Consider the following 72,089-nt stretch of genomic DNA (forward strand, 5'->3'; position numbering starts at 1 on the left):
AACTAGAGAAAGCCCGCGTGGAGCAACGAAGACCCAACGCAGCCAAAAATAAGTAAGTAAATAAATAAATAAAATTTAAAAAAAGATTATTCACTAAAACATTAAAAAAGAAAAGGAAGTATTGGACTGGTACTACTGTAACCACTAATTATGGAAGAAAATATAATGTTATTACACAGATTTCAAAATGCTTTGAATCAAATTTTGGCTCCTAGACTTGGGTTTTACTCCTAGGTCCACCACTAACTTGCTGTGTGTACTCAATGTTTTTATCTTTGGAAGACTCAGTATTCTCGTGAATAAAATGGTGAGTCATTCAATAAATATTTATCAAATGCCTACCACGTGCAAGGGTAGACATATGGGAGAAACAGATAAATCAGACTCAGAGTTGAGAGACTCAACTGAGACACTCCATGTAAAATCACATTATAAAGAGAAAGAGTTACAGCAACGTAAGAATTTATTAAGACATGACAATTATGGTGAATGCCTGATTCAATGCAATAAGGTAATTCTTTACCCCGGGAAATTAATACTTTTGCCAAAATATTGTTCTCAGGCTTCTGTGTATGCAAACATTTGCATCTAACTGGAAAATTTACTGAGATTTTTCAAGCTCAGCAGCACCTTTAGATGTTAATGTGATGTGAATTGAGAAAGATTTTACATAGAGTTTAGTGTGTTGGGTATAATAGAATTGCTCGACATTTGGAAACCAAGTGTGTTTTGTGTCTAATTGCCTTTCCATGTTCTGGAGAGCTACAGAATGCATAAGTAAGTCACAAAGACAAAGAGCAAGTATAATATGATACCATTTATATAGAATTCAAAAAGGTGCAAAAAATGCTACCCGTTGTCTCGGAATGCATGCAAGCACATCAGTGATAGAACCATACCTGCCTGTAAGCAGTAGACAGTTACAGGAGAGCCATGTCTTAGATTACGTTCCCCTCCAACAGAGCCTGAGACCAGGACTTGGGTGCAGGGCATTTACTGAGGGGCGACCCCAGGGAGTAGGAGTGAAGGAGCAGGGAGGGTGAGACAAGAAAAGGGGGAAAGCCAGGAAAGGGTATGTTATTGAGGTCACTGCTTTAGGGAAAAGGGCTCAACCCCACCTCTGAGAATTGTCTGTCCTAAGGGCATTTATACAAGGCTCTGTCCCCCTGGGTTGATGGTTCTCCTGGGGGTGCTAATTCCCCCATGCATTTGTGATGTGCCTGTGAGGGTTGAGTGCACTCTTGAGGGTTTGGAGGAAAGCCTTGGAGTAAAGAAACAGAGACTCGAGGTGGGCCCTGGAAGTGGGATACTGCCAGTATGGCTGACAGCTGAAGCCAGAAGTGGGCTGAGGGCATGCTATTTTAAGTTCTTGCCCCTGGGAAAAGAGGGAAAGGAATGGGATGAGAAAGGGATATACAGGGAACTTCAACTGGATCTTTGATGTGTTATTTCTTAAGAAAATACGGCAAAATATGAGTCTTCCAAAAAGCTGGATGGTAGGTGTATGGGTGCTCGTTATATTATTCTTGATACTTTTCTGTATTCTTGAACTATTTAAAAAAAAAATTGGGTTGCATCAGCATTAATTTGTTTCAGGGGAGCTCTGATTGAATAATTATGCAGAGCAATAATGTGTCAAATAGTAATATAATTTACCACTAGTTCTTAAATTAAGTCAATGTACCTAAGTATAATTTTGATGGAACTTGACTAACAAAATATTGAGTTTTATCCAAAATGTCATGGTCTAATTTTTATTCTAGTTGAGAGATCTCACTTGATAAACTTTTGATTGTATTTCCAGTTGTCTTACCAGGGCACTTTGTAAACAGGGGGTGATTTATCCATTTTCTGGTTGGGAAAATCATAACTCAGAGGAATTTAGTAATTCATTCAAGATCATTCAGCAGTAGAAAGGCAGGAGAATAATGCAGGAGCTCTGCCCTTTTGATCTGCGATTCCCTCCTTGTTTTACCCAAGTCTTTGCAAAATGATCAATAGAGTCATCTAGGTGGTGTGGGCACAGTGGTGTGGGCACTGTGTAATTGGAGTATACACGTATGTGATTCGGTCAACACAAGGGTGTTTGGTGGGGGTCAGCATAGGGATTACAGTCTCCACATTCAAGGGTTTTATAATTTAGTGAAGATATGGATAAGCATAGCTGTATCATCTCTCCCAAGTGTGAGGACTGCTGGCTGGGCGTCCACTGTGCACAGGAGCTGTTGTTAGCATTGCTCGTTTCCAGACTATCCCAAGGTTACCAAGTTTCTCTTAACCTTTCCTTAGCTTTGTGTACACTGTGTTTTGTCCCCTGGGTCCACAGCACCTTGTCCAAGGGCAATTTGTTTGTAGCAGGAGGTGTTCTGAGGAGCAAGCAAACTCAAACCCCAACTGCAATAACCGCAAAACCCAATACAGCCCAGCCTTGAGGAAACCCGTTGTAAGGCCTTCGTAGCTCCACTCGAGTCACACACTTCAAGTGGTTGAACTAGGAACGTGGACTCAGAACCTTCTTTTCTGGAGGGAACTTGATCGGCTGTTTAAATGGTCACTGGGTAATACTGCACAATAACAGCCGTACACCTCTGGGCTTTTTGACACTTATCACTGATGGAAAATGCCACTTGCACCCCTTGATTTACAGAAAAAAACCCAGTGCGCAATTACAGCTGAAGGGTTTGTTTTTCTTTCTGCCTCTTCTAACTGAATGGCATCTTAACTGAGGCATTCTTGTGTCACAAGGCGAGTGGCTTGGCCTCCTCTGTATACTTTCTAGACCTGTCACTGAATTCGCGAATGATTAAATATCCCCTTCCATCCTGGCCCCCTGAGAGCCGCACCCTAATTTCCCAAGCTGCTCTCCGACAGTTGGCAATCCCAGCCTTCCATTTGGTCTTTGAGTTGTCAGGGCAGGCAGTGTCAGAACTGGGGAGCTCAGAGTTACAACAGAAAAACCAAGCTCACTGACAGCAGTACGTTCCCCAGTGGCTCCAATGGTGACCCAGTTGGAGGAAGCTGTGTACCCTAGATGTCTCCATCACTTCCCACTGTTGATGTGGCACCATACTGTTTTGATTCTTTTTCCCCCTACTTTGCTGGCTATGCCTTCTGCTTCCTCAGTGTTCCTCAGTCCTCTCTGGCAAAAATTCTTAACGAGGAATATACGAGTCCTGTGGCAGATACTGTTGGTGCCCTAGCTGTGTCTTCTGGCTCTCAAACCATTAGCGGCAATCTAATGGCTTCTTACTGTAAGCATCTGCACCCTCTCTGCCTGAGGGTGTTCTCTGGCCACTGAACCAAGTTGTTCTTAGCCCCGCAGGAGGTGGGACAGGGTGGAGAATGGGTACTAGGTGACTAGATAGGCCAGAGAGTTAATGCCCCTGGGGCGATCGTCAATCCTTGAGAGATAGGAGATGATAGACAAACTCCCCAGCTTCCTTGCTGGGTGGGTGGGACAATTCTAGGTTGTGTCCCTCAGGGTTTCTCAGAGGGGCTCCAGCAAGATTGAGCCCCAGTTGGCCACCTCCCATTAATGTACCGTTATTGGCTTTTCTCCCTTCCCTGCTCATTTCTCTACTCCCTCTCCAAGTTTCCTGAGATCACCTCCCAAATGAACCTCTTGAACCCAAATCTTTGTCCCAGGGTCTGCTGGTAGAGGAACCCAAACTAAGACAAGTTCCTGAAATTTTATGCAAATTTTTGTTTGGAGTTGTGACTATTAGGGGCCTTCATCAACTTTTCGAAAGGGTCTATGACCCTAAAGAGGCCAAGAACCAACACCTAACCCTTTTTCTCGAGATCGGCTCATCCACTCCTGAAATCCAGTCACAAAGAACCAGGTGCTTTCTGTATGTATCCCACTGCAGGTCTCATAAGTACCTCACACTTACATGTCAGTTGTGTGCTGTGCTATGCTGCCCAGCACCCCTGCTAGGACAGAAGAACCTACCTCCTCAGCTGCTGGGAAGGGTGTTAGCTGACAGCTCAGCTGTCAACCCTCTCCGGGAATTGCCTTCAGCTGAAGGGAGCCATACCACCCAAGGTTCCATGCTGTCCCCCAGGGTAATCTGCATCCAGTGGCTGGGTGATGTGGGTGGACAGGGCCTGGATCCCTTGTCCCAACTCAGGACAACTCTTGCAGGGCTCTCCCACCTCCAGGGCCCCGCCATGAGTTTGGCTGAGGCCTTTGTGGAGACTTCATCACAGTCCAACTTCCTTCCCTTTCTACCAACAAGGGTCAATCCTGAGAGCACTTTCCAATAGACTTCCTGCATTCCAATTTCCAAATAAGAGTCTGATTCCTAGGGACCCAGACCTGTGATAACCCAGGAAACATCTCTGTGTCCTCTCTTTCCTTATCCATCCCTATATGATCAGTCACTCACTCAATCAAAACTTGAGTCTTATTGAGTGTGACTTTGGAACATCTCTTGAATGCACCCATGTTCTCCCACTCCATTCCGATGACCTCTTTCCAGTTATGGCCTGGATGTCTGAGACAGCTTCCTAACTGCTCCCAGACTCTCATTTTGCTCCTCTCAAACAAAGCCATCTTTCTAAAGAGTAAATCTGGTCTCATCACTATAACCTTTCAATGGTTCACTATTACCCTGAAGATCAAGTTCTTAATGGGACTTACACTTTTATGACCTCCATCCCTATGGGCCCCTCCAGCCTCACTTCTCCCCATGAGAAGTCTGGCTGTGCTGCGCTCCAGCCAAACTAGACTGCTTGCTGTTTCCCAAGTTCACCACAACTTGGGGCCTTGGTTCAGACTCCTCCCCCACTTACAGTTTTGCTTTCCCAACCCCACCCAACATACATGCACACACACAGGCACATACCAATGTTGCTCCTTCTTAGAAGATTTCTCTGATCCCAGTGCCCCTCCCAGGGGCCTCCACAGCCCAACTTTGGTATTCTACAATTGGTGCATGTCTTAGGTTGGATTTCCCAGAAGTAAATCCTGAAGTAAGGATTCCTGGGAAAGCAACTTACTAGGAAGTGTTTCTGGGAATAACCAGTAGGGAATTGGGGAAGCAGGAGATAGAGCGAAGGAAGCTGAGCCAGGGTGAATTATTACGTCAAGTCCTCCAGAGGGTGGGTAAGATGATTCTAGTACCAATTCCAATGTGTGGTTTTCCCCCCACAGCACCAAGCAGTCCTCCAGCACCAGCTGAAGGTCCTACAGTTCAACTCTATTCTGAAACTATCTACCTCGAGGTAGCATCAGATCCCACAGGTTAAGGGCTCAGCCCTGCAAGACTGTCCAGACTTCAGGTGCCAATTGCAAGTCCAGGTTGTCACCTGTGCTTCTGATAACTGGCTATAAATCAGAGATTCTTATGACCCTCTCCTTGGGTTCAATTAATTTGCTAGACCAGCTCCCAGAACTCAGAAACATTTTACTTACTAGATCACCAGTTTATGATAAAAGGATATAACTCAGGAACAGCCAGATGGAAGAGAGGCATAGGGCAAGGTGTGGGGAAAGGGCACAGAGCTTCCATGCCCTCTCTGGGCTCACCACTCTCCCCACATCTCCACGTGTTCACCAGCGCAGAAGCTTTCCAAACCCTATCCTTTTGGATGTTTATAGGGGCTTTGTTACACAGGTATGAGTGATTAAATCTCCAGCCCTTTCCCCCTTCTCAGAGGTCCAGGGGGTGGGAATGAAAGTTCTAACCCTCCACTCACAAGGTTCATTCCCCTGGCAACTAGCCCCCATCCTTAGGAGCCTTCTAAAAGTCACCTCATTGCACAGCAAAGGAAACCATAAACAAGATGAAAAACAAGATGAAAAGACAACCCTCGGAATGGGAGAAAATATTTGCAAATGAAGCAACTGACAAAGGATCAATCTCCAAAATATACAAACAGCTCATGCAGCTCAATATCAGAAAAACAAAAGACCCAATCCAAAAATGGACAGAAGACCTAAATAGACACTTCTCCAGAGAAGACATACAAATGGCCAACAAATACACGAAAAGGTGCTCAACATCACTAATTATTAGAGAAATGCAAATCAAACCTACAATGAGGTATCACCTCACACCGTCAGAATGGCCGTCATTAGAAAATCTACAAACAAAAAATGCTGGAGAGAGTGTGGAGAAAAGGGAACCCTCCTGCACTGGTGGTGGGAATGTAAATTGATACAGCCACTATGGAGGACAGTATGAAGGTTCCTTAAAAAACTAAAAATAGAACTACCATATGACCCAGCAAACCCACTCCTGGGCATATACCCAGAGAAAACCGTAATTCAAAAAGACACATGCGCCGCAATGTTCATTGCAGCACTATTTACAATAGCCAGGACATGGAAGCAACCTAAATGCCCATCGACAGACGAATGGATAAAGAAGATGTGGCACATATATACAATGGAATATTACTCAGCCATAAAAAGGAATGAAATTGGGTCATTTGTAGAGACGTGGATGGACCTAGAGACTGTCATACAGAGTGAAGTAAGTCAGAAAGAGAAAAACAAATATCGTATATTAATGCATATATGTGGAATCTAGAAAAGTGGTACAGATGAACTGGTTTGCAAGGCAGAAATAGAGACACAGATGTAGAGAGCAAACATATGGACACCAAAGGGGGAAGCAGGGGGTGGTGTTGGTGGGATGAATTGGGAGATTGACATATGTACACTATTGATACTATGTATAAAATAGCTAACTAATGAGAACCTACTGTATAGCTCAGGGAACTCAGTGCTCTGTGGTGACCTAAATGGGAAGGAAATCCAAAAAAGAGGGGATATATGTATACGTATAGCTGATTCACTTTGCTGCACAGTAGAAACCAACTCAACATTGTAAAGAAATTATACTCCAATAAAAATTATTTTAAAAGTCACCTCATTAACATAACAAAAGACAAATTCTAAGGACTTTAGGAGCTCTGTGTCAGAAATGAGAACAAAGACCAAATATTTATTTCTTATTATAAATCACAATATCACAGTAGGTGACTTTGGCTTGGTCCTGGAGGGGAGCTCTGGACACAATGAAGACCACAGCTCACTACTGTCCCAAACAGGGGATGAGGAAGCTGGAGTAATTATATTTATCAATACTTTATACTTACGGAATATTTATACACCCCTCAGTCATTGGTTAAGGGGAGGGGAGAGGAAAGTTCCCAGGTAGTTCTAGCTTTCTTTGATGCAGGCAAATCTGGCTCCAGCAGTCTGGGGGCAGTCCTTTTACAAAGGGGAATGGATGATCTCTGTAGGCTGAAAGTACCTTTAGAGCAGGCATACACAGAACTGGCAAAGAGGTCCAAGGGCATGAGGTGAAGCGGTCCAAGGGACAGAGACTGGCAGCATCTGCTATGGCACTCTTACCTCACGGGGCTGTAATGGCCTGTTAACTGCATGTAGACCCCTGCCCCACCCCGCCAGGCAATGAGCTCCTTGCTCTCAGGGCCTATGTGTTCATCATGGTTGGCCTAGCACATAGCAGGTGCTCACTAGATGGTTGTTGAGTGAATGAATGAGTGGATGAATGACTAAACGGATGGCTGAATAACATCCATCTCTGAGGGAGCTTCTGCAGTGAGAGCACCAGCACGTAGGTACAGTTTTCCTGCATTTGGAAATAATTTATCCTTCTTGTGAGAGAAATGTGCTTATGTACTTAGATAAAGAAGATCTTTTTTTGCAGGCACCCGGGAGGAATGAGATTTATGTTCCATGCCAACCACATGTTTCACAGAAGTCTCACTTTCCCAGCTAGAGAGGTGTGGTGCCAGCAGGCAGCAGGAGCATCAGGCCTCACAACGAGAAAGCAACAGATAGCTCTGGAGGTCTTCAGGTCTTAGGGCAGCCAGGAACCAGGTCTGTTAGCCCTGGAAGGGACTGTTGGAAATAAAGCCACCACACTCATTGTTGCTCTTAACAACTGTTGGACATAAAGCCACCACACTCATTGTTGCACTTAACAATGAGGGTGAAAGGAGTTAATTTCCTTGCCCAACACCTCACAGACTGGCTGAAGCTCTCCGAGTGACAAATGGCAGGGCCGGGTTCTCATTCACGATTGGAAACTCTCACCTTTTCCCCTCCCTGCCCCATCACTAACTGCCACCCATTCGCCAAACCTCTTTCCTTGTCCTCTGAATTTCCTGTCCTTTCTCAAAACACTTTTTTTCAGTATTTTTTTCAAAATCAACTTTACTGAGGAGTAATAAACATGAAGAAAAATGTGCCAATTTTAAACATCCAGTTAGTCAAAGTTATATACTCACATGTGGTATGTGTACTCACTGCAGTCAAGATATAGAACATTTCTAATGCCCCCCAAATTTCCCTTGTGTCCATTTGCAGCCAAACCACCCTAAACCCTCAGTACCAGACAGACACTGATCTGCTTTCTGTCAGTATAGATTCATTTTGCATGTACTCAAATATCATATAAATAGACTCACACAGAGATTTTTATATTATTTTATTGCTTAGTTTCCTTCTTTTAGCATAATTATTTTGAGATTCATCCATGGCATTGTATGCATTATTAGTTTGCTCTTTTTTTATGGCTAGTAGCATTTCATTGTATGGATGTACCAAAATGTGTTCATCCATTCCCCTGTTGTTGGACATTTGGGTTGTTACTAGTTTTCGGTTATTATGAAGAAAGCTTCTATGTATGTTCTTGTACAAGTCTTTGTGTGGACATATGTCTTCTTTTCTTTTGGGTAAATACTTAGAAGTGGAATGGCTGAGTCATATGGTGAATGTATGTTTAACTTTATAAGAAACTGCCAAACTCGTTTAGTGGCTAGACATTTCAGAGTCTCAGCAGCAATGTAGGCCTGTTCTACTTCCTCTGCGTCCTTGTCACCACTTGATATTGTCAGACTTCTCATTTTTAGCCATTCTAGTGGGTATGTACTAACATCTCATGTTTTAATTTCCATTTCGACTAATGATGTTGAGTACTTTTTCATACACTTCTTGGCCATTTGTACTTGTCTTTGGGGAAGTGTCTGTTAAAATATTTTGTCCATTTTTTAATTGACTTGTTTGTTTTATTACTAAGTTGTAAGAGTTCTACATTCTGGATGCCAGTTCTCTGTCAAGTATATATCAACTTTTTTCTCCCAGTTTGTGGCTTGCTTTTTCATTTTCTTAACGGTGTCCTTTGAAGAGCCTAAGTTTTACATTTCAATGAAGTCCATTATCTAGTTTTTCTCTTATGGTCCATGCTTGTTTATCTAGGAATTTTTTGCCTACCCCAATGTCACAAAATGTTTTTATTTTTCTCTAGACATTTTATCATTTTTGCTTTTATGCTTAGGTCTATGATCCATTCTTGAAGCTCTCTAACCTTTCAAAACTTGGAGGGCATTTCCACGCTGATAGCTGAGGGTCTGACCGTTGGGTGCAGGGGCAACAACATGCCACTACGTTTTGTCTCCTCTTAGGTCCTCGGTACATCTGGGGTCAATCAACCTCCAGTAGCACAAGTGTCACATGCCTGGGAATGTACAACTGCAAGTGGTATTTAATGAGGTGTCTCGGAAACGGTGTGGAGTGCTGGCTAGGTGAATGCAGGGCAGTCATTTGACCTTTCTGAGACTGTACTTTCATCTGTAAAATGGGGATAGTAAAACCTGTCATGCAGGGCAGCTACCAGCATGAAGTGAGAGTGGATATAAGAAAGTGCTTAGAGGAGTCTGACCCGTGGAGGCCCTCACTGAGCAGGAGCTACTCACTCTCATGGCTGCTGCTGTTGTTGTGGCTGTATTGCCTCAGCATTATTTGAATGCCACACAGATGGCCTGGCCCGGGTTTTTATAAAACTACGCTGATGGCATGTGTTGATGGCTCTCTGCTAGCTCATTTGAACCTTTTTAAAAATAGGGCGCTTGCTATATTTGGCAGGTCGCTGTTCTGGTATGAAGGGACTTTTAGGGCCATGCTGATGAAGCAGCTGAGCATGGCTCAGGGGTGGCCACCCGTGAGCAATGAGTCAGGACGCCTTTGGCATGCTCCTCGCAATATTTAAAAAATGAGTTCATGTGGGAACTTTCTGTTTATTCTCGGGAGCAGGAACAGATGGGAATTGTGGGAAGGCCTTAGTCTTTGCTCTGACAGATTATGTAGTCACATCATCTCCTCTCCAGTCTTCCGCAAAGTCAGAGACTGTGCCCCTAACTGCAATTGAATAGAGGCAACAGGACAGAAGTGCTTATGAATATATTTTCAGGCTTGTAGTTTTATGCATTGGACTGACTTTCCTCTTAAGCTTTACCTGTGCAGCTGAATACTCTTTCTTGAACTGCTCTGAAGACTGATGTTTTAATTCTAAGAATTCTGATTTGCTGCCTGGTTTAGTTAGTTCTATGTACATGATGACAGCACACAAAAAGTTATGTCATCCTCTGTGCCTCAGTTTTCTCATCTGTAAAATGGGGATAACAGTAATGCCTTATAGATTTGTGTGAAGATTAAATCGGTTACTACAAATAAAATGTTTCGAAGGGTGCCAGGCACATGGTAATAGACAATCTAAGTGCTGTCTATTAGTACTATTCTTTTATTCTACTTGAAGTTGCCTTCTTTCCCCTCTGTGAGTATGTGTGCACACACATTGAGTGTCTGGGTGAGTGTTTGGGAGAGTCTTATCTGCACTTACATTTTTCCTTTGATCAACTGAGTGTCTGTTTTGGAAGTCCTTAAGTAGTAGGCAATTAGCAATTAACAATAGCCAAGATCCCTCTTAACCTTTAATGTACTGAAATTCTCCTTGCTTCAGTGACATTGTGTGGCTCCCCTCCCTCACCCCAAGCAATTTCTTGAGAGCTGCAGGAAGTTTGGGTTGAGTAGAGCATAGAAACATAAATTCCCGACATATCTTGGTGAAAAGTACCTCTTCAGCATTCTCAGCACTGTATGTCCTCCCATGGAGAGCCCCTCCTTCCCTTGCCTCATTCTTTCCATCTGGTCGCCCAAACCTAGTCCTCCCCTTCAGTCTCTAAAATGTTGGGCAAGCCATCATCCCATCAAAGTAGTTGGAGAGGCGGGAAAAGTTGAAGTGTGTGATGGGGGTGGGGTGTAGGGAGGAGGCCGCTGGTTCAGTTCCAAAGTGTCGGAGAAAAGCAAGAGTGGATAAGCTCCACTGGAGAGGGCTGGGGTGGTCAAAGCTCTTGCTGCACACGGCATGCGGGAAAACAGGCTCACAGTGAGGAGGAGGGCAAAAAAGACTGAGGGCTGTGTTCTGAGCCTCAACCAGGGTCCTCCTACCCTAGGATGGTGAACGCGAATGCTGTCAACCCATCCTGCTTCAGAAGCCACAGATCTCTCACCAAATACAAAGAGGGCCAGCAGCCCTGGCTTCATGGTCCTGTGGCCAGTACAGGAGGACCACAGAGCCCCGTGCTCAGAAGGGTCTCACGCTTGGGGTTTAATGCTCTGCGGTTGTTATCTTGAAATTCTTCATAATTTTGTCCTTGAGTTTGTATTTTGTAAATGGAGTCCAAAGGCATCATGCAACACAGCGGTGCCGGGGTGTGGAGCGTCAGCTCACTGCGGTCCTGCCTCTTGCTGCCTCCCTGCTTCCCCAGGTTGGGTTCTTGGCTGATTGCTGCCCTGCCCACACCCTGTGACCACTGCCACCTTCTGCCCTCTGCGTTCATAGGGGGCCTGGGTACAGGTGTAGGAAGGGTCGGGCCCGGGAGCATGTGCCCTGCGCATCTTGCCGTGGGGCATCGCTATAGCCGCCTCTGCTCCGAGATTAGTGTCATGGCACGTTTGGAGGGTAGGGGTAGGCTATGGGTCAGGGTGACGGGTTCACAGGAAGACCAGTTCCCTGCCCCTGGCTGGGGCGTAGCGTGTTGGTTGCGCGTTTGGCGGGATGGGGGAACTTAGCAGCTGGTGGGCCGTGCACTTTCACTCTTACCCTCGCCTCGCTCATCTCATTTCTTCCCTGCATGCATCCATACACAAGGAGTTATTGAGAGACTGCTGTGTGCCAGGCGCTGTTCTTGGCAATGGAGTATATAAGACTAAGGAAGTTCCTGCCTACTTGGAGCTTATCCTAGGGAGGTGGTTGGGAAACAGAGATAAACAAAATAAATATGTCAGGTACGGGTGAGTGCCCCGAAAAATAAATAAAGCAGGGAAAGGGGATAGAGAGTGACGAGGGGTAAGGGCGGCAGGGTGCTATTTTAGAAAAGGCTTTGCTGATGAGGTGACATTTGAGTCCCAAATGAGTTGAGATTGAGAGCCACATGGCAATCTGGGAAGACGGAGGGAACAGTAAGTGCAAGTACTCTGCGGTGGAGACATGCTCGGTTGGGGCCCGGAATAGCCAGGAGACCAGTGGGCTGGAGCAGATCGAGCAAGGGCCAGGCAGGGGCCGCTTCCTGAAGGGCCTTGTAGACCATGGTGCAGACTCTGTATCAGGTTCTGAGGATGATGCATAGGCACTGGACGGGTTGGAGCAGAGGGAGGGCATGACCAGTCCTACACTTTGGGAGGATCGCTGTAGCTGTTGTTTGGAGAACAGGCTATAGGGGGAGGGGCAAGGGAGGAAACATGGAGGCCACTTGGAAAGTGATTTCAGAGATCAAGTGAGAAGTGGTGATACGTTGGAACAGGCTGGCGGCAGTCAGGGTGGGGAAGTGGTCAGATCTGAGTTGTATTTTGAGGGTAGGGTTAATTCTGTTAATGTCTCCTTCATACTCAAAACACTTTGGTGGCTTCCTAGCGCCCTCACTCTTGCAATAAACTCCAAAATTATGAACAAGGTCTATAGGACTCCCCAGCGCCTACCCACCTCTCCACCTGGTACAGTGTTCCCCCTCAGGTTCTCTATTCCAGCCCCTATTTTTATTGCTCAGTCCACATTCTGGTCCCTCTGCCTGGGATAGTCTCCCCCTTCCCCTAGTTAACTGTTACTCTTTTTCAGATCCCACCTCAATCACAAGTCCCTCAGAGGACAGTCTTCTGACCTCCCTCACTATTAGGTGGGACTCTATTGTTTTTGTTATTGTACCTCTTGCCCCGATACATACTAAACTCAATGACTCTTGTGGCATAAAGATGCAATTGAGGACGTGTGGATGGAAGGAACAGAGAGGCTGCTTCTGGAGCACCCACAAGTCAGTGCCATGGGGAACTCGCCAAAAGAGCTTGGGAAAGGGGGAGCCCTTTCAAGGGCACTCGTGGTAGCAATTGGATTGATACAGGCCTGTGCCTTAATATTGAGTACCAGGCGGGGCGGCAATCTCATTTGAAGTCACCAGCTAACAGAGGCCTGTGGCATACATTATAACTTGTGTTTTACTTGTATCCGACTTGTGTGGGGATGTAAGAAGAAAATTATTCATTCTTCCTTCCACCGCCTTATCAAACGTGATTTCTCAGGTAGCTCTTTCTCACTCCTGGATGAAATCTCAGGCGGGTGCCAGAGGTTTTCAATCCCCTTCAGTCTCAAGCGCAATCTCGTTTCAGTAAATAAAACGTCCCATCCAGTCTAACATGAGAACTTCAATCTTTTATTCAATTTGAAGCACTTTCTGCTCCCCACGCCCTGCACCCACACTCTAGCCTGCCTCTGACTGGGACCTGTGCAGAGGGGCTGGGAGAGACGCATAGTGATGTCCTCCGTTCTCTCTTCTCCACCTTTCACTGTCTCCCCCAGTCTCTGGCTACCCTTTCCAGTCCTTCCACAGTTGGTGCAGAGGAAGGGGTTGAGGACAGGACAGGGCACCCCTCAGTAGACGGGTGCAGCTGTTACTGGCCAGGGAACTTCCCAGGTGTGGAGAATGTTCAGTGTTGACTCTTATTTTGGCAGCTCTCATGGTCCCAGAGGGGACTTTGCATTGCTGGGAATCTCTCCCCAGCAAGGCCTCTGGTAAGGGTGAGCATCCTCTGGCTGGCTTCTCCCTCAGCCCCCTGGCTTTGGTACAGTCCATCCCTTGATGGGATCAACTGATCAACTGCCTTATAAGTGGTCCTCCTGGGCAGAGCCCTCTCAGGATCACTCAGTCCAGATCCCTTCCAAGGGCCACGTCTGGTTCAGGGGAAATATGCATGCATCTCAGACCCTTTTGACACGGAAAGTGCTGGTGGTTCCGAGGGCAGTCATCTCTCCTTATGCTGCTTCCAGGGCAGCTGGTTGGCCACAGGCTCACCTTAGTACTTCCCCAGGAGGGAGTCAGATGGCTGCCTTTATGTCCCTCAAGCTCCAGGGAGCATAGGTCAGGCTCTTCGAGGTTCTCTTAAAGCCCTTATCACCTGGTTTAAGATAAAGAGAAAAAGCCCCATTCCTCTCACTCATGACGGGCGAGGGGCACCAGCACTCCAGCCACTCTCTCCCCACCTTTAACTTCTAATGAGTCACTTGGCTTTTCTCATATGACCTGGAGTTGGGTAGTGGGCAGGATGACCTTATAATTTATCATCTAAGAAGGGTCACCTTTTTTTGATTTGTGGTTGTTTTTCTCACCTTCTGTAAACTTTTTTTTATTGAAGTGTAACATTCATCCAGCAAAAATGGACAAATCACAAGTGTACAGCTTGAAGAATTTTCACAAAATGAGCATACCTGTGTAACTAACACATAGATAAAACGAAAACAAAAACAGAACACGTGCTAGCCCCTTTGGGTTCTTGCCAGTCACTCCCCTTCCCTCAGGAGTAACCACTATCCTGACTTCTAGGACTACAGATTTATTTTGCAAACCAAGAAAAATTTGAGAGCGGAAGGACAATGTGGTACCTTGTCCCCCAAATGGCTGCCACCAACTCCTTCTCTTCCTGTAAAGAAGTGCTATGTTTCCATTAAGAGGAATTAATCATTCTTACATTCCCTTGAATCTGGGCTTGTCTGTGACTACTCAGACCAACAGAATATTGCAGGTATGATGCTTTGCCAGTGGTAGGCTGAGTCTTTAAGAGGACTGGTACTTTCTAATTCTAGCCTTGACCCTGAGTGTCCATAAAAGAGGTCCAGGCTACTCTGCTGCAGAGACAGGCCATGTAGAGGAGCACTGGGATGCCAGACATGTGAGTGAAGAAGCTGGTCTTGGATGTTCAGCCCAGTGAAACCTTCAGATGACTGCTGCTTCAGCTGCCATCTGCCTACAAATGAGATTCTCACCCTTGGATCTTTAAGCAAAGAATCTCCTTGGTCCCCAGCTCCTTTAACCCATCTAAGTGTGGGAAATGTGACTCCCTAGAGCTGAATTACTCACTAACTCCTTTCTCATTTCCCCCAGATGTCTTCTGCCTCCTCAAATAAGCCTTGACTCTCATTTTATCTACAGAGCTTTGGCATGGAGGCCATTCTCTGTTTCTCTGATGAAGCAAAGAGGCAAGTCTTATTGATTGATGGGAATTAACCATAATAAGGATGCTTTGATTGTAACATGGACACCAAACATATCATCTGCTCAGAGGCAGACAAAAGTCATTCAAATGACAGACTGTGGTATAAAGCTCAGTGATGCCGGGCTTCTGCACAGAGACTCAGGGGCAACTCTTATGAGGTTAAGTGTAATGGCAGGGGAGAAGGGCAAATAACCGAGTAACTGTTGGCTCCACCCTGGTCCCACCCTACTTCCCCTCCACCCTTCCAAGGCAAATAGCTGATGCGCTGCCAGACAAATGTCCCTAGAGTGCTCAAGGACAGAGGAAGCTAAGGTAGACTTAGCCAAGCCTGGATGGGAACCAATGGTAGAATCATTTGTACTCATCCTTTGGAGAAGAGCCATTTTTCCTTTCTGCAAACTAAGGGTGTGTCTTTTTCTTTTAGGCTTTGATGTGAGGTAGCAACATCTCTAGGTTTCACTGTCACTTTTTCTCTTGGAATTGAGACTTCTTCTTATGTAATTATTTTCTTTTTCAAAATTGTGTAAAAAAATGCTGGTTAATTGTAGGAGAAATCTGCAGATAGAAACAGGATATCAGCACTTATTGGAATCTGTCTTTCCATACTGTCAGGCATGAGCTGGCATATCAATCCCTATTCACTTTCACTATTGACATTTTGAATCCATGACCATATCGCTTGGAACTTCCTTTTATTTGAACTGCAGAACTTATCACTCATTAATATTTACATGCCTGCAGAATGTGGCTGTAACAAGTCATATCCTAGGAGGGGAGCAATTCGCATCCAAAGTTCATTTGGCATTGTTCCACAGCTTACACTTTCTACAAGGCAAATAAATGCTCTGCCCACACTGCATCAATGATTCAAAGTAGTGGGATTGCTCAGGGTGCCTGTGGTATCATGTGTGTTTGTACCCTGTGATATGTTTCACCTGTTTTCTATTATCTGAAGTAATTTCTTCTAACATTATCTGGAAGACATGCTAGAAATGGGAAGAACATGGAAGAAAGGAAAGGAAAATGAATAAAATATGTTTCAGTTATCTTTTGCTATGTAGTAAACCACTACGAAATTTAGTGGCTTAAACAACAATGATTTATTATGTTTTGTGAATCTGTGGGTTGGCTCGACTTAGCTGGGCAGTCCTCCTCTACGTGATGCTGGCTGAAGTCACTCATGTGGCTGCATTCAGCTAATGGCAGGGCGGGAGCTGTCAGTTGGATGCCTTGTTTCTTCTCCACATGGCCTCTTCATGGTATTAACTTGGACTTTCTTGCAAAAAGGTGGTCTCAGGGTTCCAAGAGCAGGAAAGTAGAAGGTGCCAGCCTCTTAAGGTCTCAGCACAGTACTGTGAAATTAAACTGTACCAAGTCCACGGCATGTTATTCGTCACAGCAGGTCACCGAGTCAGCATAAGATTCAAGGGGAGGGAAATAGATTCTAGTTCTAAATAAAAGGAACAGCATGTATGTAAAGGGTGGGAGGAATTTTTGGTAGCCATCTTTAGTGATAGTTTACCAGCAAGGAGGGCGAAATATAAGGGAATGGTGAAGGAAAAAAGAAACAACAACACACAGAAATTGAAGAAAGAAAATTCAAGAATATAATAGGGACGCAAGCGGGAAGAGATATGGGAACATATGTATATATATAACTGATTCATTTTGTCGTGAAGCTGAAACTGACATACCATTGTAAAGCAATTATACTCCAATAAAGATGTTAAAAAAAAGAAAAGAATAGGAATACTCTACAAATATGCATACATTCATGTGTATATTACCAACATTTAGGATAGAGTCTTGCACAAAGAGGCTCCTAGTTAATGTTTGTTAAATGAATGAATTTGATGAAGTTTCTGTGGCAGAGCCTGGCTAGTTACTCATCAAAATGATTCATATTCTTCCTGGGCACGTAGACAGACCTCACTCCCCAGCCTCCCTGTGCTTAGGAATAGCCTGTGAGTTCTATCTGATGGAAATTCAGTGGAAGCACCATTTCCAAGTTAGATCCACAGAGACTTCTCAGACGGTATCCTTCATGCCCTTTCCTCCTTCTAGATTCCTGGAATGGAGACAATCTCCAGGGTGAAGTTTTGAAGACAGTTAAGCAACAAGATGGAAGGAGCCTAGGTCCCTGAATCACCACTTTCAGAAGACCCACCTGATCAGGAACCCCCAATTTACATGGTTATAGTAACAATAAATAACCTGGTTTGTGTTAAGCCAGTGACATTTTGGGGTTTATTTGTTATAGAAGCCAGTGTTATCTGAACTAACACATCTCTATCTCCCAACCCTCCTACCATTTCAAGGGCTACAATGAAGTTCAAATTCCTTATAACTGACGTTCTTAAGCTCTAGTTGGTATAGTGACAAGTATATTTGGAATCACATTGGGGTAGGCAGACTTCTAAATAGCCCCCAATGATTCCCACCTCTTGAAACTCACATCTTCATATAATCCTCTTCCCCTGGATGTGGACAGACCTAATGACTTGTTTCTAATTGGTAGAATAGTTCAAAGATGATGGAAGGTCACTTCCATGATTAGATTACAAAAGATTGTGCCTTCCCTTGTGCTAGCAGATTTCCTCCCTGGCTTTGATGAAGCAAACTGCCATATTGGAGAGGCCCTTGTGGCAAGGCACTGAGGGTGGGTTCCACCCAACAGCCAGTGAGGAACTGAGGCCCTCAGTCCAACAGCCTCAAGGAACTGGAGCCTCCCAAGAACTCCATAAATGAGTTTGGAAATGGATCCTTCTACAGTTGAACCTTGAGGTGAGACTATAGCCTCAGTCAATATCTTAGTTGCAGCCTTGAGAGAGACCCTGAGACAGAGGACTCAACTCAGCTTTGTCCAGATTCCTGACCTACAGAAACTGGGAAATATGAATGTGTATGTATTGTTTTAAGTTTCTAAAATTTGGGGTAATTTGTTGTGTAGCAATAGACAACTAATACACTCAGATATTTGGGTTTTAATCTGGGGTTTACCCACAATCTATTAACACTGGTAACCTTCTAATTTCAAGTAGGCAATCTTAGAGATAAATATATGTTGAAGTGTTTCTGGCTCCTGTTTGCAGTTTTAAAGCATGAACTTCTGGAAAAATTGCCCTATCATACTGCTCAGGTTACCTAATCCATTATGTACTATGAAGAAACGTCTACATGATTGTTTAAAATCTGTTTGGTTTGGTGTTTGAAATTGTTGCAGAAAAAAGTCTGTAGGAAGAGAAACAGGGAGAGGCAGACAGAAATGAAACATGAGTGTTGTGTACCAAATGACCTAGGCTGAAGAAATTTGGAACATTCTACATCCATTTGAAACACAGGAAAACCAACAGGTGCCCCCAAAATAACAGGGAAACTCCAGGAAAGTTATTTATGCTTTCATCCTGGTCAACAGCCTATTTTCAGGAGATGAGTTAAGGTCTGTGGAAAGAGCATGGAGCAGCCTGTAGGCGAAAGAGAGAAAAAGAAAAGTAAACATATTTAGAAGGTCTGGCAGCAATTGCTTCACAGTCTTGAAGACAACCATTTTTAAAAAAATAAATTTATTTACTTATTTATTTATTTACTTTTGGCTGCGCTGGGTCTTCGTTGCTGCACTCGGGATTTCTCTAGTTGCGGCGAGCGGGGGCTACTCTTTGTTGTGGTGCGCGGGCTTCTCATTGCGGTGGCTTCTCTTGGTGTGGAGCACGGGCTCTAGGTGTGTGGGCTTCAGTAGTTGTGGCGCACAGGCTCAGTAGTTGTGGCTCGCGGGCTGTAGAGCACAGGCTCAGTAGCTGTGGCACACGGACTTAGTTGCTCTGAGGCACGTGGGATCTTCCCGGCCCAGGGCTCAAACGCATGTCCGCTGCGTTCTTAACCACTGTGCCACCAGGGAAGCCCTGAAGACAACTATTGACTGAAGCTGGGGAGAAGCTGACCCTTCTGGATGGAACTTGTCCAGTTAGTTGTCCAGTTAGCTCCGTACTGACCCTGACACTGAAGTCGTATCTCTTATCCTGCTCATAATGGGTGCTGCTTTTCCCTGTAGCTAGAAATATTATTTTGTTTCCATATTGCTATTGAAAATGTTGGGGGGAGGGGAGCTAGAACATGAAGGTCACATGATTTCAAGAAAAACAAAAGAGGGGCATATTTCATATTGGTGAAAATTAGGTGTTTAAAAAGCAGATTCAAGGCCTGCTGTACTCACTGATGTTATCTACCTCATCCCGGAAGGCATTTGATTGGGAATTTGATTTAACCTCTCTGCACTTAACTAACATCATCTAAATAAAGAGATTAGGCTAGTTGGACCTTGTGGTCTATGACTGCCCTAAAGTTTTATGACTTAATGACTCTTACGGTGGAAATTTCAGGCCAGAAGGAAAACCCATTTAGAAGGTTTCTTTAAAAGGAAAGAGGGCTGACTGGAGAACAACTTCATGATTAACTTGAATGGTGATGCTACAGGGTAAGTTGAAATTACACTAGATGATGAGGATTCACCCCAACTGTGCTTTTAATACAACCCTGATATCATTCTTGTTTGGCTTAGCGAAAGGGAACTTTCCCTGTTCTGACAGCTGAGCCTGGTCCTAAGAAAAGATTAACTGGAATCAGCCTCTCCCCAGTGACTCTGCATTTCTCAAGTGCTGAGTCACTTGGAAGAGACTGATGGTGCTGAAAATATCCAGTCCACCAGGCTTTGAGATATCAAAGCATCTTCTTAATTTGACTCTAATCTATGAGCAGATCTCAACATGAGCTGTCCTTCCACAGGGATTGTGTGGAAGTGTCTGTTGAACCTCTTTATATTATATTTATAATACCTTATCCATGCTCCTTTATAAAACCAACTCATGATCATACTATTTTACTTTCCCCCTCAATTTTTTGACCTCGCTATATACAGCCCATACTCACCTGATATTTAGATATATAAAAGCCTTTCAGTGTCTATATTCAGTTGGTTAACAGATATCAAACTATTGACATTACTCCAGGACTCATTCTTGTTTCTCTTCTCTCTTCACTCAGCATACTTCCATGACTTGTTTTATCCCAAGGTTTCATTTATAATCTATATGTAGATATCGTCTAAATGTATCTCTTCTGTCATAAACCGTACCTCCACTTTAACCAGCTCCATGCTCCTGAAATCCAACATGGCCCAGAGCAGAATTCATCATCTTTCCATTCAAGCTCCTCTTCCTCACTTCTCTATTTTGGTTAATGGCTCCGTCATTGACCAGGATGTCACGTAAGGCTCTTCCTTTTCCCTTACTCTCTACACCCAGTTACCATATCCTGGCAATTTTCCTTTTAACCATTTCTTTTAGCTGTCACCTCCCCTTAGCTCCCACTATTCCTTCTTTTTTTCAACCCTTATAATCTCTGACCTATACCACTGCAGTGGACCCTTGGACTTCCCCAGGCCACACAGTCCCAGTATGAGGGTAAAAATCAGGGCCAGAATATCTATCACAACACGGCCTTTCTTTTGCTCCGCCCCTAACCATCTACTGGAATTCCAGATCCCCTCAGATGGGTTCTAAATACTTTTGGTATTCTCCAGGGAGTGTTTCACATGCACCTTGGGAACCAGTCTTCTTGGCTACTCCCCAGGAGCTGCCATTTTCCTATTTTCCTACTTTAGCTTGCTCTAGTGATATGCATTATCATCATTGTCAAAAACAGCAAAAAATTCACTGCTGCTGGTGTCTACCAACCAATGCCCAAGGCCTTGCCCACTGAGCTCACTGAGGTGTGGTCATTGCTACCGATGCCAGAACCCAGGGCATTGTTTCCCATCCCTGTGGAGACTGTGGAAACTGATGCTGCCGAAGGACAAGTTTTTGCTGCCTCATGGGTATTTATGTTAGGGAACTGCATCCTTTTTAAAAATACTTTAGTTGTTCTTTATTGTAGCCCTCTCACCTTAGGACTTGGGTATGAATCCATGAAGCCTGAGACAGAAGGCAATCTTAGTGATAAACAGATCTTTTTAAGAATCATTACCCTTCCCTTACAGCTTTATCCTATTGCCCTTGAATAAACATGGCACGTCTATTCTTTTTCCCTCAGAGAGAGTTATTTCCCAGGATGCACCTCAATCCCTCAGACATATCCTATGTCAAGCAGTTCCACCCCATCCATGGCCTGAGCCATGAACACAGTGTATGCTCAGGAGTGGGCTGCTGAGAGCTAATAAACCAAATCACAATTTTCTATGAAGATTTTTTTTCAGCTAAAGACAATAAACTTATTGACCAAGCAGAAAAAAAAAAAAAAGTTTGTGTGGCTTTGGGATACCAGTCCACTCTCCACAGTGTTGTCACTGTTCCAAAAAACAAAACAGCTCATGTTTAAAACTTCCCTGATTAAAATCTCCCCTGCTTAAAATCTTTAGTGATTTCCTAAAACCTAAAGCACAATCTGATGTCTTCAACAAACATGTAAAACTCTTCAGAATCCAGTCATAGCTTCCTTCTCCAGCTTTGCTCAGGGAACCAGAAAAATTCCCCCAGATCAGCAGGTTCCTGATCATTGTGTGTGGGCATGAACCACCTGCAGTATAGCAAAGAGATTAAGAGCATGGACTACAGGTTCAGGCAGGTCAGGAGTCAAGTCCTGCTTCTGCCTTTACCAGCTGTGTGATTTTAAGAAAGTTAACCTCTCTAAGCCTCAATTTACATAATAATAGTGCCCATGTTGTGGAATTGTGGTCAGGAATAAATGAATTATAGGTATTTTCAACATGCCTCCTTTAGTGTCTCCTGGCAGTGGCGGGGAGAGAGGGGGGTTCTCCATTGCTTCTTTGGCTTTTGAGGTCTTTACTGGCTACTCAGGGTAAGGAGGGATGGAAAGAAGAATGGTAGCACTATTTGTGAACACAGATGAGGTAGAAGAACGGGGAGAAAGAGAGTAAGACAAACCAGCAATGGGACAGGGACTGGAAGACTGGGGGAGAGAGATAAGATAAAAAGACAGATTTTGGAAAGGACAGCATGTGAATTCGATTTTAATTAGTCTTCCTGTATGTTTCATGATAAAATCGCCCCCCACTGTCATCTCAAGAGACCTTCAGTGTTTTTAAAGGCTTTTGGTAATTGGGTTTTTGTTTCTTTTGGATAATGCTGAGACAGGGGCTGGCCTCAAGGCAACCCAATTTTTTTTTTTTTTTTTTTTTTTTTTTTTTTTTTTTTTTTTTTTGCGGTAGGCAGTCCTCTCACTGTTGTGTCCTCTCCCGTTGCGGAGCACAGGCTCCGGACACGCAGGCTCAGTGGCCATGGCTCACGGGCCCAGCCGCTCCGCGGCATGTGGGATCTTCCCGGACCGGGGCACAAACCCGTGTCCCCTGCATCGGCAGGCGGACTCTCAACCACTGCGCCACCAGGGAAGCCCAAGGCAACCCAATTTTATTTGGGTTACACTTAAAACAATCAGGTTACTCAGGGCTACAGGGTAAATGACCAGTTTCTCTCCAGGGGAGACAAACTATGATGGAGGTGAATATAATTCATGGAATTTTCTTATTCAGCAATTTCAAAAGTTGTCTCTATCTTTTAATTTAAGAATTGCAGGATTAGAGACAGCCTACCTGTAGGTTCAATTTTTTTTTTTCCTTTCGGCACGCAGGCCTCTCACTGTTGTGGCCTCTCTCGTTGCGGAGCACAGGCTCCGGACACGCAGGCTCAGCGGCCATGGCGCACAGGCCCAGCCGCTCCGCGGCATGTGGGATCTTCCCGGACCGGGGCACGAGCCCGCGTCCCCCGCATCGGCAGGCAGACTCTCAACCACCGCGCCACCAGGGAAGCCCTACCTGTAGGTTCAGATCCTCACTCTTCAACTTAGTAGCTGTGAAAACTTGAGCAAAGTATTCAAACTCTCTGTGTTTCAATTACTTTACCTGTCAAATGGAAAAATGATAGCTTATTCCACAAAGGGTTGTTGTGGGAATTAAGTGAGCTAAAACATTTAAAGAGCTTAGAACAGTTCTTGGTACATGGTAAGCACACCACAAAAGTTAGCTATTATAGTATTTTTAGTTATCTTCCAAAGTAGATAAGTTAGTTCAGAGCATATGAAAAGCACTGAAAGTTAACATACACACATACATATTTATATTTATATAACTATATCTATATATATGTTAATACATATAGGTATACATATATATGTATATATATATGAGAGATAGGAAAGGAGATGAATGATACTTTAGTAATTAACCCCAAGAGACTTTCCAACACTTACTTATCCATTAATTCAACAGATTTGTAGCACCCCTACTATGATCCCCGCTAAAAAGGCAAGACGTGCACACCAAATGTGGCAATTGCTGAGGCCAGCACCATCTCAGACTCTAGAAAACACTTGATGATGTTAACAGAAAAATGAAGAATGATCTGGGGAGAGGATGAAGTGAAATGATTTGTCCAGAGCCATCTGTTTACCAGCACACTTTTGAAAAGACCAGGTCAATCTGCTAATCCCTTATTCTCTCTGCTTCTCCACCTGTGCAATGAAAATGATCACAGCAGCTTCATAAAGGGATTGTGAGGATTTGTGAGTTAAATATGAACTCTTTCTGGCTCAAGGATCATCCTCTGCGTTCCATAAAACAACTTTTGTTTTTAAGGCAGAGGGATAATGACAGATGGCACATTTTCTATGTGCCTTGCATCGGTGTTATAGTCACGTCTTGTTTTCTATTAGCACTCATTCAGGGGTGCCCTTGGAACTCCTGTGGCTGGTTCTATAGTTGAGGTGGGCTCTGTTAGGGGATGAGAAGCTTCCATTAAAACTCAAGGGTGAGGACAGGAAAGCAGGGCAGAGAGTTCTGCAAACGATTGATGCATTGAGGACCAGCCACTTTATTAACGTATATGTGGAAGAAAGCCAATCAGATAGTCCTCTGGTACATGAGCCCTTTGTTTATCAGCATCCTGACTCTCAGCGTGTTTGTGAAAATATATGTGAGAGCCATGTGTACTCAGAATTCTTGCTTCTGCACTGTGAGATCTATGTCAATTCCCAGCCCTGTTTCGTTGGGAATCAGGTTCCACCCTATGAGAGCAAAGATGGGGAATGAAAAAGGAGAACTATCTTTATAAAATCTTGACCGCGGCGTCCTCCTGAAGAGATTGCATCCAGGAGAGCACAACCAATACTGCCTTTGCAATTTCACACCTGTAATGGGTGTGTTGTATCAGAAAGAGTAGCAGGGGCAGTGTTGGGTTTTGAGTGGTGTTGCTAGTGAAACAAACTATGGTCGATTCCTGTTTTCAATCAATCCTCCCACACTTGCCACTTGACTTCTTAAAATGAAGATCTCATCTGTGTCTTTGCATTGCATATGAACCTTCGATTGGCTCCCTTTTGCTTTTGGATCTGGAATTTCTTCATATGGCTCAGCACAGCCTACCCTTCCAATGTCATCTCCTGGCATGGCCCCTTCCACACTCCACAATCTAACCAGCCAGGACGATTTGGGATTAAATGAGGCAGTCCTCATGGTGGCTCAGATCATAGGTTTTAGATGCAGACTCTTGGTTTAAATCCAGGATCTCACTATTGTGTAGCCTCAGACAAGTTACTTACCTCTCTGTGCTTCCATTTCCCCATCTATAAAATGGGGGGAATAATAGTATGATAAGGCCACTGTGGAAAGTAGATGCGATAATATAAAGAAAGTGTTTAGAGTAGTACTTGACACATAGCAAATACCGGGAAAGATTAGGTAGCATTATTGTTATTTACAGTGATCTGAATGTGGCCTTCTCTCTGACACCTCTGTGCCTTTGCACATGCGGTTTCCAAAGCCTGTCACACCCTCTCTGCCTTCTGTGCCTAAGGGCTAACTGGCTTTCAACACCTCTCTCAAGTGTCATAACTTCTTTGCCTCTCTTTGCACAGCCCACTGTTTGGCACTTATCACAGCAGATTATTGCAGCTTTTGAAAAGCAAACTTTTCTTTCCCTGTCAGGTTGTGACTTCCTTGAGGGCAATGCTTGTCTTCATGTTTGCATCTCTAAGTCCCAGAAGTTCTGGCGTGAAACAGACCTCAAAAATTATTGATGGATCCACCAAAGAAACTTGTATAAAAATGTCCATATCACCATTATTCATAAGAGCCCAGAAGTGGAAACAACCCAAATATCCACCAGATGATGAATGAATAGACAAATGTATTCTCTCTATACAGTAGAGTTATTACTCACTCATAAAAAGGAATGAAGGACTGATACATGCTACCACACGGATGAACTTTGAAGACATTATGCTAAATGAAAGAAGCCAGACACAAAAGACCACACCCTGTATGATTCCATTCACATAGTATATGAAATGACAAGAACAGGCAAATCTAGAAATCAAGGAGATTAGTGATTGCTTAGAGCTTGGGGAGGGGATGGCAGGATTAGGGGGGTATAGCTAAAGGCCATGGAGTTTCTTTTGGGGGTGGCGAAAGTGTTCTAAAATTGACTATGGTGGTGATTGCACAACTCTGAATACATGAAAAACTATCGAATTGTGTACTTTAAATGGATGGCTTATATGGTATGTGAATTATATCTCAATGAAGCTGTTACCAAAAAAAAAAAAAAGAAAAAAGAAAAAAGTATTGATGGAATGCAGAATGAGTGGGTGAATGAAGGGGGGGGCATTTTGCTTTAGTGTTTAAAGATAAACACATCCAGGAACAAAATCTCAAGTCCCCCGGCCCCCGCCCCAAGCAGGGGCCAGTGTTAAGGCTCCTCGCCATGCCATCTTCTTGCTGCCAAATCCCCTTTCTCGAGCACCTGCTTCCCTGCTTGCTGCCCCAACTTCTCCTTGCTCCCTTTCAGTTTCCCCTCTTCTCTCCTACTGAGATCTTCTTTTCCTCCTTCACATTCAGCCAGCCCTTTAAGATAGTTTATACGAGACCATGAAGGGGATGGGACCTCCTTGGGAAAACTGGAATATGAGAGCCCAAAGGGACCCTGGACACATCCTTTTGTGGGAACACGGCTTTACAGATAAAGAAGCGGAGGCACAGAGGTGTCAAGGATGATGCCTAACCTCACACATTGGTGCTGGAGCTGAAGTTAAAACCAGGTCTTCTGTTCACCTGCTCAGTGCCATGCTTAGCACATGGCCTGCCTTCTTTGCCTCCTCCATGCCTACCTCCAGGCCAGAATGCTCTGGAAGCCAAAACAGGTGGAACCAAACTACATAATGAATGGCTCACTACATATCAGGCATTTTCTGTTCGTTCTCTTCCAAGAATATTTCAGATAAAGATAATATCTCATCACATTGAATTCCAAGAGGTCTTAAAAATTTCTTTTTTGGCACTTTTTCAGTTTTATTTAATTTAATTAGTATGGAATGCATGATATAGTAGAGAGACTGAAGGATTGGGAGTCCAGAGATCTAGACCCCAGTTCTCACGCTGTCAGTAACTAGCTGTGTGGCTGCAGCAGGACCTTTAACTGCTCTGGACCTCCCTTCCCTCACTGTAAAACTCGAGGTTGGATGAGATTCCTCCTTTGCTCTCTCCTTCTCCCCTCTCTCTATGGCTCTATAATTTGATAATTCTAGGTTGGAATAAAGAGACTATCAGCTGAGACTTAGAGCTCTTTTCTATGTAGAGATTTTCTTCCAGAGGTACTTGTGGTAGCTGAATCTGACCGGTATGAACAGTTCTGCAACAGCGTATGAACACAGGAATAATTGAAGAAGTATTTTTTGTTCATTCTGAGTATCATTATGCTAATTCGGGACATGACTGCTATGCTAATAAGGAAATTAGAACCAAGCTGTACTGAAATGAAGGCAAGAGATGTACCAGGCACCTTCATTTCCCAAACTCCCACAGCAACCTTATAAGGAAAAGAATATTCACCCACTGTACAGATGTGAAAAGTGAGGTTTGGAGAGATAGTCTAACTTTCCAGGGCCACAGCAAATTATGGGTGCCACAGGGATATGGCACTAGGCCTGTCCTACTCTCTGAATTACGTTTTTCTCCACCCGATTGGCTTCCCAGAACAGCAACTTCCTTAATATTAAAAAAAAAAAAAACCCTAAAACTCCTATTTTGGAGTCTAGATCCCTGCCACTGTCGTTACTTCTAATGCTTCAGTCCTTTCTATAAGATACTTTATCGACTAGGTATGTTACTTGGTTCCAGCTAATTTCTACTTTGCAGTAACCTCTCTGTGGCATTGATTGACCTAGTTTGGCTAGGCAGAGTTTGTGGTTTAAATGGACTTTGGAAGAAACCTACTAGATCCAATCATGAATTAGCATCTGGAATCCTTCCTGCTACTTGAGGCTGCTGGGCTTGCGGCAGTCGTAGACCTAATATGAGAACTGCCGGTGGGAGACAGATAATCTTAGTAAGAGGAGACCTTTTCCTGGGGAATGTTCTAAAATTTGAAAATTCTTTCTGAAAGTGCCCCAAATCATAACACACATAATTTGAGTCATTCCTGTCACCTTGTAGCTTAATCCGGAACCCACAGAGGGGTTTCAGGTGACGATGAGGCTCTGAAAATAATATGCACTGTTTTGTGCGTATGAGTTTGTTTTGTTGGGGAGAGAATCCATGCTTTCATCAGACTCTTAAAGGGCTCCATCAACCAAGAAAGGTTAAACCCCCTGGCTGGTTTCAAAAAGCCTTCCCTGATCCCTATCTCTTAGGGCTATTCCTCTTGCAGAATTGGTGACTTCTCTCCCCTCGGGGAAGGTAAACCAGGGCCGGCATCAGCCTCAGCCCTCCCAGAGGCAGTCTGGAGGAGAAAGATATTTGAAGTCAGCAGATGTGTGCTCTGATCTCCACCACACCACTGTCTTGTGTGTCTGTGCATATAAGTTGCTTAACTCAGGGCTGAGGGTTAGCAGATAAGCACAGGTACAGCCTTCCTGGCTGTTAAAACTTTGAACTACCTGGTGCTGGTTGTAAATAGTTGCTTTCCCATCCTCCTGGGCTACCTTGGCTCAAAACTAAGAAGTTGTTGTAATTGATGTCTGATTCTAAGTGTGGTTCAAAAGAACATACTGGTGGGCTAAACGATTGGCTGTCTTTGTAAGATGTAACCCAATGTGTAGCTCTTCTCATTGACGCATGGATTTAAAATATGCGCTTTATAGTACACTGTTGGTGGCTGGTCCACGTCCCCTTAGCACTCACCATCCCGTCCAAGCCAATAATGACCTATGGCGGGTGCCAGAGGGTCTCCACCTGATGGTTTTCTCTTGGGCCCTTCTGGTGGGGCTGACTGAAAGTGCTCAGGGGTTAATGCCCTTGGGAGCATCCCTCAGCCAATATTGGATGGGAGTACTCTATCTTCCCCCCTCTTGGGTAGGACAATTATCCCTGGTGGCTCAGTGGTTAAGAATCCGCCTGCCAATGCAGGGGACACGGGTTCGAGCCCTGGTCCGGTAAGATCCCACATTCCGCGCAGCGACTAAGCCCGTGCGCCACAACTACTGACCCTGCGCTCTAGAGCCCGTGAGCCACAACTACTGAGCCCACGTGCCACAACCACTGAAGCCCTGAGTGTCTAGAGCCCGTGCTCCACAACAGGAGAAGCCACTGCAATGAGAAGCCCACGCACTGCAACAAGGAGTAGCCACCGCTCGCCACAACTAGAGAAAAACCCGCACGCAGCGGCAAAGACCCAACGCAGCCAAAAAACAAAAAACAAAAAACAAAAAAAAACCAGGGCTAACAGGGCTGAGCCCTGACTCCCCACTGTGATCATTAATGAGCCCTGCCTTGGCTCTTTCCCCCTACCTGTGTCATTCCCCACTTCCCAAATAAACTACCTGCACCCAAATCCTTGTCTCAGATCAGCGTCCAGGGGAAGTCAGCCAAAGACACACTTAAAAATAAATATTTACACATATGTTAATGCATACATAATATTTTATAAATGTTGGGAGAAGAAAATTTTTCATATACAATCTTCTCCCCAACATCAATAAAAAGGCAAATTGAGAAATGTGAGATTTAATATTCCACAGTGGGCTGTCAGCATTTTCAAAGCCCAAAGATGTCTGATAAAACATGTAATTTATTCAACCTCATTTCCTATGATCGTCCAATATTTGCTTAACTGTATTAATACTGTGGGACTCATCTGCCTTAGTTGGAAACCCTCTCCTTAAATTCTTTTTTAAATTAACTAACAATAACTTCTAACAAAAACCCCTGCTTCTGAAACGTATATCATCTGATATTGTTCTATGCTCTGGAAGGAACGTGTGTAAGGAATAGTGCTGTATTTCTCATAGCATGAGATAGATTTTCCTTACCACTTTTCTCACTCCCCTGCCTGCCCTTCATGAGCTCTCCCCAGCCTTTCCTTAGCATCTATCTACTTGCCAGGAGAGAGAAATTAGTTAACGTTTTTCATCCAGGACTTAAGTTCTGCATTACCCATGGTTGCAGTATACTTTTCAAGATTCAGCCCCAGCTACCCAAACTAGCTCACCACTCCTTGGAAATCCATCTGTAGCTTTATATGGGTGATGGGCTGCTCTGACTACGTTAGAATTAGTGCTAGGCATGTGCTTTTCTGAAGGAGCCACCGATATTAAGAAAGAGCAACAAGAAAGGGAGATGTGGATTAGATGGCTCTAGTCTTCATTCTTTTTACAGTGGAGGTACCCAGGAATGGTTAATATAAGGGCCCTGCTTTGCTATAACACAATCCAAACAGAAGTCTTGTTTATAAGACTCTAAGTCAGCTCCAGCAAGAATTCCCACAGCTCTTCTTTGGGATCCATGCTTATGTGTTCGGTGGAGGGAATGAAGGGAGAGAAATGGGTAGTTAGTGGGCAGAGAAGGGCCACAATACAGCTCTGTTCCTGTCCATCCCTGTCATAGCTACCATGGCCTATCTCAGATAGCCGTTGCCATGTGCTGTGTAACAAATCACCCTAAAACTCCATGGCTTTAAACAATCATTTGTTTCTTGCTTGAGCATCTGTGTATTGGCTTGAGGTTAGCTGATCCAGGCTGGGTTCCACTGGGTTTGTTTCCAGGCTGCAGGTTGGATCTGGGTCTACTCCTCTGATCTCTCATTCTCCTTGGATGTGCAGAATATACGTGGTATGTTTTTTTTTCATGACAATGAGAAGTACATTTTAAGCCTCTGCACATGTCACATCTGTTAATCTCATTGGTCCAAATCAGTCACAGAGTGAAGCCCAAAGTCAAAGGGCAGGGAAGTATTCCACCCACACTGAGGCCACGGCAAGGTAGTATGTGTAGGTATATAATAACAGAGTAGTGAAAAATTGGGGTCAGTGATTCAGTCTACCAGATATTCTCATCTGGACACCCAGCACTTTAGACAGGCTGTCTCATGGCACCACTGCAGTGCTTTAGCATTATGTGTTCATATTTCTGAATCTGCTACCAGACTGAGAACCAGGGCTGGGCTTTTTTATCTTTGAATCCCCAGGACCTAGCAAAGTACTGAGCACACAGGACCAAAGTAGTCCAGTGTGAGCACATGGACACTCAGTAAATAGGGTCTTCAGAATAGAACAGAATTGAATTGAAATGACTTGAGGAAAGCCTTACAAAATGTGCCTTTTATGCACCCATTAGACATTTTCCCCTTAATACAGTATGCATAAAGCACCTCCAAGTTGCATTTGACTCTTCTCATATTCACAGTAAGATGCAAGTTTAAGTCCTCTATCAGCTAATCTTTCTTTTAAACATGAGATATTTGAATGGCAACATACAAAAGTCATTGTGGATTTTTAAAAAATTAATTAATTAATTTATTTATTTTTGGCTGTGTTGGGTCTTCATTTCTCATTGTGGATTTTAACTTTCCCAGTCTAATCTCATTGTTCAATTTGGCCCCCAATTCTCTCTTTATTCCCCTTTGATAAGACCTATCATTCCTCACTCTTTAATAGTCAAAATTCTATGGTTTATCTTTTTGTTGTTGTTGAAGTATTTTATTATGTCAAATTTGATTCTAAACCACGCATCCTTATCTATCCCAGAATGTATCTAGTACAATGATTACATTTAATTGATCCACTCTCATCTATATTGATTCGCATAATCCATATACCCTTAAAACTGTAATGGCTACATTTTTTAAGAGCTGACTATGTGCCAGATACTGAGCTCCATCATGTGTATGATCTCATTGTGTGACAACGAGGCTGAGGATGGGGTATACCGGGTACCTACCCCAGCCAGGCTGTCTGGTTCCAAGCCCACACACTTAACCACTAAGCTGTATTGCCTCAATATCTTCATCTCCAGAGTGTTAGCCAGAGCATGGAGCATGGGCAGGGGACCTCAGCTCAGGTCCATCTCCCTTTGTGAACATTGGAAAAGCGTTAGACTTTTGTGAGCCTTGGTGTCTTATTTTGTAAAAGTGGGAACTCACAGTTAACCTTACTTACCACGCATGGGAGTTGTATGTGGAAATACTCTAGAACTGTAGCATCTGGCTCAAATTCTAAGGAATCTTTATTGTATTCTCTTCTAGTGTCCCCTAGATTCCTTCACTGACCATGCTTCCATCAGAAGTGATCTTGCTTCTCTGTTTCCTCTCCACATTTGCTGACAAGGCACATTTGGTCATCTATCCTGAGAAATTTCATTTCCCTTGAGCCTTCCTATTTGTTTGTTGAACAAACCACACATCACTAGCAATGTCATATTCCCAGGCTTTCTTGATATTTCTTGATTAATTTCCCCCTTGTCCTTGTGGTTTCACTGTTTTCCCAGGCTCTTCCCTCAGAGGAGCTGCAGATTGTGTCTGATTGTGTCTGTACTTTGCCAAAGGCCAAATGGGAATTTGAGAGCTTCAGGTTTTTTGTTTTTTTTTAAGTTGGTATTTTCTCTGATTGGCTCCAAATATTTGATTATTTTCAAAAGATAAGTCTCATTAAAAAAAATCTTTGACCTAATTGTTCAACCTTATAGTTTCTCTTTGGGGCTTTCATCCCTTTCTCCATCTCTCAATTCCTGGGTTTGTAATGGTGAGACCAAAAACAACACAGTCCCTGCTTCCTATATTTCACAGTCTCCGTGTGTGTGTGTGTGTGTGCGCGCGCGCGCGCGCGCACGCGCGCACGCATGTGTGTGTTTATGATCGACTTGGTGCTAAGTATTTCCACTTAACTTGTGTTGGCCTAATAAGAAAACCACAAAGGCAGACCTTATACGTTAATGAAGCATTTGTGCCGAATGCACATTGCTTGAGCCAAGGTTTCCTAGTAATTTGAAAATAATTTGCAAAGCACTGGGAAAATTGAGCCATTGTTTGACCTGTAGTTGTGTAGGCATAATGTCCCCTCTCATACTCTTAGAGCCAGTTGCAGTTTAGTTTCAGCAAAACAATATTATCCATTGTTTTAAATCAACGTTGTTAATTAGAATTGCACTGCCCTTATAGTTCTAGTTACATGGATTTGTAAATGTTTAAGGGCTTCAAATATGTAGATAAGCTAAAATATAAGGAATCTATATTATGTTTGCACATAATGGGCAATATTTTAATTACTTTTATTTGAGTCAACATCTAAGACAAATTTTTCTTCAAAAAGATCTGTATATTATTCAAATTTGAAAAACACAAAAGCTTCAGATCTTTCTCTGAACCATCACCAATAGCAGATAACAGTGAAGATATACCCCTCCCTCACCTCTGCCATCCCTATCTTTTGCTATATAGGATTATATTGTATATGATATAGTTACCTATTACTATAAATAAAATATATATACTCATGCATATTACTGAATATACAATATACATGCACACCCGTGTGTTACAGTACAGAGTCACATACCCCAAAATATGTGTACGGTACTTTGGGGAATGCCTTAAGAAATTTTTCATGGGAAATTGACTATGGGTTACATACTGGATTTAGAACCCCCATATTTGATGTCTCTCAACTCTATTTGCATTTGTTTTAATATAAATTATTGCTAATGGGAATGTAAAATGGTAGAACCACTTTGGAAAAGTTTAGCACTTTCTTATAAAACTAAGTGCTGACTTACCATAAGATCTGGCAATCCTGCTCCTAGATATTTACCCCAAAGAAATGGAAATGTGTCCACACAAAGACTTGTACACAAATGTTCATAACAGCTTTCTTCATAACAGTCAAAACTTGAAAGAGCCTAAAGTTTCACCAACAGAAGAATGGTTAAAAAAATTCTGCTCTGTTCATACAATGGAATACTATCTAGCAATAAAGAGGAATGACTTGATGCACAAAAACAACATGAATGAATCTCAAAGCCATTTTGCTGAGTGAAAGAAATCAGACAAACACACACACACATACACACACACACACACAAACAAACACATGACTGTGTGATTCCATTTCTATGAACCTCTAAAAAAAGACAAATCTAATTTGTAGCAACAGAAAACAATCAGTGGTTCCCTGGGGCTAGGGGAGTATTAACTGGAAGAACACAGGAAAATTTAGAAGATGATGAAAATGCTTTATATCTGGATTGTGGTGGTGTATATATTTGCTAAAACTCATGAACTGTACACTTAAAATTTTGTTTTATGTTGCTTATATTTCCCAAGGTTGATTGTAAAAATGGAAAGCAGTTTCTAAATTAAAAAAAAACAATATTGAAAGTCCTCATCATCAATTTCAATGCCTTTGAAAGAAATGCTATGCTTATCCCCATGGTCCAGGCACTGCTGACATTCCACTGCCCTCCCTTGTCTCAGAAGCACAGACCTGGTGCTTACCTGTCTTTTCTCAGGTGACGAAACCAGTGGCCAAGGTCAGTCTAGGACCCCTGCCACTTTGCCTCCAGTCTGGTTCCTGTATTTCTTTCTTTCTTTCTTAAATTTGATTTTTTATTTATTATCTATCTTTGGCTGGGTTGGGTCTTTGTTGCTGCACGTGGGCCTTCTCTAGCCACGGCGAGCAGGGGCTACTCTTCACTGCGGTGCACAGGCCCCCCCATTATGGTGGCCTCTCCTGTTGCAGAGCACGGGCTCTAAGTGCACACTTCAGTAGTTGTGGCTCGCTCACGGGCTCCAGAGCACAGGCTCAGCAGCTGCGACGCATGGGCTCAGTTGCTTCGTGGCATGTGGGATCTTCCCGGATCAGGGCTCGAACCCATGTTCCCAGCATTGGCAGGCGGATTCCTAACATCTGCGCCACCAGGGAAGTCCCTGTTTCCTGTATTTCTCACCACTATCTTTGTAACTGGTTCCCCTGCTTTCTCAACTAATGTCAAAAGATACCTTCAACTGGCTGCCCTTGAGACTTAGGTTGAAGTGTTCCCCCATTTCAGTTCAGAGCTGGCACTCAAAAGGTGCTTGTATATATGTGTATGTTTAAGCCTAGATTTTTCATAAGACTAGTAATTAATCTTAATTAATTTCCTAGAATCGCCATTCTATACCTGCCTTGTTTTGTGGGACTCCTTAGACCCAGGGTAACTTAATCCAGTGTTCCTTGTTGCTGGTTTTTTCTGGGAGCCCAGCTATAATGGAAGCTGTTCTGATGCTCATGTCCCTGGTATGGAAAGAGAAACTGCTCGGAGCGTCACGCCATCTTTTTCCTTGCTTGCTGTCTTCTTCAGCAGGGAGGGCTGCTGACAGCTGAACAGCCTGCCTCATTAGAATTCACTGGGTGAGCTGATTCTCTGTTTAACTGATGAGGGAATTCTTTCGCCAAGCAGGTGGAGGAGAGGTTCGTTCTATCAGAAAGCTGCTTTCTTCCTGCTTTGCTATTGGGGGGCAGGGAATGGCTGGTAGACAATCTCAAATGGCCTGTACAGGAGATACCAGGAAACGCCAAACCACTCTTCCACGAAGAAACAGTGAAAATCATTTCCAGAGATCTGCTTATTGTATCATGTCACACACACCATATCTTCCTTTTGAAAAATGGCGACTACACTTTATTCCCCTCAGAGAATAGAAAGCCTATGCAAGTTGACATTCCTTTACTCCTAAACATTCCTTATGCACAGGAACTTTGGTCCTTCACTAAAGTGGATGGAGGAAGGAGAGGCTGTCCTCTTAGGTCGCACTGAGGCTTCACCATTCTGCCTGTGATCACACTGTGGGGAACTCCTTTCCACTTGTCTGACATGTTGCATAGCAAGACCTGGGTTTCTACATTAGCTTCAAGCACTAACTTTCATACTACAAGCGGTCTTCAAGACCAAGTCTAACGTATTTGTTTCATGAAGAAAGAAGCCAGTTACAGAAGACTTTCTGAGGTCCCTGCTGATCCAAGATCCTAAAGACCACATTCTTAACAGGGAAGGCTGGCCCTCTTCAAAGTCACATCACAGTGATTCCAGCATATAGACTCTAAAGCAATTGCTCTTCTTTGTTTTCAGCTAGGCTTGAGCCAAGTCATTTTATGGCATGGCAAACTGAAGAGCGTGGGGACACGTGCAAAATGGTTTATCAATCCCGAAGGAGTTTGAGCTCTTGTCTCTGAATCTCTGGAGGGCTTTGCCCTGTGCTTGCAGCTGTTTGAAACAGGATCTGTTTTCCGTGAGATGACAGGAGGCATCAAATGGTGGTTTTCTTCAGAAGAGGGAGCTGAATAGCCCATGACAATCCAAGTTAAGTGTGCCATAAGGGAAGGTTGTTGGAGAGGCTAGTGATATGAAAAGTGTACAGATTTCCTCTCTTTTTTAAAAAAGACTTTCTTTTCCTTCAACTTTCTCTTTTATTTCTCCCTTTTATTTTCAAACTAAAAAAGAAACACGTGTTGGTTGTAAAAAAATTCACACAATACAGAAGTACATTTTTTTTTTTACCAGTTAGGTATTGCTACAGAACAAACCACCCCAGAAATTAGTGGCTTAAAAAAAAAACCCAGCATGTACTTTGCTTTTGAATCTGCAATTTAGGAAGAGATGATCAGATTCTCCACCCCAGGATGACTGGGACCTCAGCTGGGAATGCCTGGAAAGCCTAGGGGCTGGTTGGGCCTTTCTCTCTCTTTCCTCATGTAGTCTCAAGGCCTCTCCATGTGGTCATTTCCTGTGCCCTTTCAGTGTGGTAGCCTCAGGGTGGTCAGCCTCCTTCCATGGCAACTGGCAAGCATCCTAAGAGACCTAGCAGAAGCTGCAAGCCTTCTCATGACTTAGCTTTGGAAGGCCCAGAACATCACTTCCCCTGAATGCTCTCTGTCGAGTAAGCCACGAAAGTGAGCTCAGTGCAGCAAGCGGGGCATTGATGCCACCTCTTGATGGGAGGAGTAGCAAAGAATTTTTGACGATCTTCAATCCCTGACGTGCTCATACTTACAAACGCTGAATCACACACCCTAGAGGTAACTTCTGTTAACACTTTGGTATGCATTTGAGCATGTGTATTCTTTGAAAGTGTAAATACCACTATTCGGCATGTGATATCTATGCATTGGGATCTGGGTTAGATTTTATTTTATTTATTTTTTTTGCGGTACGTGGGCCTCTCACTGTCGCGGCCTCTCCCGTTGCGGAGCACAGGCTCCGGACACACAGGCTCAGCGGCCATGGCTCACGGGCCTAGCCGCTCGCGGCATGTGGGATCTTCCCAGACCAGGGCACGAACCCATGTCCCCTGCATCGGCAGGCGGACTCTCAACCACTGCGCCACCAGGAAAGCCCTAGATTTTTTTTTTTTTTTTGTAGGGTTGTGGCAAGGAGTGGGAGGGGGCCATGTGTTCTGCAATTCTGTCATGGGCTTTTGCTTTCCCAAACCCTAAAGCCCTGCTTCAACAGTGCGGTTCTCTCAGGAGTTTTATCTGTGGTTGAGCACCAAATCATCTATGATAAACATTCTTAGTGGTCCTTGTGGTACTTTGAGTAACTTAGAATGGTATAATCACGTATATCATCTCGCTTTGTCTTCCCAGCTGCCCCATGAGGTCACTACCATGGAATTGCATTGTACCTACTATTACCAACTGCTCATACTTCTAGCCCCATTTTTCAGATGAGTTCAGAGAAGTTAAGTAACTCACCAATGTCACTTAATTAGTAACTGGCAAAGCTCGGCTTCAAATTCTAGTCAGCCTCATACCCAAACCCATGCCCCGAACCCTTTCCATTCATTCTAATTTTATAGAATAAATAAGATCAGAAAGTCATTTGACAAGTTTCATTTCCCAGAGTGGATGTAACAGGCACAGAAATATGACCATCACCTTCCGGTATTCTGGAGTGTTAACCTCTCATGAAGTGTGTTCTGTGTTGCCTGTAGCAACAGTCTATTGCTTCCACTTGAGGGAACTACTTCCATGGGCTTAGCCTCTTGAGTAATCTAAGAGCAGTGGGGACATTACTGAGTGGAGGAGGCTAGGAACATCTAAAAGATAAACCTGAGGACGACTGGATCCTAAATTAGAAGTGGAGCATATATAATTTAGGAAACAGTTAAATTAATCATAGACACAAACACAATTTCAAGCCATCACGACAGGGTGGTTTTTTGTATTAATTGTGACTTCTCTCCTGTTAGAGCTGTGAGGAAACTCTGGATGCATCACTGGGCTGATTCTGGAACAGCTCCCCTTTATCTTTTGTCCCCTGTTTCTTCATTGTGTTTTGACTTGATTCAACATTCACACGCCACCAGTTTCATCCAGATAGAAGCTGGACTGGTCACATCCCTACTGACAAGTCGAGCCATTGCTGCCAGGGGGCTTTCTGGCCCTCTGTAGGCAACCGTGCAGTGTTCAGACCAGAGACTTTCTCCTTTGTTCTGCGTGGACTTCCCCAGCTGTGTTTCTATTGCCCTAGTTCTTTCTGTCCCCATGCACTCTTTCTTAAATCCGTGCGGGGCTGGAGTGTAGCTCTCAGTGCAGCCGCAGTCCACGAAGTAATGAACTCAGCTGGGGCCTGCTGCAAAATGCTTTCTACAAAAAACGTCTGCTGCCTCTGGATGTCTGTAAATGTCCTTGGCCCATGAATGTCTGCCATTGCTAAGATGGGATGAGTCTGGGTAGCTATCTCAGGCTTTAAGAGAGAAAAGAAAAACTTTAGTCCAGAATGCTGCCTAGAAGACTTTCCCCCCATTATTCATTAATCCTTTTACCTATAGCTTGTTCGTTTGTTACTGCATTCATTCAACAAGCATTTTTTGAGGTCTTCTATGCCAGACACTGGATGAATAGATACTGGACGTGTAAGTTTAAATAGAAAATGGTCCTGCGACCCATGCTGTGGGAGCTTACAGTGCAGTGGTGAGGCTCTATACTCCTGCTTTTGAGTGTTCCTTGTTCCTTTCCCTTTTTCTCTCCTAATCTCTTCCTGCTGCCCATTTTAATAGAAGTTACCTCACTTAGGTTTTGCTGTTAAATTATTAAATTCATTCTAAATTTCCATGATTATTCTTAGAAGTTTTTATTATTATTCTTACAAGTTATTATTATTATTTCAAATCAAGGTGATTTTTATTCATAGTATCCTTTAATTTCATGGTTATGTCTATTCTTTTATTTCTTTAATCATTTTCAGGATCTTTATTTTATGTTCTCCTTCAGATCTTTCTGTTATTTGCTGTGGTCAAGTTACAGTCTTTCTCTTTGTTGCATCTGTCTACCATTCCTTATGGTAGTTCATTTCCTTGTTCAGCTAGTCATTTTCTTTATTGTGAGTATATCTTTAGATCTTGTTTCCCTCTGTGGGGATCTCTGGAGTCTTCAGAGCAATTTCACACTTACTTTTGCCAAGGCTCCAGGGTCTCCTAGGCCCTGGACCAGTTTTAATGTTAGTTTCTCAGCTTGAGTTTTCTATACGCACAGGTAGCATTGACTCACACTTCACATCTACAAGGAACAGAGGCTTAGATTCTTGATTTTGTCATAGATGTCTTTTTTGATTTACCTGCTTAAAGCCCAAACAGACAGCAAGGATCCTTATTGCTTTAGTGAGCTGGTGAACAGTATCATTGTGTGCCCTTTTCATGAACAGGAAAGATTTCTAAGGCTCCAAGCTCTATGAGCGTGCCTCAGTTTGAGCTCTCACTTTGCAAGGGCCTGAGGCCGCAGTTTCTGTGTGTGGGGAGGGTATTGAAGCCTCTGTCGCAGTCACTGTGCTGAAGCTCTTATGGAACTCCATGGCACCAGCGTGTATTTACTGCCCTGGCTTTCATTTCCCTCTTCTCATCTGGAATTTGGGGGTTTCTCTTTCTTTCAAGGCCAGCTTTGTGCTTTTATAAAATTTGGGGAAGGATAGTACAGTATTTTATCTAGACTTCCTATGTGTTGTAGCAGGAAAGTTTTCTTCAGTTCATAATATTTAAAAACATATTTTGAGTACCTAGGTTATTCCAGGCACTATGCCCACTCATATACTGTCATCACTCAGAGCCTATGTACTGTCTCCAACATGTTTCATTTGAAATAACAAATTAGAATTTGGGGTGGCCAGCAGCACTGGCTGAAAGCTGATAATAGCAAAGAGATGAGGAAAGAAGCTATTAAAAACAAACACATAGCCAAAGAAACCATGATGTTCTGGATCCAAATAGTGTGAACAAACCAAGTTAGATGTCTGTATCACATGATAGCATCATCTTATTACATCATAGTACAATAGCTGGTGTTCACAATGGTGTCCCTGCAGAGTTGTCACCGTATGTTTAAAGCATATTGAGGTTGTATATCAACCACTTAAGGAGTGCGAAAGCTCACACAACTAAGGGTGTGGGGTTGGGGATCGTGTGTGGCAGTGGTGGAGAAACTTGAATCGGTTACCAGGGAGAAAGTGGGTGGGAGGACTTGGGTTGTGTTAATCATATCTGTCCTACAAAGAAACTTCAGAGGCAGCCTCGTGGATTTCAGGGAACATGGCAAAGCTGCCTTAAAGTCTCAGCCTGCCAGGAAGCCTGGGTTGGTAGCTTAAAATAATAGGCAAGAAGCCCAGCTTCACCTGAGTCCAGAACAGCCTTGGCAATTTGCAAGTGAACTCTCTTCAGGCGATTGGAACGAGACAGACAGAAGGGGTCAAGAGGGAAGGGGAGAATTCCCGAGACCAGAGGATGATTGACCTCAAGGGAGCAAAGATGATACCTGCCAAGGCATTGGCAGCCAGGTAGGACAGTTCCTTCCTTGGCTGGGGCAAGGACCAGAGGAGGACACTCCAGGTCCAGGCTGCTGCAGAAGACATGGCTGGTGCTATTATGAGACTGAGTGGTGTCTGGGGAGAGTGCTGAGCTCCTTACCCAGAGGGAAGTGAAGAGGAAGCAGCCCTGAGACCTAAGTTGGTGACCAGGCTGGGTTCGCTCCAGGTGAACTTGGAAAGTAGGTGAAGACTATTTCCAGCAACTTCCTTTGCTGCACCAGCTCCTGTCTCATAGGGTCCTCTCTTCCTATCCTTAGCTCAGTTCTCTCCTCCTCTCTCTGGCTGTACTCAAGTCCTCCCCATCTCCACCACTTCACTGAAACTGTCCTCTCTAACATCACCAATGGATACCAAATCCAGTGGAAACGTCTCAGTGCTCATCTTATTTGACACGGCGTTGGACAGTGGAACTGTAGTGGGTTGAGGAGAGAATGGGAGGTGAGGGTGTGGAGATGATAGAGGTATTTTATGTATTTTCCTCTGAGAAGACACGAGAGAAACTTCTACCAGCATATGGAAAATTGGGACATGAACACTAGGGTCTTGAGTTTAGCCTGGCTTTAGGTGAGGCTGCTTCCTTCCCTAAAACTGGTCCTGGTGGGAGAAGTGAGAATGACAGTGGTGGGGAACTCTTCCTTCTGGTGAGGACAGGACTCAGAGACTACAAAGATGTTTACTCTGCCCTCCCAGGCCTCGGGTGACATTAAATGATGATTTCTATTTTTGTCAATTACTTCTCATTTTTGTGTGTTACCTTATGAGGCAATAAAATGGATATACACTGTTGAATGTAAGTCATTTGAAGTTGTGAGTTGTTTTGGATTTCAACTCTAAACTCTCACTTAACAAGGTAAGCCACAAGGTTAACCACAGGATCTGTGAGTTGACAGATCTATTCCACTTAGACCTGTCAACTTATATATTTCCGTCATTCCAAAATTATTCATAATAAGTGGGAATTCCCTGGTGGTCCAGTGGTTAGGACGCTGCATTTTCACTGCTGACGGCCCAGGTTCAATCCCTGGTCGGGAAACTAAGATCCCACAAGCTGCAGGATGCAGCCAAATAAAACAAAAAAAGAAACAAACAAACAAAAAACCTCAAAACAAACCAAAAACACAAAATTATTCATAATAGCCATAAAAACTGGAAACAATTGAAATATCCATCAACAAGTGCATGGATAAACAAAATGTGATAATTCATACAATGGAAGTCTACTCAGCAATAAAAAGGAATGAGCTACTGATACATGAGCTACATAACAGCATGGTTTCTATAACTGGATAGATTGTAAAAATGTTGTTATACTGAGTGATAGAAAACTTGCCCAAGTAAATACAGTATGATTCCATTTACCTGACTTTCTAGAATATATAAAACTAATCTATGATGGTAAAAAATCAAGATGATGATTGTCTCTGATTGTTAGGGTTAGGGTTAGGAAAGGAAAGGTATATGAGGGAACTTTCTAGATGATGGCCATGTTCTTTGTCTTGATAAGGGTTTGGGTTACACTGTTTTATGCCTTTGTCAGAATTCATCAGATAGCAATTTAAGGTGTGTGTGTGTGTGTGTGTGTGTGTGTGTGTGTGTGTGTGTGTGTGTTTCACTGTGTATAAATTTAACCTCAAGAGGAAAAAAACCCCAAATATTGAACTTCAGTTAATGATATGCTTATGGATGTACTGGGGGGAAGTGAACTGACATTTGCAACTCACTTTAAAATGTATTTTTTTAAAAAGATGGGCTAATGGGTGAATAAAGGGATAGATATGTAATAAAGCAACTGTAGCAAAAGGTTAATTGTAGAATCTAGGTATTGATATGGGTATTCACTATAAACTTCCTTAAATTTTTCTCTGTTTGAAACATTTTCATATTAAAGAGGAAAAAAAAAAGCAAACCAGTTCAAAAGGAGCCTCACTTGGGGGCACTTTGTGTCTGGAATTCTGAGCCCACCCCTGGCTGAGTTGCCATCATTGCCAGACTCAGTGGTGCATGGATCTTCTGCCCCCTCTTCTGTCATCATTATAGTCTAGGTTATTCTTTCCAACCACCTAGGCAACCTCTTTAAGCCAGTTTTTATTCCTGGACTTGCCTGGGGGTCATCTGTCCTGCCTACCCTTCTTCCATTAGAGTGGTGGATAACTTACAAATGTACAATTGTTGAATGGAAAATATTGGGAAGCACAATATTTCCTTACAAGCTGCCAATGATTACTCTTGATTGCACGGGAAGAGAGATGCAGGGACTTAGAGCTTGATAGATTGGCAAACATTACTCCCACTTCTCTCCTTCCTTGCCCCCTCCTCTGAACTCTATTGAATTTGTAATGATGCGATCTTTCACCTCCCCAAATTGTATTGTAAAACCAGAAAACATACATTCTCTGGAATTGACATTCCCATCTCATGACCTCATTTGGCCAGGGGTTCAGCTACGATTTGCCTGGAGGTTCACATCCCCCTGCGTGGGGTTGAGCTGACACCGCATAACCCATGACCTTCCCACCATTGCAATCTCTTGCACACGGATATTACACAGAATGCCAAGTGTAGGTCAAAAGAGGCTGCCGGGAAAACATTTTTTTTAAAGCTTCCTTCTTCTCCATGCTTGTCTGCTTGCAAACAGAATGCTGCATTTGATATTTTTCCATTGTTATCTCAAGCCTTTTGTGCAGGAAAATAAGGTATAAATAAATGAACACATAAGTAAATCTTTATTTTGAGGCAGAGAACTGTAAGTTAACCCCTGCCTTAGCATGTAAAGTTGTTTCTATCAAAAGATATAGTTGAGCTAGATGGAGGACGCTCATTTATTTGATCTAAAATCACTAGAAGAGAAAGCTGTTGGCCCACGTCTCAGTTTCTCAGGTAATCAGAAAGCATTTATGTTGACAGTTAAGATGTAGCCTGGAGTGCCGCTCCAAGGGTCAGAGTTGGCCTTTGAAGGAAAGCCAGGTTTCAGCAAGGAGGGCCAAATGCATTTGCAGTAAGACCAGAGAACAGACATGAAGCCCTGTTTCTGTGGCTGGGCTGATTTGTATTCATTCATTTGATAAATTTTTCTTGAGCACCTACTTTGTACCAGGCATTGTTCTTGGGCTCTCAGGTCCTTGTGTATGGTCTGTTATGTGGCACTGTTAATTCTGTGTAGTTCAACTCTTCTGCCAGACTTCGACCCTTCTGGTTGTGTTTTGTTCTATTCATCCCAGCAGTTTTTTTTCACCTCTGTTGTTTCACTGGGTGAATCATCAGGCCCCTCATGGTTGGTTAAATGCTGATGTTCTGTGACTACGAGCAAAGCTTAGAAATGGCCCAGTGGCAGACCATGGGAAGGTGGCAGGAACAGCAGCCAGGGCTCAGGCTCCTGACAGTTGGCAGCTGCTAACTCCTCCTTAAAAAGCCAGGCAGGACCTGATGGTGCCAATCCAAGAGGTGCCAAGCTCTGGAAAGAGATGAACTTTCTTTGCTGTAGCCTTGGATTTTGAATAACTACCTACAGTTGGCTAGTCAGCTGGCATCCCCGTGTGCATATATTGATGGCTTACTCAGGTGGTGGGCTGTGTCCTTTATGCCTGCTGGCCTGGGTGAAATGTCTCAAGTTGACTTGTTGATAGGAGTTTGTTGGCAGAGGCTGTGAGACTGTGGCCCTGTGTTCAAATCTGAGGTCGGCTAATGGCCACGCTCCCCAGATGAAAACCCTTTACTCATCCTTATTACTTTGCCATCTCCTTCCTCTGCTTATCTACTCCAGACTGCCCTACAAAAGCCAGTCAAAAATGATACAAAGGGCAGCCATGAACTGGCTGTAAATTACAGCCAGAGTAATGTTTGAAATTCTTCCTTGAGGGCCTAGCTCCTCTTGAAGCCCACTTCATGTGCTTTAAAAATGTTTTGTAAAAGCTGGTGCCCTTTCTTTCCCCTGAGTTTGTTGAGTCTAAGGATGTATCTGCATCTGTGTACATTTGCATGTGTTCTAGTGTGAGCATACTAGAGTATGAGGAGTGACTTTTCAAGGTTGTAAGTGTGAAAAAGAGAGGTAGTTCAGCATAAAATAATAGTAACCGTTTGTATCAGTTAGCTTTGGTGTGTAACAAATCAACCCCAAATTTAGTGGATTAAAGCAACAATCATTGATTTGCTTAAGATTTTGTGGCTTCTGCTTTGAGCTGGCTCGACTGGGACTGGATGGTCTAGGATGACCTCACTCATATGTCTGGAGCCTCAGTGGGGATGGCTGAGACAGTTGGGATTGCTGGGGCTTCTCTGTTCACAGGGTCTCTCATTCTCCAGTAGCCTATGCTGAGCTTCTTCACATGGTAATGAAAATATTCCCAGCAATAAGAAAAAGAAAACCTCAAACTTTTGTTTACATCATCATTTGCCAATATCCCATTAGCCAAAGCAAGTCAAGTGACAAGCTTGGACTCCAGTAGGTGGATTAAAAGACTCAGTTTCTAGATGGGAGGAGCTGCAAAGAATTTGTGGCCATTCTTTATAATCTCTACCACACTGTGGATGATGATATGGGAATAAGCACAGGTTTTAGAGATGGAAGACACAGTCAAATCACAGTTCATCTGCTTAATAGCTAAGTGACCTTTGACAATCAGCTACCTCTGCTGAGTCTGCTTTCTTATCTAAGTATGGGGGAAATCACCACATCTACCTCAGTGGATGAAATGAGATCTTTCATTTATCCATTTTTACAATAAGCATGTCCTGAGCCTATGTGCCAGGGCCAGGCTATGCCAGGCTCACCCTCAAAATATCAATGCTTTTACAAATATTGGTAATATTCATTATAATGTCATCTCCGTGAAGGTGAGATCTTTGCGGAAGTCATTTAGCTTCTTTCTCACTTTTTCCCTCATCTTCAATAAGAGATAATATTAGCAAATTTTATAGGGCTCTTGGAAGAATCAAATGAGAAAATCCTTGCAAAGTAAGTTAGCACTGTGCCTGACCCATAGTAAATGTTTAATAAATGTTAACTTTTGGTATTGCTGTTATTACAACTGCAAGGTTACCTTCCTTCTCCAACCATAAAGCCTTTCTCAAATTAAAAAGACAAAGGTGGGTGCCCTCCTTCTGCCAGTATCACTCTCTCCCCACTGCCTTTTCTCAACCCCAACCTCCAGGCACGTGGAGAGATAGAACTGGGCTATCAGGAATGTCCCCCTCACCCGTCCCCAATCCCCAGCCCAGCAAAACAGAGATCAGTGGGGGAAGTTCTGAAAGGCTCTCTCTCCTCCAGTCTCTCTCTCTCCTGGATGGATCTACAATATAATTATCAAGGCATGAAATCCCAACAGAGGCCTGACGGGAGGTTACCCAGCATCTCAAACCGTAGGGCCCATCGGAATCCCCTGGAGGGCTTGTTAAAACACAGAGTGCTGGGTCCCACCCCAGAGTTTCTGGTTTGGTGGCTCTAGTGTAGGGCTTGAGAATTTGCATGTCTGACAAGGTCCCAGGTTTTGTGGATGCTGCCAGTCTGGATCACACTATGAGTAGCTTTATATCGGTTTGTTTGAGAGCCTTTCAGATAATTAAGGACAGTGAGTGGGTCCTGCATTCTTTCCTCAGTCACCTCTTCTCCAGGTTAAACATGTTAGGCTCCTCACTTCTCCTTATTCTCTGTCAGGCTCTGTCCATAGTCCTGAGTATCCAAAGATGGAAAATATTTAGACCCTGTCCTCAGGGAGCTTACACTTAAGTGGAAAAGAGAGAGAAAAAGAATTCGCAGCAATGTGACCACAATAAATATTTCCTCTGTGCCTACTGTGTGTTGTGATTGTCCCCAAAGGCTGGTGATTCAGCAGTGAGCAAGGTGGCAGAGTCCTTGCCTCACAGAGTCTTCAGGCCAGTGGTGGAGACCAACCAGTGAATAGGAATTATGTCCAAAGTGGTAAGAGTGTGGATAGAAAAGGTTAGAAAGCTCTGGAAGCACAGCAAGGACCCCAAAGTCCAACATGTGGCCAGAGTGTTGGGGAAGGCTTCCGGGGGCAGGTGATGCTAAGGTGAAACATGGAAGATAAATAGGAATGATGCAGGTATGGGATGGGGTGGGTGATTCAGGCAGAGGGATGTATAGGAGCCTGGTGCAATTCAGGACTGCTGAGAAGTGCTGTGTGGCCCCAAAGAGGCTCTGCATGGAGTCCTGCGAGGTAAGGTGGGCTGCAGGAGGGATGGTGAGAAGTGAGGGTAGAGCAGGGAGAGACTGCCACTTCCCAGGTGGACGTTGATAATCCCTGCCTTCACTAAGAGCATCTGGTTTGTTCCCTGAGGGTGGCATTTGACATTATAGAGCCAGACTCCACACCCATTCCACTCTCCATCTGGAAGATGGAAGACAGTTTTGTTCCACGTGTTATCTGGACACCTGGAAGCATGACACATGTCGGGGGAGAGTTGGCCCAGGACTAAACATTGTCTAGCGCCCCAGTAGGACATGTCTGGCCCGGGGACCTCATCCCTGCATCAAGGCCAAGTGTGCTATAGTGGGGCATGTATGCACCACAGTGTGTAAGGGGATGCTGGAGTGAGACAGTTAGGAGGAGCTTAAGGGGAATTCTATGGACAAAATCTAGAAGGGAGTAGAAAAGACGAAGTAAATGCAGAATTCAAGACATCTCATGATGCTGTAGTCTAAATTAAAAGCTGGAGGATCTGAGCTCCATCTTTGACACTGACTTACCGTGTGACCTTGGACAAGTTGCTTAAATTTTCTGTATCTCAGAATCCTCAGCTATGAGAAGAAATAATAAACCCCAATTCACAGGGTCGTTAAGAGACTTAAATGAGGGGCAGCTCCTGGCACAGAGTCGGCAGTCAGGAAACCTGTGCTTCTGTGCTGTGTGTGTCCGCCCCCGGAATCCAAAGAGAAGGTGGCCCCCATCAGGCTGCGATGCCCAGCTGAAAAAATTGAAATTCCAAGGCTGAAAGAGCATTGATGGCAGGAATGGTTTCCTGCTTTAAACTTCTGCCAAGCTGAGAGTGGCCATGTTCAGTTGTTCTGTGAGCTGGGCTCAGAGGCACGTGGGCGCTGGAAGTCCTGGGGAAGAAGTCTGGTGCTGAGAGCAATGATCTTTGATGGAGAAAGTGCCCCCATTTTCAGAGCAAAGAGCAAAGCTAAGAGTCACTAATAGGGAGACGGAGCCCTGAGCCTTGTACTCAGCAAGAATGTGAAAGGGTTTCTCTTGTCATCTTTAGTGGACTATACCTCGAAGGGCAGTGTGGTACAGTACATTGCAAACTGAGGATAATGATTTGTGCCTCACTTTTTACTTTGAAATTACTTCATTGACATCATTTGCTCAGTCATTCAAACCAACATTTATTGAGTGCCTAGGTTGGTGTCAGACCCTCATCATCTTGGGTATTCACCAATAGTCCTTTTAACTTGACTCCCTTTGGGGATTCTCCTTGCCTTCTATTGATGTAAATAACCAGGAGTGACCTTATTTTTCTTTCTACTTTAGCCAGGCCTGGGGAAACTTCCATTTGCATTCCTTCCCCTTTGGTGATGCCTGAATGGTTAGCTCACTGTGGTTAGTCCATTTGGTTGGTTAATGAACTGAGCAAAGAGGTTAAGGTCATAGTTTTGATCCCACGGGCTGATTTACCTCTCCACTTGTGTACACCATCCCTCTCCCCTACCCCAAATGTCTATGCTTCCTTCCACTTCCAGGTCTATGTACAATTTTCTAACTCTACCAAGAATCATCTGGCTCTAGGCTCTATTTTTTTCATAGATCTTTATTAGAGTATAATTGCTTCACAGTACTGTGTTAGTTTCTGTTGTACAACGAAGTGAATCAGCCACATGCATAAATATATACCCATATACCCTCCCTCTTGTGTCTCCCGCCCACCCTCCCATCCCACCCCTCTAGGTGGTCACAAAGCACTGAGCTGATCTCCCTGTGCTATGCGGCTGCTTCCCACTAGCTAGCTATTTTACATTTGGTAGTGTATATATGTCCATGCCACGCTCTCACTTCGTCCCAGCTTACCCTTCCCAATTCCCATGTCCTCAGGTCCATTCTCTACGTCTGTGTCTTTACTACTGTCCTGCCCCTAAGTTCTTCAGAACCATTTTTCTTTTTTTTAGATTCCATATATATGTGTTAGCATACAGTATTTGTTTTTCTCTTTCTGACTTACTTCACTCTGTATGACAGACTCTAGGTCCATCCACCTCACTACAAATAACTCAATTTCGTTTCTTTTTATGGCTGAGTAATATTCCATTGTATATATGTGCCACATCTTCTTTATCCATTCATCTGTCGATGGACACTTAGGTTGCTTCCATGTCCTGGCTATTGTAAATAGTGCTGCAATGAACATTGTGGTACATGTCTCTTTTTGAATTATGGTTTTCTCAGGGTATATGCCCAGTAGTGGGATTGCTGGGTCGTATGGTAGTTCTATTTTTAGTTTCTTAAGGAACCTCCATACTGTTCTCCATAGTGGCTGTACCAGTTTACATTCCCACCAACAATGCAAGAGGGTTCCCTTTTTCTCCACACCCTCTCCAGCATTTATTGTTTGTAGATTTTTTGATGATGGCCATTCTGACTGGTGTGAGGTGATACCTCACTGTAGTTTTGATTTGCATTTCTCTAATGATTAGTGGTGTTGAGCATTCTTTCATGTGTTTGTTGGCAATCTGTATATCTTCTTTGGAGAAATGTCTATTTAGGTCTTCTGCCCATTATTGGATTGGGTTGTTTGTTTTTCTGATATTGAGCTATATGAGCTGCTTGTATATTTTGGAGATTGATCCTTTGTCAGTTGCTTCATTTGCAAATATTTTCTCCCATTCTGACGGTTGTCTTTTCATCTTGTTTATGGTTTCCTTTGCTGTGCAAAATCTTTTAAGGTTCATTAGGTCCCATTTGTTTATTTTTGTTTTCACTTCCATTTCTCTAGGAGGTGGGTCAAAAAGGATCTTGCAGTGATTTATGTCATAGAGTGTTCTGCCTATGTTTTCCTCTAAGAGTTTTATAGTGTCTGGCCTTACATTGAGGTCTTTAATCCATTTTGAGTTTATTTTTGTTTATGGTGTTAGGGAGTGTTCTAATTTCATTCTTTTACATGTAGCTGTCCAGTTTTCCCAGCACCACTTATTGAAGAGGCTGTCTTTTCTCCATTGTATATTCTTGCCTCTTTATCAAAGATAAGGTGACCATATGTGCCTCGGCTTATCTCTGTGCTTTCTATCCTGTTCCATTGATCTATATTTCTGTTTTTGTGCAAGTACCATACTGTCTTGATGACTGTAGCTTTGTAGTATAGTCTGAAGTCCAGGACCCTGATTCCTCCAGCTCTGTTTTTCTTTCTCAAGATGGCTTTGGCTATTCGGGGTCTTTTGTGTTTCCATACAAATTGTGAAAATTTTTGTTCTAGTTCTGTGAAAAATGCCATTGGTAGTTTGATAGGGATTGCATTGAATCTGTAGTTTGCTTTGGGTAGTAGAGTCATGTTCACAGTGTTGATTCTTCCAATCCAAGAACATGGTATATCTCTCCATCTGTTTGTACCATCTTTAATTTCTTTCATCAGTGTCTTATAGTTTTCTGCATACAGGTCTTTTGTCTCCTTAGATAGGTTTATTCCTAAGTATTTTATTCTTTTTGTTGCAATGTTAAAATGGGAGTGTTTCCTTAATTTCTCTTTCTGATTTGTCGTTGTTAGTATATAGGAATATCAGAGATTTCTGTGCATTAATTTTGTATACTGCAGCCTTACCAAATTCACTGTTTAGGTTCTAGTAGTTTTCTGGTGGCATCTTTAGGATTTTCTATGTATAGTATCATGTCATCTGCAGACAGTGAGAGTTTTAGTTCTTCTTTTCCAATTTTTATTCCTTTTATTTCTTTTTCTTCTCTGATTGCCGTGGCTAAGACCTCCAAAACTATGTTGAATAATAGTGGTGAGAGTGGACATCCTTGTCTTCTTCCTGATCTTAGAGGAAATGCTTTCAGTTTTTCACCATTGAGTATGATGCTTGCTGTGGTTTTGTCATATATGGCCTTTATTATGTTGAGGTAGTTTCCCTGTATGCCCTTTTTCTGGAGAGTTTTTCTCATAATGGTGTTGAATTTTGTCAAAATCTTTTTCTGCATCTACTGAGATGATCATATGGTTTTTATTCCTTAATTTGTTAATGTGGTGTATCACATTGATTGATTTGCGTATATTGAAGAGTCCTTGCATCCCTGGGATAAATCCCAGTTGATCGTGGTGTATGATCCTTTTAACGTGCTGTTGGATCCTCTTTGCTAGTATTTTGTTGAGGATTTTTGCATCTATGTTCATCAGTGATATTGGTCTATAATTTTCTTTTTTTGTGATATCTTTTTCTGGTTTTGGTATCAGGGTGATGGTGGCTTTGTAGAATGAATTTGGGAGTGTTTCTCCCTCTGCAATTTTTTGGAAGAGTTTGAGAAGGATCAGCATTAGCTCTTCTCTGAATGTTTGATAGAATTCACCCATGAAGCCATGTGGTCCTGGACTTTTGTTTGTTGGAAGATTTTTAATTACGGTTTCAATTTCATTGCTTGTCATAAGTCTGTTTATATCTTCTAAATCTTCCTGGTTCAGTCTTGGAAAATTGTACCTTTTCAAGTATTTGTCCATTTCTTCGTGGTTGTCCATTTTATTGGCATATTGTTGTTTGTAGTAGTCTCTTATAATCCTTTGTATTTCTGCAATGTCAGTTGTGATTTCTCCTTTTTCATTTCTAATTTTATTGATTTGCGTCCTCTCCCTTTTTTTCTTGATGAGTCTGGCTAAGGGTTTATCAGTATTGTTTATTTTCTCAAAGAACCAGCTTTTAGTTTTATTGATCTTTGCTATTGTTTTCTTCATTTCTATTTCATTTATTTCTGCTCTGACCTTTATTATTTCATTCCTTCTACTGACTTCGGGTTTTCTTTGTTCTTCTTTCTCTAGTTGTTTTAAGTGTAGGGTTAGATCGTTTATTTGAGATTTTTCTTGTTTCTTGAGGTGAGATCGAATTGCTATAAACTTCCCCCTTAGAACTGCTTCTGCTGCGTCCCATAAGTTTTCAGTTTTCGTGTTTTCATTGTCATTTGTGTCTATGTAATTTTTGATTTCTTCTTTGATTTCTTCAGTGATCTCTTGGTTATTTAGTAGCGCACTGTTTAGCCTCCATGTATTTGTGTTTTTTACAGTTTTTTTCCTGTAATTGACTTCCACTCTCATAGTGTGGTGGTCAGAAAAGGTGCTTGATATGATTTTAATTTTCTTAAATTTTCCGAGGCTTGATTTGTGACCCAAGATGTGATCTGTCCTGGAGAATGTTCCATGTGCACTTGAGAAGAAAGTGTATTCTGCCACTTTTGGGTGGAATGTTCTATAAATATCAATTAAATCTTTCTGGTCTATTGTGTTATTTAAAGCTTGTGTTTCCTTATTTATTTTCTGTTTGGATGATCTGTCCATTGGTGTAAGTGAGGTGTTAAAGTCCCCTACTATTATTGTGTTACTGTTGATTTCTCCTTTCACGGTTGTTAGCATTTGCCTTATGTATTGAGGTGCTCCTATCTTGGGTGCATAAACGTTTATAATTGTTATATCTCCTTCTTGGATTGATCCTTTGATCATTATGTAGTGTCCCTCCTTATCTCTCATAAGAGTCTTTATTTTAAAGTCTATTTTATCTGATATGAGTATTGCTACTCCAGCTTTCTTTTGATTTCCATTTGCATGGAATATCTTTTTCTATCCCTTCACTTTCAGTCTGTACGTGTCCCTAGGTCTGAAGTGGGTCTCTTGTAGACGGCATATATATGGGTCTTGTTTTTGTATCCATTCAGCCAGACTGTTTCTTTGGCTTGGGGCATTTAATCCATTTACATTCAAGGTTATTATCGATATGTATGTTCCTATTACCATTTTCTTAATTGTTTTGGGTTTGTTTTTGTGGGTGTTTTCCTTCTCTTGTGTTTCCCACCTAGAGAAGTTTCTTTAGCATTTGTTGTAGAGCTGGTTTGGTGGTGCTGAATTCTCTTAACTTTTGCTTGTCTGAAAAGCTTTAAATTTCTCCATCGAATCTGAATGAGATCCTTGCTGGGTAGAGTAATCTTGGTTGTAGGTTTTTCTCTTTCATCACTTTAAGTACATCCTGCCACTCTCTTCTGGCCTTCAGAGTTTCTGCTGAAAAATCTGTTGATAACCTTATGGGGATTCCTTTGTATGTTATTTTTTGGTTTTTCCCTTGCTGCTTTTAATATTTTTTCTTTGAATTTAATTTTTGATAGTTAATATGTGCCTTGGTGTGTTTTTCCTAGGGTTTATCCTGTATGGGACTCTCTGTGCTTCCTGGACTTGGGTGGCTATTTCTTTTCCCATGTTAGGGAAGTTTTAAACTGTAATCTCTTCAAATATTTTCTCAGACCCTTTCTTTTTCTCTTCTCCTTCTGGGACCCCTATAATTCGAATGTTGGTGCATTTAGTGTTGTTACAGAGGTCTCTGTGATTGTCTTCAAATTCTTTTCATTCTTTTTTCTTTATTCTGCTCCTTGGCAGTTATTTCCACCATTTTGTCTTCCACCTCACTTATTGTTCTTCTGCCTCAATTATTCTGTTATTGATTCCTTCTAGTGTATTTTTCATTTCAGTTATTGTGTTGTTCATCTCTGTTTCTTTGTTCTTTAGTTCTTCTAGATCTTTGTTAAACAAATTTCTTGTGTTTTCTCAAGGCATGCCTCCATTCTATTTCTGAGATTCGGGATCATCTTTACTATCATTACTCTGAATTCTTTTTCAGGTAGATTGCCTGTTTCCTCTTAATTTATTTGGTCTTGTAGGTTTTTACCTTGCTCCTTCATCTGTGACAATATTTTTTTGCCCTCTCATTTTCTAGTTTTTATGAGTAGGATTGTGTTCCTGTCTTACTGGTTGTTTGGCCTGAGGCTTCCAACACTGGAGTTTGTAGGCTGTTGGGTAGAGCTGAGTCTTGGTGCTGAGGTGAGGACCTCCATGAGACATCACTCCAGTGAATATTCCCTGGGGTCTGAGGTTCTCTCTTAGTCCAGTGGTTCGGACTCGGAGCTCCCACCTCAGGAGCTTCGCCCGACCCCTAGCAGTTCACTTGGGGGTTCCTCCCATCTCCTTGGGCATCAGGGTCCCCCACCAGTGGCCGGCAGTCACCCTAGTTGTGGGGAGATGCTAACTTGGCATCTTCCCACACCACCATCTTGACTCTGCCCCCTCTAGCCCCTAGTTATTGAGATCCAATGTCATTTCCTCAACAAAGCCTTACTTGCCCCCCAGACATGGTCAGGTGCCTGAGTTTACATTCTCATGGTGCCCTGTACTTCTTTAGTGTGGCATTTATTGGTATTTATAGTTCTACATTTGTTTTTTTCATATTGCTTAATGTTTGTCTCCTTGTGTTAGTTTGGGTAGTGTTCAGCTGCAAGTAATAGAAAACTTGACTGATTGTTGTTTAAATACATGAGGGTTTATTTATCTCCCACAACAAGACAGGACATCCAGCAATGGTCGAATGGCTCAATCATGCCACACAGGACTCAGACTACTTTTCTCTTCTTTCTCTGCTGTCTATAGCAAGTATGTTCCAGTCCTCATGTTTACAAGATGACTGCTGCTTCTCAGGCATAGCATCTGTATTCCAACCAGAGAGAGAGGAGAAGAGGAAAAGTGAGCATCAGTTGACTACCGTTTATGTCTCATGGCCAGAACTGGGTCACATGGCAACTTCTGGTTGCAAAGGAGTCTTAAAAAGTTAAAAGTTGTTGTTGTTGCGGGTTAGTGTTTACAACCTATAGAATAGAGCCAAGTCAGAGAGAAAGGGTAAGCCAATTAAAGTGGACCAACCTCTAGTGCCTTCCCTACTCCCTTGTTGAACTTCAATAAGAGAGGAGGGACCGTGTTTCTTTTGTTCGCCATTGCAGTAGGTCCACCTTGTATAATATCTGTCCCATTGTAGGTACCTGGTAAGCGTTTTGTTAAATGTTAATAAATGAATTCTAGCAGTGAGCATCTCCCACTCTAGGTCTTAAGAGGGACCAGAAGAGGATAGATGGATCAATGCCATCTTACCACTATGGGTAAGAAGAATTTAAAGTGGACACCATCAGGGGTCCCACTAGCCTTTACATTGCCTTTGCATGAATTAGGAAAAGGCACCCACCCCTTCCTCAAGACACATTACTGCCATCTACTGGAAAATTATCTTCATAAAATGGTAAATCTACCACACCTCTTTTGAATGGTGCCCCCATAGATGCAGTGAGGTCATTCACCAAACAACCTGCACAGCCACACGCGGCCACCTTGCAGGAAACATATGCATGCATTACCAGTAGGGTAGAGGTGGCCAATGAAGAAGCCATCACACCTGCCTCTGGAAACCGAGGAGGGGGGCCCTTCCTGTGGAGCAAGCCTGAAGATTTTACCAGGGCTGATGAGAGCTTGCCGTATGTAAAGACTTATTATTCTGAGGTAGCAGGGGTATGGTAAGAAGACCAGAAAGTGTGTTTGAGTTCCGCTCTTCACTTTCTGCCTCTATAATACTGTTAGAATCACTTAATCCTTCTAAATTTCTGTTTCCTCATCTCTAAATTAGAGAAAAGAACTCCTGCCTCAAGAAATGTGTGTGAGTATCCAATGAGATAGTGTACATGAAAGGGTTTGGGAATCTGCTCAGCATTAGATAAATGTCAGCAATTGTCAGCATGGAGAGCTGACGGGAAATACTGAGTGAGTGTTCCAATCTTATCTCTACCACTGCCCAGCTACATGGCCTTGGGCATGTTTCTTGATTTCTCTGGGGCTCAGTCTTCTCATCTGTAAAACAGGTCTGATGATATTAGAATCTACTGCCCAGCAAATTTGTGAGGATTAAAAATAGTAGTAAGTGTTCAATAAATGTTAACTGCTAACTTTAAGGCAATTGTGCCTTGTATGATACTCTGCATTTTACAGGCAGTATTTCATTGAAATTGTTAAATAAGTCACCTTTGACTTTTGGGGAAACAAAAACCAGAAAATGAAATGTAACAAGGTTCCTAGGCCTTTTTGCAAAGAGAGTCAAGACTGTGGGAAGAGTGAATCAGCATCTTTCTGTGACGCAGGGTCTGTTGTGATGTCTCTGCTGTGTGAGAAGGAAACCTCCTTTTGGTAGACCTTCTCCTCCCCTTCCCCACCCCACCCCACCTCCAAACACTCTTGGCCAAATCTGGATGCTGGTCCTACGAGGTTGTAGCTAAATTTTCTCACTACGTTGGTCAGTGAGATTGATTTCATGGAAATTTCATTATTTTACAAAGCAAAAAAGAACCAAAGGGGAGAAGGCCAGCCAGGCAGGCAGGGTAGGTCAGGAGGAATCTTGGTTCTTATGTGCTCTCGTTCTCCCTTCCACACCGTCCTCCACAGCCCCTCTGGGCTAGAGCGCTGTGACTTCAGAGGAAATCTGTCAGATACTGGAGCAGAGAAACAGTAGGGCAGAGGGTTTTGAAATAGAAAGCAAGCAACAAACTTGTGAATTCAAGTGCTGTTACAATAGCTGGCTTTCTCGTACACAGTCTCCGAGAGCCCAGTGGGTCTGTCTGGTAACAATATTTTATCCTGTCCTCTTTTCCATTTGTCTCCCCTTCACCAGTGTAATGACCCTCCCCCTAACCTCTCCAGGGTATAGAATTACGGGGGAAACAAGGTGTTTTCCCTTCGCATTTCACTGGAGTAAATAGTACTTCATTTTCCTTCCTTCTGCGCCACAGAAGGAAAAAGCTATGTTGAGCACCTGAGTTCCTGGGCTTGCCTGCTATGTGGCCTGAAGCTGACATCTTTTGTGCATGTCATGGTTTATAGTAGAGTGGTTAAAAATCAGCTCCCATTCTGGTGACTAAATTTTATTGACTTGTCCAGGGCCTGTGGTGGGACTGACATGTCCCCCATTTAATTACTTCCTCCTTTTTGACAGCAGATTGAGTTAACCAGAGGACACACAAGTGGCTCTGGGGCCAGGGAACTTGGAGTGGCCATGACGAGGCAGCTGAGCGGGGGCCAGGGTGAGCACAGGCTGGGGATGTAACAACCTGCTGGCAGTTGTGAGCTGTGGTTTTACGGTTGCACTGGGGGCAGTAACCAAACAGTGGGGCTTTTGGACTAATTTGAAGAATGCTTTACATAAATCCCAGCTGCTAGCCATATGTCCAAGCCGTGTAGAGGGGAGGGTGTATTTCCCTGAGCTCTTGTTTCCTTCCCTGGAAGTCAAGACTAACCAAGCCTCTAAATGCCTAGCCCCAGTCTTTAGGGGAGGATGGTCGGCCACAAAAGCTTGAGCTGATTTAATCACAACCTAAATTTATATTATACTTTACCACATTTTCCCTTCCAATAACGTTGTGTCATTTTGTCCTAATAAAACCCCACAGTGTAAGCCAGGTAGGAATCCTCCATTTACAGATGAGAACACCGAGGCCCAGAGAGCCTGTGACCAATAATAAAAGCAAATAGGTTGGCACTTACTAGGTGTCAGGCAGGTTTCTAGACCCTTGAGAGATATTAATCCATTTCATGCTTGTATCAGTCCCACAAGGCAGGTACCATTATTATCCCTGCTTCATTGAAGAGGGAACTGGGTCCAGAGACGTTACTTAACTTTCCCATGGTCACACAACTAGTAAGTAGTGGAGCTGGAATTTAAACCCAGGTAGTGTGGCTCCAGAATCTATATTTATAACCATTATACATGCTGCCAGCCAGCTTGGCAGTGACAGCTGGAATTCACATGCAGGTACTCACATTCCAAGTTCAGGTTTTCCCCTGTGCCACACCCCTCCTCTGAAATTTGCTCCTTAAAGATCCTTAATTCCTGAAAGCATTAGCTGCAGCCATCTAGATTTGGACTCTTTTCATCTGGTATTGCGAAGCCTTTCACTTAAATTTATTTGATTAATCCCACCCTACCTACTTACCATGAAGTCAGAGGCATACCCAGTCCAAAGGAGCTGTAATGCGTTAGGAAATTACTCCCAAACCAAGACTTTGGAAAAATACAGGTATCTAGGTGTTGGAAGTTGTAAAGCTTGGCAGCCTAATGCCTGGAACAGGTATTTTCTCTCGCCTCCTTCCCTTGGAAGACTGGGTGTGGCTCTCACAGGACTGGCTAATTTTGTGAGCAAACGCGCTCCCAACTTTCACACACCCAGAGAGTCAGCCTCTGCCTTTGGGAAAAGGTCACTCCAGGCCTGACTTCCCTGACAAGTATGGGTTTCTTAACTAAGGTGTCTCCACCAGCCTGTGGTAACTGTGAACCAACCAGGCGGAATGGAGGGAGCTGTTTTGCGATAGGATCTTCAGCTGCCCAACTTTCTCGCAAGAGAAAACCAGTAAAAGCTTTGCTCCGCATTCACTGCTGCCCCAAAGAAAACCTCTGGGTGTGTCCAGATTTTATTATTTCATAGCCAAAACCAAATGTAGACCAAACCCAAATTAGATTTTATGACTCCCACTTTCAGTTCTGAATAGCAATTTTCTTTCCTCATTTGCAAAATAACTCTGTAGCCACGTATTGGGTAACATGAAACAACACAATACAACTTTGACTGAGAAACCACAAACATTGACTATTAGAAAGAGAAGAGCAAAATGGTTTGGGTCGTAGTCATCGTTAGTCATATTTATTTAATTTGGGGGCAATGGTCTATTCCTCTAGGCTGGATTCCCCCGGAAGCCGACTCTGTGACAAGGATGTGGGTGTATGTAGTTTCTTTGGGAGGTGATTCCAGGAAGTATCAGTAAGGGGTGGAGAAGTGAGACAGAGAAGAGAAGGAAACCAACTCATAGTGTCAAAACCGGTTACCACTGTGGGCGACAGTCCTGCTGGGGATCCCAGGGAGATGGTATGGAACATGCCTCCAAGTCCCACCCGACGGGTGGGGAAGCTGAGATCTTTCTCCACCATCTCCTGTTGCTTACTGGCTTAGGGCTGCCCCTATGTGAGTTACCTCCCCAGCACTCTGGCCTCTCCCACCTATGGGCTGAGAGCATCTCACTTGCTTACAGTAAGAAGGCATCAGCCTACATGGGGACAGCGAGTGCCAAGGAGACAAGAGCAGGACACTGACATCATCTGCTGCTCTCTGCTTAGGAGCTGAGCCAGTTTATGAAGGAGAAACGTCTGAGCGCACACAATATATTGGAATTAGGATTCTTTTGGTTGCAAGTGACAAAATTCCAGTTCAACCTAGCTTAAGAACAACAGCAAAAAGTAATATTAGCTCCAGGTGCACAAGAAATGCTGTCAGGGCTCTGCCTTCTGTCCACCTCTTGCTTCTGCTCTCTTCTTTGTTGGCCTTATGGGTCTGGCTGGCTGAGGAGAGATTGGAAAAAAGATGGCAACTCTAGGCTTACATGATCCTTATTCCTCGTGGTCTCAGAGGAGAAGAGCATTTTTTTCTAACAGCTCTGGTGAAAATCTTGGAGAAGGTGTTGACTGACCTGCTGTGGGTCACGTGCTCATCCCTGTACCAGATGATGTGACCAGGAGGATGGAGTACTCTGACCGAGCAGACTCAGGCCATGTGTTGTGTTGGGGAGGATGGTGTCATGCTACCCAAATATCATGGACCAAGCAGAACATGGGGGACCTGAAGGAGGGGTGGTTCGAGAAGTATGCTGATAAACCACCATTTAAACAAACAAACAAACAAAAACCAAAGGCCCCGATGTATAGCTGATTTCTATGGTGTGGATATTCCCACCATTACTAACTTCAAGCTAGCAACATGATGTCACTAAACATGGGATTGGGAAGAGATGCGTACAGTCAGTCCTCATGAGACAGTATGAGCTGGCTCCAGCACACCACTGAGTGATTCCCACACACAGGGACCCTGGGCAGACAGTGTGGCCACCACGGCTGTAAAAGACAAGGCCAAGGTCTAGCTTGTGGAGCCTTGGTAGCCATGAAGACCCAGGTTAAGAACTCACAAGACAGCTTGCTTTGTTCAGCATGTGTGATGCTTGGGACGGACTAATATACTAAAATGCACATTCTTCCCCCGCAGTCTTCGCCTTGCAAGCGCTTCCAGGAAACACTTAACTGACAATCTGATGATCTAAAATTAATGTTTAGCAACATGTACTCTACTATGGTGTGCACTCCAGAAGGCAGGGATCTTCAGCTGGTTAGTTTAGTGCTCTATCCCCAAGGTCTAGAAGAGAGCTCAGGGAAACACATAGGCACTCAGTATTTGTCAGTTAGGATGGATTCCCCAACAGCACACATGTACACACCTAGTGAGTCACCAGCCCCTTGCTTGTGATGTTCGAGGCGTGCAGACCTCACTGTGTTATCTCAAGGCCGCCTCCACAGGCCTCCCAGACTTTGTCTCCCTTATCCCGGAAGGGCCCACAGTTGGTGACTGATGCCCACAGTCCACATGCCACACTGCTTCCTGGTATGAGGAAATTGTGACTTTGGCCCTTTGGCCTGTAATTGCCATTTTGTTCTCCTTGCTCCTTGATTTCTCCAGCGTGGTGCTGTTGGTTGTTTTACACCAGGAGGGGCAGCTCTCCCTTCCTGCCTTGGGACTCAGCCCTTCCCAGGCAGGGGCCGATTGTGACCATGATGGCTCCTCTTCATTAAGTCACAGGAGTGGCCGGGGCTTGTCTGATTAGAGTTTCCTAACACGTTGGTACAGAGCACTTTCTGCCTTTGCAGTTCTTTTGTTTGAAAATAAAAAGCATAGCTAGGAAGCTGCAAGGTTAGAAAGTTGTTAACTACACACACACACACACACACACACACTCACACACTCACACTCACACCAAACAAGATTTGCTGATAACAGGAGAATGGGAAGGCCTGAAGCTGAGGGAGCATTTCAAGGTCACAGGCAAGGAGGGGCCTGCGGTGCTGGTGATGGAAAAGATGAATAGACAACTGTTGAATGCATTATTTAGTGCGTTCCACAGCGCAAAGCCAAGAATGGTTCCTTTGCACCAGAAGATTTGATGTATCGGGCTGGCTGTCTTCTCAGAGGACACCCCCCAGTCTCCTCTGGAGTTCATGGAGACATGGTTGTCTAGGTGACAACTGTCAGGCAAGACTCTGCAAGCTGAAGGAGAAAATCGCCTCAGCTGATAGACCGGCATGCTATTATGAACCTGAAGGTTTAACTGCTATATTACCCTGAAAGAGTCATTTGGAGTGGAGGAAGGAGCTGGCTTTTCCCTGGGCTACATCAGTGAATTCAATTTCTATTGGAGAGAGACTAGCATTTTAAAAACCACGGTGTGTGGAGCTACAAGTCCTTTGCTTCTTTCCGTGAGAAATGATTTAATAATGAACTTACAACTGCAGTGCCTCCAGTCAGCCCCCTGGAGTCTTGAAGAGGACAGATGCAGTGCGGAGGGGCTGGTGGCTGGCAGGCTCCATCCTGTTCTGTCCCTGCTCGGGCCCTGGCTCTGTGACTGAGGTTACCCCAGAGCAACTCGGTTCAGATGCCGGTAGAGCCTGAGCGATCATTTTCCTCCCTCCTAAGATTGCCTGGTGCCTCTGATTAACGGTTGTGAATTCCTTAGATGAGGTTGTTATCAGATGGAAAGGGGCTAATTGTACCGGTCACAATAGTTAACCTCTTCCAGAAGGAAGGGTGTGTGTGTGGGGTGGGGGGTGTCTGTGTGCGTGCGTGCCTGCCTTGGTTCTTTCTGCAAATGAGGCAGAAAAGCTTGAGAATCATTGAAATTCTTTGGCATCAAGACACCAGCAAATGAAAGACTGTATTCACTAAGACTTTTTTACCAAGCAAAGAGCGGTCAGCATCTACTGGGCTCTCTCTCTGTGCCTGTGAGGGCACTAAGCGCTTTACCAGCTTGATCACATTTAACCCTCAGCATTCTTGAGTCTTAAGAGCGATTATTATTATCTTCAGTCTACAGATGGAGAAACCAAGGCTTAGTGAGTTTAGGAGACTTGTCCAAGGCCCCACCCATGCCAGCAAATGTGAGGGCCTTTTACGTTCAGAAGATCCCACATAAGGCTGAAGGCTGAGCACAGGAACTTGAGATTCCTTCGTTAAGAGGAAAGTAGATGCTCCTGTGCAAGGACCTGGACAGCTTGGCCAGGGCTATCCCACTCTCCACTCACCCTGGCGACCTCTTGCCTTAACTTCTGCCCCAATTCCTGGCTCTGCCCTGTGTTTTCTTTGGCCCCATTCTTGGACTACACACAATAGCTCTGTTCTATTCCCTTGTGGCTCAAGTATCTGGCCTTCAATTTGACTACAGGCCATCACAGGCAGCCCTCCTCAGTTATACATATGTTGGCTGGTCTCTACCATGGGCTGTGTGCTGCTGGGAAGCTGAAGAGGCAAAGATAAATGGCATCAAGGCATTGCTTTGAGGAAGCTGTCTCTCTAGAGACAGAATGAGATGCGAAATTACACAATCAACAGCATGATCAGAATACTACTACTACCAATAATGGAAGAATAACATTAGTAACAAAACAACTGTTTTTGGAGTGCTTCCTATGTGGCAGGCCTTGTGCTGAGCACTGGAAACAAGACTATCATGTAGGTACTATTATTATTTCCACTCTAAAGGTTAGAAAATTAAGGCATACGGAGATTAGATCATTTGCCCAAGGTCATACTTGTAGTAAATGGCAGAGCAGGAATTTAAACTAAGGCACTCTGTCTCCAAAGCTGATTCTATTAACCACTATGCTCTATTGCACATATATAGACCAGTGCAGAAGCATGTGTATATTACAAAGGAAGCCCAGATGAAGGACAGAAATTCCTTCCTAAGTATAGTGGTTCACTGGAAGAGAAAGAGAAAAGGTATAAATAGGGGGAAAGGCCATGTGTCCAGAACCCTGAAGACACAGACCAGACATTGGGCTTCTGTTTTTGACCTTATGGCCTGTATCTGAGGTTGCATAACAAATCATTTCAAAGCTTAGTGGCTTAAAATAACAATAATTGTTTATCATTGCTCATGGTTTCTGTGGGTCAGCGATTCAAGAGTGGCTCATTTGCATGGTTTCTGACTCAAGATCTCTCATGAGATTGCACTTATATGTCAGCTGGGGCTGCAGCCATCTGATATAGCTCACTCACATGGCTGTTAAGTTGGTTCTGTAACCGACGTTCTTCTCAATATGGGTCACTCCACAGGGCTGCTTGAGTGTCCTCATGACATGGTGGCTGCCTTTCCCAGAGCAAGGGATCCAACAGACCAAGGTAGAAGCTGTAATGCCTTTATGACTTATATGTAAGGCACACAGTGTCATATCTGCTGTATTCTATTGTCTATATACACCAGCTCTGATTCAACTTAGGAGGGGACAGAAGGACACAAATATCAAAAGGCCAAGACCACTGGGAACTACTTTGTAGTCCACCAACCAGAGTTTAAAGTTCTCATGTACTGAATGCAAAAATCTATACAGTCCTCCCATCCCCTACTTGCCTTAGGTTTGCCATTCCAAGCTATAGTCTTAGGATCGAGGGGCTAAGTATTTATGAGGAGACAGTATGTTTGATATCTCAGAAGCCCTATTGTCCTGGACAAAATGGTGACTGATGAGGGGGAAAGAAGGGAATACAAGGCTGATAGGGAAGCTGGGAAGAGGGGCTGGAACCGGAGACACCTGTAGGTCTTTAGGTAACTAAGCCAAAGTACCAAGCCCCCTGGAGATCTACTATCATTTAGACCACTGGCCAGGCCCATGTTCTGGTCCATAAATCCTATGAGGACAGAATCTATTTAGCCAGATTCTTTTGCTTCCAGATTGGATGTTTGCTTTTTTACTACATGCAGAAGGAAGTCACAAGCAATGTTTTCTGTGGGAGAACTTGGATCCTACTTTCTTTCTTCTACTCTGGATTATGTATATCTGGAAGTATCAAAGCCATTGATGAATAAGTGGCTATTCAATGGTAAGTTAAAATACTATATTAGAAACAAACAGGGATTTAATAGACTCAGTACTTTGTGGCATCCTACTGTGTGCTGGGCTAGATAGCCTGCTAGATATCAGGATAAGGGAAGGAAGGTGGTACTGCCCTTATGGTGCTTGTGAACGACATGTATTAACCAAATAACAATACAGGTAAATGTCTCATTATGAACCGAGGTAAACACTCTAAAGGAAAGGACATGACATCAAGAGATTAAAAATTGAAAACACTAAGGAGGTGGTGCTTGAGCTGAGATCTGAAAGATAAATAGGTTAAAAAAAATGGGAGGAAGAACATTGCAAGCAGCGGGAACAGCACATGCAAAATGTGTTTGTGGAACTGAAAGGGCCCTAGTGTGGCTGAAACAGAGGGAGTGAAGCGGGGTATGATGTAAGATGAGGGTGGAGAGGCCATCAGGGACCAGATCGCGTGGGATCTTATACAGCCACGTTAAGGATGTTGGTTGTAATCCTAAACAGTGGGTAGCCATTGAAAGGTTTTAAAGCAATACAGTGACATGATCAGATTTGTGCTTTGGAAATATCACTGTCCACCATATGGAGCCTGAATTAGAGAGGCTAAGACTGGAGGTAGGAAAAGCTGTTGGGAGGGAGGCTATGTCCAGAAGAGAGATGTTGGCGATTTGGACCAGGAAGTTGGTAATGGAGGTCAAGGGTCAGGTGAGAATATTAGGGGAGGATGAGAATTCAGAATGGAGGCTCTAAGAAGTAAGAGGAAGAATGTGGTGTGTGAAAGACAGGTTGGGTAGAGCAAGGTAGGACTTAGTCTGCAGAAGGAGGGCTGTGTAGTGCGACTTAGTCTGCGGGAGGAGGGCTGTGTAGTGCCTGGAGTGTTTGAGCAATGAACTTCGTTGCTAAGTGGCATTGGCCATTCCTATGTAGGGTTCTGGTGTATAAGTACCTTTGGAGCTGTAAGCAATACATCTGTAATGATCAGTGTTGCTATTCTATCAAACAGCAGCCATGTCATGTCACCAAGTGCTCCCTGGAGGCCTTCATTGAATAGAGCAGTTCTTCTGGTGGTTTTTTATTGTATCGTTAGTAAAACAGGACAGGTGGTGTCAAAAATGGGTTTTCAGGTGGGGCCTTTAAGAGTGAACAGTCCTCGAGAGTGACTTCAGACTGCACATCTGAAATTATTGCTGAATTTAATTTACAATATAGGTAGTTTATAAATAGGCAGACCCAAGACCAATGGAACAGATTAGAGATGGAACCAAATACATATAGGAATGTAGTTATAAATTTCCAAATAGTGTGGGAAACGAGGGACTGATTAATAAATGGTATTGGGACAACTAGTTAACCATCTAGATAAAATTAAAAGGAATCCAGTCCTCATATCATATAACAGGACAAATCCCAAATTTGATCCAAGATTTGAATGCAAAAAGATAAAATCTTAAAGATTACTAGCGGAAAACATAGGGAAACTCTTGTATAACCTTGGAGTAAACAAGGCCTTTCTAAGTATGACTTGGAAACTGGAATCCATAAAAGAAAAGGGTGATAAATTTAGTTACATGAAAATGAGACTAAACTCTCTGCATGGCAAAAAGAAAAATAAATAAAGTTAAATAAATAAATAACTAGAAGAAAAGTTGCCAGCCAAATCACAAAATACAAATCTCCCTGAAAAACAAATTGATACAAACAACAACCTAACAGGAAAATGGACAAAGGATACAGACAGTTCACAGAAAGGGGAATATAAATGTCTCTGAAAGTTATGAAAAGATGCTCCACCATGCTCATAATATGAGAAATATAGAACTATACAAAAGTACCATTTCTTTTTACCTGTCAGGTTTATGAAAAATAACAACAGCCTACCAAGTGTCTATTGGCCAAGCTGTGGGAAACAGGCATGCTCATACCTTACCTGTGGGAGGGTAAGTTTGGTATGATCCCCTGTGCCAGACGATTTGGCAATATCTGTCAAAACTACAAATGCCTATTCTATTTTGCCCACCTGTTCAACTTTAGTACTCTATCCTATAGAAATACTTGCTCTTACGAAGTGATGTATATGCAAGGCTATTCATTGCAGCATTATTTGAAATAGCACAAGATTAGACACAACCCAAAATGTCCAGCAATTGAGAACTGGTTAAATAAATTATATCACATCTACCCAGTAGAGTACTATGCAGCCATAAAAATGAATGAGGGCCCTCTCTCTATAATGATGCAATCAGATCACCAAGATACACTTTGAAGTGAAAAAAAGCAATGAGGAGACCGTTATGTACTCTTTGCAATGTTGAGGATGTAGAACTGACATCTGTACTCATATTTGTTTGTATTTGCATAAAGAAATTAGGAAACATACACAAGGAGACAACCATATTTCATTGATTCTAAGATATACCTTTTTTTCTCATCTTGACATCTGTGAAATAGGAACGTATCTTCCATTATATGGCATTTTAGAATATAATTAGCTGTATTATCTTTCTTAATGGTACATGAATAATGAAATAATGTACCATCTTAAAATTGATGATGTCTTAGATTGGATGGAATACAGTAATGACAATAGTTACCTATGAGGAGGGGAGCCTGGGGAAAAGGATGAAGAGGAGTCTTCATTTATATGTTTTCAAATGGTTTTTGTTTGAGCATGTGAATCTATGGCCTACTCAAAAGTTGAATAAATAATATTAACAAAAATTTTACATATATATATACACATACACATATACATATACATATTACATATAAACAGTAGATTAGTCCCTGGGGTCTACGTCCTTCTATAGTGATGGCCTGAGTATGAAATCCAGTTCTAAGATGTCAAAATGGGATGCAAACTGACCCACACTCAGAACATGTTAATTGCTAAGAAGACAATAGCTGTGTACTGTGCTGACCTGGGTCCACCTGGAAAGCTGTTGGCCCCTCAGCATTGCAACTGGTTTTGCCAGTAGGCAGCATCACACCTGGTTTTGCCAGTAGGCAGGACACTATTAGTTTTCTAGATGCGACTAACGCACCTTTAGTTAGGGAACCAGGAAGACACTGGCTCGTCATAAAGCTTTATGAGAGATGGAGGCATGCTCTTAAGGCTTCTGTTATGACCTCGTAGACATTTTCAGAGCTCTCAGGCAAAAATCAATGCTTGGGAGAACACACAACTAAACCAGGATCTTGCTTTTATTTTTTTCTCTCTGTGAAAGACTAGATAAGCTCCAAATTAGATAGGTTTTTCTTTTTGGCGTTTATTTTAGTGATGAGAGCAATTGCTTCTCTTCCCCTCCTCCCTACTTCCACAAACCTTCATCAGCCTCTTTTGGGTTGAATGTAGTTTCTAGGTAAGACATTGACAAAAAGCAGAGTGACAAATGCCACAGGAAGGGCCAGATGTACAGCATCTTAAATTGTGTTCCAAACTCATCTTTTTAATGAAAAAGAGAACTGGGAGAAATCCCGGAAGGGATTTTATTTTTATGAGAGGAAAGGCTAACCTCGTGGAATGCCTAGCTTAGGTTCAAGAGATCTGGATTCTAGGTCCAGGCTCTTCAGCAAACAGATGGATGCTTTCTGTATACTCTTTTTTATTTGCGGTACGCGGGCCTCTCACCGTTGTGGCCTCTCCCGTTGCGGAGCACAGGCTCCGGACGCGCAGGCTCAGCGGCCATGGCTCACGGGCCCAGCCGCTCCGCGGCATGTGGGATCCTCACGGACCAGGGCACGAACCTGTGTCCCCAGCATCGGCAGGCGGACTCTCAACCACTGCGCCACCAGGGAAGCCCTCTGTATAACTCTTTTAATGGCTCTTTACCTCAGTTTTCTTATCCGAAAAATGGATGCGATAGTGATACTTATTCTGCTTTCCTTAAAGGTCTGCAGTGAGAATAAATGAGTTACTGCTTGGGAAGACACTTAAACGCACATCTATCAAAGTTCTACAGATAGAGAGGAGCTTCTATTTTTCCCATCATTTAAAGGCCAATCAGAATGTGTGCAGAGAGGCCATTTGACAGACACTGTGTGTGACAGTTGGGAGCAGGGAGGGGCTATAGGCTTGTCACCACCTGATGAGGTAACAACAATAATCACTAAATTGTCCTTCCCAAAGTACTTTCACATCCTTTATGTCGCATCATCCTCTAACAGTCCTGTGTAGTGGATATTAGCATTATAGTTCCCACATTACAGATGTAGAACCTGAAATTATGAGTGAAGCTGAAAGTTGGACCCAGCTCAAAACTTTGTGCTCCTTCCATGATACTGCCCTGCCTGCTCTCCTGTTTGCTCTGAATCTATCTCAGCAACATGTCACAGAATCAACAGAAGCTGGGGCCTGGGCTGTTCTGGGGACCTGAGATGGAAATAGGGAGGGTCAATGGAAACTTTTTCTACTTCTAACACAGGCTATTAGCACACATGTATTACGACATGTGGTGACCATCTGGAATCACTTAGATCATTGCTGAAATTCAGCCCAACACCGCACTCAGGTTAGATGGCATTATAATGCCGTAGTCCTCTAAAATTTTGCTTTCGGGGAGAATGCCCTTGGCAAATGGTGATTAAGAGTAACAGTAATCTGTTGACACACAAAATAAAATGTCAGCCAATGTATGGGGTCTTGGTACTAATTTAGTTCACCTTAAATGTCTTCAAGCAGCTTGTGTCCTAATCTAACCATAGATGTCACTGTTAATGATCTAGCCATGCAAGATTATACCAACAAAAGGGACACCCGCAAACGGATCCAACTTAGTTCCATAAATCAGGTGCCCCTACTGAGGAGCAAAATTACCAGTTTCAGCTGGTGGTGGGTATGGGTAGCACTGGACCAGGGATGGGCAGACTACAGCCCTCGGGCCAAATCTGGCCCCTGACCTGTTTTTGTTTGTTTGTTTGTTTAATATTTATTTATTTATTTATATATTTGGCTGTGCTGGGTCTTAGTTGCGGCACGCGGGATCTCCGTTGCTGTGTGCGGGCTCTTAGTTACAGCAAGCAGGATCTAGTTCCCTGACCAGGGATCGAATCTGGGCCCCCTGCATTGAGAGCGTGGAGTCTTAACCTCTGGACCACGAGGGAAGTCCCCCCTGACCTGTTTTTGTAGATAAAGTTTTATTAGAATACAGCCACACTTATTTGTTAAGTGTTGTTGGCTCTGTGCTGTAATGGCCGAGTTTAGTGGTTGATGGGTTGACGGACACTGTGTGGCCTACAAAGTCGAAAATCTTTACTATCTAGCCCTTTACAGAAAAAGTTTGCCGATTTCTGGTCCAGCCAGCGAATGTGCAGGTGAGTTCAGACTTGTGAGTGCAGCCGAAAGCGCTGTCCATGTCTCCATCTGATGGAAGAGAAGGGCAATAGGAATCCCTGGCTAACCATGCCCAGAGAGGTACTCCAAGGGGCCTGGCTCCAGTTGAAAGGGGGCAGTGGTCCCATGGAGTCAAACATCAGGGAACCCTAAACCACATGTTTATAGTTTATCAATTTCATTTGGGGTCTGAAGAGCCTCAGAGACCTGGCTGACCACTCTCTTGGCTGCCCTCTCTACCAGCTTCTGTGGTGTTTGAATTAAGCTGGAACAGAGTGAGCCCTTGTTAGCAGGCTATTGTGAATGATGTGCCTGGGACGTTGGAGGCCTCTCTTAGACAGTTAAGTGACTTGACAGGCATTCTTCAAGGGATACTAGAGAAAGCAGTGATAGCAGTGAATCAGGTTCTCACAGCCCTGGAGGAACCTCTTGAACCAGGAACCCAAACTAGTAGACCTTGAGGGACCCTCAGAGATCATCTAGACCAAAAGAATGGAATGGCTTGCTCAGGGGCTCGCCGTGAGTTAAGTGGTGAAGTGTTCTAATCCCATTCAGGGTGTTCCTTACCTTTCTACTCACTGTGACCTAACATCAATCCACAGCACATCAGTGTCTCAGATACCCAGTGGGCTGAGGGAGTGTTTATAGGTTTGGCATGGCCTATCCCTTATGATCTGGACCTGCTAGGCAGAGATGGTTGTTTTAGCGAAGCCACAAACCCATGATTATCCCTGAAGTTGAGTTTCTTACAGAGGTTAAAGGGATGGGAAGGGTTGTAAGTAAGCCTTTGTGGACATATGGGAGAGGAAGGAAGGAGCTATCTGAAATGGTTGCTGTATGGCTCTTAAATAAAGGTCTGGATGAGTAAACCTGGGTCAGAGCCAAAGGGGCAGGAGTCAGGACAAGTTGCCAAGACACTGGGAAAAAAGCCAAGACATCCCAAGAATAGTGCCAGGATCTACACCACTGGATAAGAAATCAGTTAGATCAGAATCAGAATCCAAAGTCAGAGTCACTAGGGAAAAGGACAACCCTGGGAAGGGAAGGGGTTCCATTCTAAACACTGGGATCGTGCAGACAGGCTGAGGTCATGGCAACAATACGAGGCATGTTGGATTAGAGATTCTGTCAGCTGATAACATACCTACTCTCCCATAATAATGATTAGTGTGGGTTCACAGGGTTCCAGAATGTCAATGTTGTTTTGTAGGTGACTCTATAAAAGTCTAGAAGAACTATGTGCAAGTTTGGTCTACATGGTGACCACTATTGCTATAAATATGTAGAAGGATAACCAATTAAAAACACCGAGTCCCCAGTCACACAGTTTCAGGGTACCTACAGAACTGCCCAGGCGTCAAGAAGGTTGCAGGATTGAGTGTCACATTCTGTTTGGCAAGAACCGAGCACCCACAAACGAGCACAAGGCCAGATTAGTAGGAGACCTCAGCAGTACGCTGAACCCAAAGGTACAAAAGTGGACTAAGAAAGACCTTGAGAAATGAGTTTGGAGGTGCCCCACTGAATGTGGAGCTCTAGCCCAGCTCTCCTTACCACAGACCATTTTGAAATGTGGCTGCTCCTCTAGAATAGGGGCCTATGAGTAAAAGTGAAAGAACACGTGTGCTTGGAAATAAAATCCTGAATAATGAAGCTGAGTATCAGTCTAATTTTTCGTCGGTATTTGATCCAAGCCAGCTGAACAAATTTATTGCATACCTGTGGACACCATACTCTGTAATAGGTACTAGGGGCATGAAGGTGAATGGACATAGCCACTTCCCTCTGGGGTCTTTCTGCTTAATAGAGGAAACACACACATGGACAGATCATTTTGGTATAATTTAGTAAGGGCCAGAGTGTTAAAGGAGCATAAAGGAGCATCATATAACTCAGTATAGGGTGTTATGGAAGCTTCTGGAAGGAGAGGACACTTGGTTCCCCAATGGTGGCAGTCATGGGATAGTCAGTGAGGCAGGAAGAGAACCAGGGGACATAGAAACCAGGGAATGGAGTAGTGAAAAGGCAACAGTGTCAAATACAGCAGATGACGATGCAACAGTTTTCATCGGGTTTGGAAACAAGGAGGTCATTGGTGATCTTAAGGATAGCACGTTTCAGGGGAGCCAGAGTGGGCGGGGGGAGCCAGTGTTGGGGGCTGAATGGAATTGAGGAAATGGATGCAGCCAGCATAGGCTTGTGACTGAAAAGGAAAGGAGGGCAATGGACAGTGGTTGCAGAAGGTAAAAGGGAAGTGTGTGTGTGTGTGTGTGTGTGTGTGTGTGTGTGTGTGTGTTGTGTTTCTTTGGAGTTTGGGTTTTTTGGATTGGAGGGATATTTCTCATGTGTTATAGGGTGAGAAGAGAGTGAATAAAAAGGGCGCAGTGGGGCTTCCCTGGTGGCGCAGTGGTTGAGAGGCCGCCTGCCGATGCAGGGGACGCGGGTTCATGCCCCGGTCCGGGAGGATCCCACGTGCCGCGGAGCGGCTGGGCCCGTGAGCCATGGCCACTGAGCCTGCGTGTCCAGAGCCTGTGCTCAGCAACGGGAGAGGCCGCAACAGTGAGAGGCCAGCGTACCACAAAAAAAAAAAAAAAAGGCGCAATGACAAACAGAAGAAAGAAGGAAGATGGCTGCTGAAGCTGGGAGGGAGAGGCTGGCCTCGAACAGGAAGGCTGACCCCCATCCTCTGAACTAGTGGGGGGATCAGGAGCAGTAGGTGCCATGGAGTTAAATCAGTAGGAGGGAAAAGGTGGGGGGGGCCTCAATGGCTTCAGCTTTCTTAGTTGGCTGGGGTCTTAGCCATCTTGGTGTGGAGGTGGCACTGTTTGGCATGTTTCCCTCTCTGTCGAGGTCTCCCTATGACAAATATCTCTGCATCTTTTTGGTGATAGATTTAACTTTACAGTTATTGGTCCTGGGTCTCCCTGTGGAAGGAGAGCGCCCCGAAGACCTTGGAATAACCAAGAGGCTGGCCAGTAGGGCAGAAGGTGGAATTGCAGGAATCTCCTGACTTCCTGCAGTCAACGGTGGGCACCGGATCTGTCATGCCTTTCTTCAGAATGGCTCTGCCCTCCCTTGACAAGGGCTTATTCTGGACCGTGGCGCAAGCCAGGACAGGAGTCTTGCACAGAGTAGAGGCCTCTACTGCAGCCACTGGCCCCCATGATGACTCAGTCGTACCTCTTCCTCCCAGTTTTATAGCCCACTTGAACCACCCCATCTTCTCTGTGCAGCTCTGAATGCATGAAGCTGTCCATGCATAGTTCCCATCCCACCTCCCCCAGGACCTCAGACTTACAGATCTCTTGACTGCCCTCCACCCTCCAACCCCATTCCTGTTATAATA

At 43.7% G+C, this 72,089-nt stretch overlaps 1 non-coding gene across 1 annotated transcript; it reads left to right on the forward strand.

Annotated features, from left to right (window-relative positions):
• Positions 1–41,417: 41,417 nt before the first annotated feature.
• TRNAE-UUC (transfer RNA glutamic acid (anticodon UUC)) lies at positions 41,418–41,490 on the forward strand. Its single transcript has one exon. It is a non-coding gene; the product is annotated as a tRNA-Glu (tRNA).
• Positions 41,491–72,089: the final 30,599 nt, after the last annotated feature.

The sequence above is a fragment of the Lipotes vexillifer genome, unplaced genomic scaffold (genome assembly GCF_000442215.2).
Source record: "Lipotes vexillifer unplaced genomic scaffold, Lipotes_vexillifer_v1.1 scaffold847, whole genome shotgun sequence".
NCBI lineage: Eukaryota > Metazoa > Chordata > Mammalia > Artiodactyla > Lipotidae > Lipotes > Lipotes vexillifer.